The sequence below is a fragment of the Trachurus trachurus genome (assembly GCF_905171665.1).
Source record: "Trachurus trachurus genome assembly, chromosome: 5".
In the NCBI taxonomy this organism is placed as follows: Eukaryota; Metazoa; Chordata; class Actinopteri; order Carangiformes; family Carangidae; genus Trachurus; species Trachurus trachurus.
Genome location: NC_139896.1, coordinates 9157332 through 9228129, shown reverse-complemented (window position 1 = coordinate 9228129; position 70798 = coordinate 9157332). Strand labels below are relative to the sequence as shown.

At 42.1% G+C, this 70798-nt stretch overlaps 6 protein-coding genes and 1 long non-coding RNA gene across 7 annotated transcripts; 4 read left to right on the top strand and 3 right to left on the bottom strand.

Moving 5' to 3' along the window:
* Positions 1-20572: 20572 nt before the first annotated feature.
* msx1a (muscle segment homeobox 1a) lies at positions 20573-21716 on the top strand (the record flags this gene model as incomplete). The annotated part of the gene is made up of 2 exons (XM_083971661.1): positions 20573-21011; positions 21295-21716. The coding sequence occupies 2 exons, from the start codon at positions 20573-20575 to the stop codon at positions 21714-21716; spliced, it is 861 nt and encodes a 286-aa protein (XP_083827787.1).
* A 4553-nt stretch (positions 21717-26269) lies between these two features.
* LOC310986247 lies at positions 26270-27983 on the bottom strand. The gene is made up of 4 exons (XR_014595400.1): positions 27927-27983; positions 27107-27259; positions 26916-27015; positions 26270-26791 (listed from the first exon to the last, which is right to left on the bottom strand). It is a non-coding gene; the product is annotated as an uncharacterized lncRNA (long non-coding RNA).
* Positions 27984-32666: 4683 nt separating this feature from the next.
* LOC310986535 (cytokine-like protein 1) lies at positions 32667-33862 on the bottom strand. The gene is made up of 4 exons (XM_083972473.1): positions 33662-33862; positions 33511-33555; positions 33012-33158; positions 32667-32914 (listed from the first exon to the last, which is right to left on the bottom strand). Exons 1-4 carry the CDS (start codon positions 33806-33808, stop codon positions 32813-32815), a joined length of 441 nt encoding a protein of 146 aa, XP_083828599.1. The 5' UTR covers positions 33809-33862; the 3' UTR covers positions 32667-32812.
* Positions 33863-34780: 918 nt separating this feature from the next.
* Positions 34781-46993, bottom strand: LOC310985515 (limbin-like). Its single transcript, XM_083971128.1, has 23 exons — positions 46889-46993; positions 46485-46560; positions 46127-46272; positions 45987-46043; positions 45647-45833; positions 45449-45549; positions 45227-45292; positions 44956-45090; positions 44619-44758; positions 44172-44496; positions 43845-44084; positions 43579-43754; positions 43009-43168; positions 42721-42897; positions 42302-42612; positions 41718-41892; positions 40356-40499; positions 40009-40236; positions 38741-38964; positions 38554-38641; positions 38228-38403; positions 35479-35580; positions 34781-35248 (listed from the first exon to the last, which is right to left on the bottom strand). Exons 2-23 carry the CDS (start codon positions 46537-46539, stop codon positions 34828-34830), a joined length of 3834 nt encoding a protein of 1277 aa, XP_083827254.1. The 5' UTR covers positions 46540-46560; positions 46889-46993; the 3' UTR covers positions 34781-34827.
* Positions 46994-47755: 762 nt separating this feature from the next.
* evc (EvC ciliary complex subunit 1) lies at positions 47756-54611 on the top strand. Its single transcript, XM_083971464.1, has 20 exons — positions 47756-48146; positions 48277-48390; positions 48581-48670; positions 48862-49085; positions 49197-49281; positions 49410-49508; positions 49669-49797; positions 49878-50039; positions 50144-50360; positions 51126-51274; positions 51525-51623; positions 51717-51929; positions 52145-52254; positions 52427-52628; positions 52774-52992; positions 53125-53260; positions 53753-53855; positions 53951-54077; positions 54159-54255; positions 54347-54611. Exons 1-20 carry the CDS (start codon positions 47961-47963, stop codon positions 54493-54495), a joined length of 2910 nt encoding a protein of 969 aa, XP_083827590.1. The 5' UTR covers positions 47756-47960; the 3' UTR covers positions 54496-54611.
* A 2169-nt stretch (positions 54612-56780) lies between these two features.
* LOC310985838 (major intrinsically disordered Notch2-binding receptor 1-like) lies at positions 56781-59814 on the top strand (the record flags this gene model as incomplete). Its single annotated transcript, XM_083971499.1, has 3 exons — positions 56781-58775; positions 59174-59389; positions 59620-59814. 3 exons carry the CDS (start codon positions 56781-56783, stop codon positions 59812-59814), a joined length of 2406 nt encoding a protein of 801 aa, XP_083827625.1.
* A 4561-nt stretch (positions 59815-64375) lies between these two features.
* LOC310985932 (rac GTPase-activating protein 1-like) lies at positions 64376-69745 on the top strand (the record flags this gene model as incomplete). The annotated part of the gene is made up of 16 exons (XM_083971612.1): positions 64376-64460; positions 64984-65186; positions 65355-65503; positions 66036-66105; positions 66231-66284; positions 66484-66561; positions 66692-66809; positions 66978-67126; positions 67224-67388; positions 67474-67569; positions 67742-67940; positions 68109-68214; positions 68349-68481; positions 68601-68709; positions 68885-68993; positions 69670-69745. The coding sequence occupies 16 exons, from the start codon at positions 64376-64378 to the stop codon at positions 69743-69745; spliced, it is 1899 nt and encodes a 632-aa protein (XP_083827738.1).
* Positions 69746-70798: the final 1053 nt, after the last annotated feature.

Genomic DNA, 70798 nt, shown 5'->3' with positions numbered 1-70798 from the left:
ACCCTTTTGGACACATTTGTGGAAACATATTAAAACTAGTTTTTCCCATGTTAGCTGTTCACTGACATTTTAAGACCTGTAGTTCAACCTCTGTGCTGTGCTAACCGAGTTGAGTCAGTGTGTCAAAGGTTTAGCTTATGAACATTGATACAAGATGTTTTCGTCTGTTTTTCATCAAGGTTGCCACATTAGCACTCAGAACTTTATACTTCATTTGGAAAAGTGAAGCTGAGCCAATGATAGCCAGCTGATTTAGTGCTATGTTCAGATTGGATTATAGACAGAAAGAGGGTGTAGCTAGCATTTTGCAGTCTCTATTTCATGGTCCTTGTGCTGATGAGAAATTATTAGACTTAAAATTCACTGCAAGATACCAACATGTGATTTTAAACATCTGTCTTCTTTCATACAACATGTGACATCTACGAGGACCCATCGTGTTGATGCTTTATATTTGACTTCACTTGTCCACTTGCTCTCTATACACTGCTTGATACAACAGTTGATACACTTTAGACTTTACTTAGATCATTTAATTTGTCATATGACCATTGCATTAAAGCTGTAGTACAGAAAAGAAAATTGAATTTGAGCCCACTCAAAAAATAACTCTATCAGACGATGTAGGCCAAACTTTGTGCAAAATTCAATTTTTGATTAAATCTGGGATGAAAGTGTAATATTTTTTTTCACATTGGATAATGCAGGCGCACGGATTATACGTCACGCTGCTCACGATTCATCAGCCAGTGATATTGGATCCATCATCTGTCAATCAAACGTCTGAGACAACACACACACACCGAGCTTGGTCTCGCTCCAAGCTTTGAATATCCCGCCCGCTCGATAACGACCAATCAAATTCGTTTTCCTTACTCAGGTAAACTCGTGCGGCAACTCGTGGAAACTCGGTGCGACAAACAGGACAAACAGCCATTTCTGTACACCTTTAAAGGGACTACGAGGACTTTCAGAAAGCAAAGTGTTTTCACACTACATTTCCCATGAGCCTCCGCGCGCACAGTGAAATTCTTGGACCGGCGCAAGACGGACGAAAGCGAAAGCATTTGCCAAGAATGTTTTCATTGATCAAGAATGAAAGGCGGAGGTTTGAAGACAATCAGATACCGTCGATGCCAACTAGCGATCCGGCGGCGTTGTTCCCATGACCCACCGGCCAGCGTCCGGGAAACTGAAACTAGGAAATGCTGGGCAAGTCGACCACTAAATAATAATATCAAAACAACTATAAAGACAAAACGATATATTTATTGAAAATGGACCCATTAACAAGTGTGGTTATGTAGATTCATCCACATTAATATGAGACTCTTTTATAACCAAAAGCAAACTCCTCAGGGTCTCTTTTTAAAAAAAATGCAATTTTTTTTTTAGGGCGCCATGTAGGTTACTGCAGCCGGCCTGGTTTGAATCCTGAATCTGGCGGCCCTTTGCTGCATGTCATTCCCCCTCTCTCTGCCTCCACATTTCCTGTCTCTTTCAACTATCCTATCAATTAAAGGCAAAAAAGCCCCAAAAATATACTTGCATTTTTTATGTATTGTGTATATTTTGATTTGTGTGGAGAGTATTTCTTTTTCTCAGTATTAGCAGACACGTGTCCAATCCTGCAGCTCAGGCCTTGAGGAGTATTATGATGTACAGTTTTCAAATAAATTTGAACATCACTACAAAAACGGCTGATTTATTACTGGACCGACTGATTGGGCCCTGGAGAGTGAAGCTATAGCTAACATGAAGTTGATCCTGCACTTACTGTGTGGCCTTTAGAAATGAAGTGATATAACAAACTATTTTCATGTCGGCACCAATAAAGTTTCCATTACTGATATTATTATCAGAGCCAAAAATGTAGCTACATCCCCTGGAGAGCACTAACAGGGGTTGCCATGATAACATTTATATCTCTCTTATTTTTGAAATCTCAATTGTGACCCAAGTACTACACAAGCCAAGACAAACACCAAGGATACACAGTGTATTCTTCTTAAAAAACTGGTTTGGATTGACAGGAAAAAATCTAAACGTTGTGCACATCCTCCTATAAGCACCAGTTTTTCATTTCGGGAAGATATTACAGAAGCAATAGAATAAATGTAATGTCCCATTATGAAGCAGGAGTCTGTTTTTAAAGTGTCATAAAACTGTGATAACAAGGTGATCTTCAACGGTATATTTCAGAATTATTTTATTGGCAATAAAAAAAATAAAAAAAGAGGGTTCACTGGCCATAGATATGAAACCAATCCAACAGTTTCATCGGACAGACGTCAGGTAACTGAGGTCAATTTACTGCTCTCTCATTCATTGGGGGCGGGCGGCTCTGAAACACATTTTCCCATGACTCTGCTCTTTGATTTCTCTGACCCCTGACAGACACACACCTTCCCTAAATGCACACATAAATCTACTCACACACACACAAACACACACTCTTACCTTCGTTTGTGTGTTCATTTCTTCTGCAGATCTCACACACACACACACACACACACACACACATACACACATAAGCTCCCTACAAGTGGCCTTATCGCCAGACTCTCATGCGCCCCCAGACTCCACTAATCAAGACAAACTCCAGCCATGCCCCTCACACCCCAAAGCCCACCCCATCATATCCTTCTCTCATTCCGGCTCAGACCCCTCCTCCCCCCCCCACCCCGTCCTCCCTCATCCCCTCCCACTTGGCCCTCGTGTCCGTTGGGCCGCACAGGGTCTCACTGTTATTGGTTTAGACATAATTTACTGCCCACTTGGTAATGTAGCATTTCAGCATCTGATAAAAATCATATCAAGTCACAGCAATGGGCGCTACGGCTTGAAAGGAACTCATTGTGATCATTTAGATACCAGAGGAGGTTCCTGCTCTCTCTCTCTCTCGCACTCTCTCTGCTTCCCTCTCTTTTCTCCCCCAGTCTCTGTAGTCCTGTTTCTCTGAAGAAAGACTAAAATATAAACCGATTTACTGTATTTTACACGTACGTGTTAAACTCCCTGTTGGCTTTTTCTTCTTTCCTTCTCCACTATACTTTTTTCCCCCTTTTTACTAGAGGCCATTTTCAAGGGTCAAGACAAAGCACTGTACCCATTATTGTTCAAAAACGTGGCTGCAGTTACCCGCTTGACTGTTTCACATAGTAATATTCCTGTTTCCCCCTTTTTCTTGTGAAAGGAGAGAGCCAAGGGGGAGAGACAGCGCAGCCAAAGAGGGCAGAGAGGAGACCGAGGAGAAAATCTGTCTCCGAAATAAAAGTAAAGCAAGGAAATCCAAGTGCTGTGACAGTGAATTGATGAAAGTTGTAATTATCATAATTAACTTAGTTTGGGGGCTTCGTATGGAATTGCAGGAAGCGCAGCTGTTTTTTCTCTCTCTCTGTACTTTCAGTGAGCCATAAATTGAGCCTCGGGGTGATTCTGTTGCCACATTTGTTTCCACACCATCTCTGCTGCTGAGCTACTGTTGCACTGTGGTTAAGACATGGTGTTAAACTGCGCTAGAACAGATGTCAATAGGAAATGTGACGTTGCTGGCACTATAACTGCAGATTACGTTATTTTTGACTGAAAGAAGTTGATTACACCAGAAACTATGAATAAACAAAGGCTGCAATACGTTTTTTAAATGCAATTAAATGTGAATAAGAACTGTAGTGAATTATCAATGCTGCAATTAACATTTATGGTACATATACTGTATAAGGAGTCTTGCACTAATTCAATAGATTGTTGCAAATCCAGCATAGTGAGTTTGGATCGAGTGTTGGCCATACTCCTCAAGTTTAAAGGCCCTATATGACCGGATATTGAGATAATTGGTCTGATGCATAGGGATATGAACTTTGGGTTCAATTGCGTGTGAAAGGACTTTTCTTCCAGACCTATGAGAGCGGAAAAGGGGCTTATGAACCAGCTAATCCAATGATAACACTTATTACCCCTTAGCTTGCAGATTTTGGTCTTGAAGTATGTATATGTACACTGGACAATGTTCAAGCCCATATATGTAGCATTGAAATACAGATGATGTGGAATTCAGCAAAACATTTGGCATTTTTTTCCTCTCAGACGATTAAAATCTATAGATTAGATGACAATATATGTTTATAGTGCACTTATTCTGTAAAGAAACAAATGAAATTTAAGATTAAAAAAAAAAAGATGAAATCCTCCACCCACCCAGCTGAAACAGTAAAAAAAAAACAAAAAAAAACTGACCTCACTTGGCAGTGGTATTTGAGATGGAAATTTAGTGGACCCTATTACCAGGTCCTGGAGCAGATAGCTATAAGCACACAATTTGCCTTGTACTTTATGAGCGGCACTAAATCTGGGTTTTATCAGTGCGGGGGGAAAGTCCTGATATGCTCTTTGGGTTTCACTGACATTCACCACAAACTGACATTCGCCGCCAAAGTCCAGTCGCCTCTCCCTCTCTCTCTCTCTCTTTCCCTCTCTTCAAGGCTCATCTGCTCCATGCTTGACCACACAAAGGAAGAAGCCACATGGATAACAAAGGGCACTATCTAAACACTAAACAGAGGCCTCGTGTGTAGAGCAGTCCAGATAAGTCGACAGGCGATCGGCCCGTGATCAAAGACGCAACGTTACTTCCAAAGGGATTCTTTCCTTTAAAACAACATAGCTGATTGTGCTAATTATCGACTGTCTTCTCCCATTCAACAAGATAAGAAGGCACGGCCCCCATCTGTATATAATGTCCCTGAGTGGTGTTGGAACTTCATCAGATGTTTTACCATCTTAAAATGATAGCAATGACTGTTTCTTCGTGCACACTAAACATATGGTTCAAAGTCAGCGTGCAATTACGATAAAGCACTATGACAGTGCCAGTATGTGGAATATACTTTAAAAAACATAAAGTGGACATCACCATAATTATATCGATATTTTCAGCTGATCCAAACTCAGCCATGAATGTTTTAAATTCTTTGTATTTTGCAAAGAAAAACAATGTGACTGCAAAGTTAATTGTGAAAGATGGATCATTGATGTTATCATCAGGTGAAACTGATGCAGGAAGACTCATAGACTTACATCAGTATGATCACGGGATCTTAGCTGACTCATCGTTTTTTTCCTTCCACAGCCTTTGAAATAAGATTATTATTCCTTCATGTCACTCTATATGCCACGAGTAACCTTAGTACTAATTGAGAAACAGGTTTTGTATTATATTTTGTTTGCTGGTTTGTTCATTTTTTTCTCGTTTTAACCATTTAAAAACAGATGAGGTTTCTCTAAAGACTGTAATAAGATAGTTTAATGTCTTTGCACAGCAGGTTTTTGCCAAGATCCATGTTGAGAGTGACCACAAACCACCGCTAGAGCTTGCCGACCCACCGTTGGGAAGTTAGTGTTAGGCCTGGTTGGAGTTTGAGTGGCCGCCGATGGTACTAAACAGTGGGATGGAACAAGTGGAGGCCTTTGTGCAAAGAGCCAAACCCAGCGTTCGTCTGAGGTTATAACTGACTCGTCTGAGCGCCGTTCGCTCGCAGCAAAAAGGAGGCCGTCACTACGCTGCAAATCTCACACGCCGCAGTTCCGCTCTCCAAGGGAGAACCATTAGTATTCATTGTTAAGTGAGTCACTGAAGTGCTCGCCAAATTAAAGGCAGACTTATATCTTCCAAGAAGTAAATAGGTGGTTTTCCTGATCGCTCCAAAGTAAATAAGTTAGAAAACTGTTTCCATCCACTCACGGCTCAATCGTCTGGGTCCTATTTACACCACCAGCTATTCTGCCATCTTGCACTAGAACATCCATGACCATATGCACAGCTGAAAGGTATTGTACACTTAGAGGAAAAAACCTTGAGAGAGGCCAAATCTTGTCGAGTTGAAATAACAGAGAGAGGATTGACAATGTGTGTGGCTATGCGGTTAAATGCCCAACCTCTGACTTGATAGTTTTAACAACTTAATAATATGTACAAAAGGGCAAAAACGAGGCTCCAATTATGGTGGGACTGGAGAAAAATACAATCTGTTCACAGGGATTGCTTTAGGACTGGAAACCATTTCAGAAACCAAACAGCAAGTTAAGTGTTTTATATTGGTTCGGTTCGTTTAACAGAGTCCTTAGAAATCAGATCAGGTGTCACTGGAGGACAGAGTAATTGCATATTAATCCCATCTAATATGTCTCAAAACTGTGTAATGAAACAATTAATTCACAACAGCACCTCTTACCTCCCACGCCTGCAGTCACTGGAACATTGTCAGGCTTTCATAATCCCCTCAGCCCAAATGAAACTGCACAAAGAGGTGAAACCTTATATCATTCTGCACTGTGGTCCTGACATCATCATTTCACTGGTGAGCAGAGTCTCACCGGGTGCGCTCTTCATACAAGAGAGTGTGCACTTCGTGAGACTTACAGGCCACTTAAGAAGCTTTTTAGAGGTTTTCAAGGCCCTGTCAGGAGTCAAGTGCAACCCCTTGGCTTTGTCCGACTCCCACCAAAACTCCTCTCAATGAGTCAATCACGAACGGCTCCAAAAAAACCGAGGAGCACGCCTCACGCACCCGCCAAAACTCACTCCAGTGTCAGGCCATGGAGGATTAACTTCAGACCAATAACATGCAATTAGATTTATTTTCCTCTCTTAAGCCTATTAGGCTGCAGCCGAGCAGTCAGTGGTCTTGCTTTAGCTGAATTTAATTGTGTTTCTTAATGCCCAATGAGCTGTGTGCTGCGGGGGGTGGAGGAGTGGTGGAGGCCCCCCCATGTCAGCCTCAAAAAAAAAAAAAAAGCCACGCCTGAAAGGTTCACGAGCGGCTGAGGCGATCTCGGCTCCGGGGGCAGAGCTCCGCTGAGCTTCCTCGCCCGGAAGGGGGAAAGCGCGGGGGAACTCTTCAAACTGTAAAGTGAAACTGACACCGCCCGTAATCATGTCACTTTGTCTGCTGTCCCCTTTCATGGGCTCGCTAATCCTGTTACGCTAAAATAAAGACATGACCACGTCTCCCACTCTGAGGCCTTCCGCTGTTCATTTACAGGCCTTTTTGTGCCTTTTGTGTACGTGTAGGTTTATCCACCATTGTTGCCTGAGTGGGTCCCCTGCTGCACGGAACAAGAAAGTAAAGACAGGCAAGCACAGGCCGCTAGTTCACTTTACTTCCACGGTGAACGTAGCACATATGGCCAACAGAAAACAGCACTGTGTCTTTGAAAGTTAAAGCCTGTGGACAGACTGTGTAGTCCAGTCTCTGCAGCTCAACTTCTCTATAAATAAACTCTTCTCTAGCATGTAAAGCTCTTGTGAAAAACCCCACTAGCTATCATGTATGAACACATGTCCAACCTGTTATTCTGGGATCATTTAAAGGTCATAAATCAACACTACAAATTGATAAAATACATAATTAAGCTTTTACATCACTTTTTGGGGCAAGTGCAAGTACCGTGCATGCAGGGCTAATGATTTCAGGAGCGAGGAGGTCTGGCTGACAAAGAGAGGGATCTTATTCTGGCAGACAATAACCCTTAGTTCCTATTCTTCTGATCATATTCATCGTCAAACCAGAAGCTAAATCACCGTCAAATCCTCCCTCTGTACCTGCTTTCTCTTCTATTCCCCTGTCTTTTGCTCTCTGTTCAGGTTACATATGTGATGTCTAGCTCCTGCACAATTAAGGAATTTGACAAATGAGAGATCTATACGTCCTTGTCAGGTGGATGTAATACCTTTGCCAGCAAACTGAGTGAATCCATAAAAAGAGCACTTAATCACATCCTCGTCCATGTGGAAAGCGCAGCGGAGGCGCCTCAATGGAGACAATCAGAGGAGGAGAAAAGAGGAAGTTATCATCTGTGGCCGTGAGCAGGGACACACGAGGTAGAAGAAGGATGTTCACATGGCTCCTGAAGTTAATTCTTCCAAATAGCAAAAAAAAACGGATATACATTATCACCAGACCCAGCAAGTCACAAAACATGATAAGCTGTGTTACATTACAAGGGTCCAAAACTGTGTCTTTGCAATCCTGTATACAGTCCCTGACACCAACCCTGGTTATACCCAACAAATTGCTGCTATTAAAAGTAGATTGCTACACCCATAATGAGAGCAGCGAGCACCCCGAGACACATCAAGCCTCACGCAATCCAATCAGAACAAAAACAAACATCTGAAGCAGCAAACTCTCATTACACCATCATCCCGCCAGACCCACACTTCAGTTTGAAACACTTCTTGATGACTGAACAAACAAATCCCAACATTTTTAGTGTTTGGCTTTTGGGGGGCAGATTAGTAATCATATCTCTGTCCTGTTATTCTATGTCTGGGCAGAGAGAGGGGGGGTTGGGGGAGATGGTGAGGGGTTGGGAGTTGGTTGAAGCGGGGAGAGGGGTTGGTGGGTTTTTTGCTGAAAACATAATTGGCATGGCCCCGGTGACACTGTCCATCAGATTGTGCTTTGCCTCTCTGTGTGTATTTGCAGGGCCCCTGCGATGTTTCATTAAACAAGGAGCAGGGGCCTCCGAGGAGAGATGTTTGTGCAGCCTCTGTGGCTCCACCACACAGTGAGGAGCGCGCCTCGCCATCACAGCCTGACACAAGTATAATTGGCTTTTACAAACCCTCATATTCATAGGCTCAAGCCTTTTGTATGTCGGTGCATGTTTTGGAAAATAAAAAGTTAATCACCACCATGCATTCAGTGGATTTAGATTTGGTGATTACCTCTCTGTATACGCTGTATATCAACAATAAATATGCATACATGTATTTATAGAGCGTATATGATTGTTAGTGACAAAGTTATACACTGCCTAGTTGCTTAAAGGACTGACAGCAAACAGCATACGCATGTAATCCATTATGCATTGTTTGTTGTGGTATTTTCTCATTGATATCAGCCACAGACTTTATCGTTGCTGCAAAATGCAAAACCAAACACATCCTTCTCAGTGATATCGAAAGAGTTTTGCTGTCGAAAGATGGTATAGCTTTCATGAAGCAGTCGCAGGAAATACAACTAATGTCTCACGGGGGATCAGTTTTAGAAATTGCAGGGAGTAAAGGAGCAAGAGGGCGGTAGCAACAGTGAGCCGTTAGATGAAGAGTTGCAGGCGACAGGCTGAACATTTCCCTGCGACTCTACGGTCCGCTTTCCCTGCCTCCGTGTCTAAAACTACCTGTGATGTGTGCAGCTTCATGTCAGACTGTGTTTCCTCACTGCATGATAGAAAAAGTCTGATTATTGATTTACATCCATTAGTTTGTTTGGCTGCACTGTAAACAGACACTCTAGATGCTTGTGGTTGGTTTCCCATAGCATTCTGGGACATGTAGTATTAAAACCATCAACAGTAAAACCATGGATGTCACGACTAAGTAAAGCCGAGCATTACAATCCTAAGTTCCCAATGCCCAACGTTCAATGTGACTCACTGAGGGAAAATGCTGCTGACATGTGATGTGATTAGCAACTCGAGCGAGAATTAAAACATCCCTGAAATTATGTGGGACACTGAGTACTCGCTTAACTGCTTCCAATTTCTACTAGGAATTTCAGGCCAAGTGAACTGAGCGTCATTATGTGAGGCTCGGTGAAGTGTGGTTATATAAAATTGATTCAGTGATGCCGTCTGACTTCGATTGTCATCACCTGCTCGCGGAGGAATCATAACTCTGAAAGCATGCTTTCCTGTAAACCATCTGAACCTGTTGAAGTAAATAAATTGTAACTAAATCTGCATGTCTCCAAACAATCACCCCAGAGTTTGCAATAGTTCACAGTAACAGTGGGCAACCATCTGCTGGAAACAGAACCAATTACACAACTGCTACACTATGACACAGAAAACATAAACCGAGATCCAGTTGTGCATAAAAGGACCGAGGCTCCTGGTCATGGCCCTCAACTTCAACAAAGATAATCATCGGAGATATTGAATAAGGGGGATGTGAAGATAATACGAAGCATGCAAGCCAGAGGAATCCACGCTGCCTTATAAGGGGCTCGACTGGTGCAGAGAGGGGCAACGGAGTCTGAGGAGCGAGGGCACAAAATGGTGGACAGTACCAGTTCATCCACGGGGGGAACTTTCATCTACGGATGTGGAACCAACAAAAGTTTAATAGATATTTACCACATCCAAAACAGATTCCAGTGCGACTACATCACTTGTGTCCTGTTGTCTGCATTTAATGATTCCAGGTAGAGCCAACTTTTCTTCCAACTTTTCCAGCGTTTCTTTTTTTTTTAAAAAGGGGTCGATATCCTTTCCTGAATTACCCTTAATTCCACCATTCAAGTGCTTCTTAGTATTTTCCACTAAGCCATCCAATCCTGTCCTCCTACACTGTAGTTAACAGCTAGATCCATTACTAAATAGCACACTTGTACTTCTCACTATGCTCATCTGTCCATCAAGTGAAATTTAATAATCATATTTGTGTAACTCACCCTCATAATTCCCACACACTCAACAGAAGCTAAATATATACACCACTTCAGCTGGCTCCACACGTCCAGTTTGTGTCTGCTAGCAATTAGTATATAGGTTTGTGCGACTCCATTGTTTGCACTGCCGACCTCTCAGAGAGATAATGAACCATAATCGCTGAGTGACGCCATAATTGCCAAGGTGTATGGTGACACGACAGCCGATGCAATTACCCTACTTTTGACATCAATGCTCTCATTAAATGATGTCATTGAAACGTGACGCTCTGCATACACATACACACACTCACTCTTGCATTTGCACATGTGTGTGCACACATGGGGATCATACAGTCACAGAGGATTTGCAGGTATGTCATACATGTTGCACTTACATAGAAATACAAAAAAGGTAGTTAAAAAAGTGTATTAATGACTGGTGTCTGCTTTATAATAAAGGCACAATCAGTATTATACTTTGATTTTTTTTCATATTTAATCAGATGATTAATGTTGCAGAACATCTGGAAAACAAATAACTTATCAAGTTGGACAACATTTGGATTATAAACACTTGTTGGCTATTTCTTGCTCCTTTTTGGACATGAATTATGAATATTTCCTCCAAAAGTTCACTGTTTTGTAATAAAAGAAAGTCTAAGGTTTTTATTTTCATGCCAGAAATGATTTGTCAGAATTACCTTTAAAGGGTTTGTGTGTCTGCACATTGTATGTTTTGTTACACAGTTTGTTACATCCAAGCAGGTAATGGATTCGGCACCAACTGGAACAAAGGTTTACCTTTACTCCTCGATTCAACTCTGTGAACCGTAACCCCATACTAAGTGACTCCAATATTCATCCCTGTTTTCACTTAAATATGGCTTAGAACTTCATTTACAAGGTGCCTGTGCAAAGCGTACAGAAGTATTTCTTTATTAAGTGTTAGAAGCTACTGGTGTTTTAGCCACCACTTAAATATATGCTGTAAAAAGGTGTCAAGCAAATGGCTTGTTACAGTTTTATTGTCACACCTAACACTATTCATTCAAATCACTTTTTTCTAGTAGAAACATTAGGAACTGCGATATGAGAGGCAGGAATAATAATTTCATGCACTGCCTCCTAAACACACAGAGAAAGTTCCTTACTTACATACATACACGTGATTCTATTAATAAATATTTTCTCATGTACACACACACTTTATCTCTCTCATGCACACTTACAAACCTCCTTGAAGTACTTTACTTAACATCTCTCTCAAACACACTCACACACTCAACACTGACCATGAAGCACTGTCAAACAGAACACAACCAAAAAGGCCATGACCATAAATAAACACAAGAATTTGTAAGGTTGACTTTTGCAATTAGGACTGCAAGGGAAAATATATCTCTGAGAAACATTTTAATGAGCTTCAGCTCAGCTGCACTGCTTTCTAAAAAAGAGCAGCCCAATAATGGTTCATCACTCAAAAACTGATGTAGGGAAAATTCTTGAGGGTGTGAAATAATTCACCGTGTCCAGTGATGGCTCGGTAAAGAGCCCCGGGCGTCATAAAAACCTGAAGGCAATTAAAAGTGGTTATTTTTCACTCGCGTTTCTAAATTCTGTAGCAATTAATCTGCCCAATTTGATTACGAACGGCACAAATTAAACAATAAAGACCTGTCTAATGAGGGATTAATTATGGGTAGCAGGAGGGTAGTGGGGCCGAGGCAACGGCCATACGTCAGTGTCTCCTGCAGACAGCACAGGGCCATAAGGAAGACAAAGAGGCTCCTCGTCCATGTGGTCCCGCACTGATAGGGCCCCCTCATCACAGATCAGTAGATCCACAGCCCATGGAGCCCATAAAGGGCTGAGCCATAATTGAAAGTGCCAAAATCAATAGCGTTGACAGGCCTTAATTAAATTAAATATGTCTCCCACAGGAGAGGGGTGGGGCTGTGGAAGGAGGTGGGTACCAGAGCTGCTTCCCCTGTGAGCTCACTGTGAGGGGACTGTGGCTGCATGCAGGGGCATCTTATTTGACAACACCCTTAAATGATTTTACCAGAAAGTGACATGTTGTGATGACATTAAACAGGCAGTGGCGAATGCAATATCCCAGTGAAGATGTTGTTTTTAAAAGTCACTTTTCTCAGAATATAAACAACTTGAATCAACAGAATCTTGCAACACCCAGAGTTTCAGATTTCAGCGGTGAAATGCCAAACTCCAGGCTGCATGATGTTGCACTCACTGCTTACACATGATATCTGTCTGCATTCGGCCACTAGTTAAAGCAGGGCTGAGAATACAGCCACACCACAACACGCCATGTTCCACAAATATTAATCGAGCACACACTTAATGTGACCAGATTTGCAAAAAAATCCACCAGAAAAGGAGATTTTTTTTCCCCCTCCTGAAATATTCACTGTCTACCTCCAGGTTCGTCAGACCTTTTAGCCTCTTTGATTGCAGGTTTTCTCACAACAAACAGAGGGGATGTACTGTACCTACAGTAGTGACCTGCATGGCTGAATCTGACACAAATCCTCCTGCATTCCTGCTGCAGACTGCCCGGTGCGGGGTTTGCTGCTCGGCCCCACAACAACCAGAGGATCTCTTGTGTGTCTCTCTGGGCTGATACTGCTGGACAAAAGGAAACAAGGGAGAGGCAAAGGACATCACCTGTATGTTTTAAGAAAAAAGAAAGAAAGAAAAAGGCCCAACTCCTCATCATTTCAGGCTTTGCCCACATTTAAAGGATTAGGCAGCCAGAGTCAGCAAAGGGTCACTGACAAGAGTGTTCCTCTGGGTGGAGGCAGGCGGAGGACAGGGGCGGGTTAGATGGGATGGTAATGGGGGGGCTACGAGAGGCTCAACCCCCTCTGGATAAACTTGAGTTGCAGACTGTTGAGACTTGTGAGATTAGGATGGAGCCAAGTCTGCTACACTGTGTGATCTGAAGGACGAGGGAACGCAAGCCGCTCGCCGTCCACAGTGCAACTTCCCAGACGAACCCCCTGATTCTGCCCCGCTTTGTTGTTTTCGGTTTGCTTTTCTTTGGCCTGATCTAAAGTGGGAGGGAACGGCCTGAAATGATTGGTTTAAGTTTTTTTTTTTTTGTGAAGGATGGTTTATGTTTTTCCAGTGATATTTTAAAAATGGCTGACCCACACACTACTGTATAAATCTTCGTGATTGCATTTCAAAACCTATTTGTATCTGATGTCAGTTCCCACAGCATTAATTTCCAACACAATTACCTACAGTTATTATTCTGGCTTATCTTGATTTGTGTGTTCCTTAGGAAAATTAGATTTACTGATATTATCTACAGGGGAAATAATATCTGTTTTAAAACAAAAAAAATGTAATTACTGGATATTTGGTCAATATTATGTGATAACATGCCGAGTACTGTCAAATAAAATAGATACTTGCACTTCATTATATTTTTTAAAATAAACAATTGCTATTAATTGAAATGAATTATACTTGCAATTGCAATTTAATGAGTTGTCATATCATTAAATTATTATTATTTCAATGCACTTTTAAAAAATCATCTAATTGTATTCTAATGTTGGAAAAATAACTGGTAAATAAGAGGTGGTTGCAGCAGTGGGTCTGTGGGACTGAACATGTTTTCATTATTCCTGCAATTTGTTTTGAGCGCTGGGGAAATATGGCTGACAGCGTTTTGATGCTCTACATCATTTACGTCATCATTAAGCGGCCTTTAAATACCCCTATATATCCGATTACAGAGATGATTTGTTGTTGAAAAATATTGCTTGTTATGCGCTTATTAAGCATTTCATTTAAGAATCTATTTAGTTTCTAATCAACAGGCGCACGCGGCCTTTATAAAAAGCCCAAATGATCGACTTTATCAAAATAAATCCCCCTGATTTGTCACGAGTTAATCAGTCCATTTAGATGGGCCTATATCATATTACTCAGGCTCAGTGATTTGCAAAGGATTTTTTTAGTGTGCTTCCTGTTTAATGGCGTGAAAGAAATAAAGGGGCGATAATTCAATTTCACACCAATACCTCGGGTAATTGAGATGTCTGTGATTGAACGGCGGGATGTTGTAAATTCAAAAAGCCGCAGTTTTATCTAAGTTTTACAGAGAGTGAGCGGCAGCCAGAGGAGACACTGATACCGCCGAACACGTGATGACATTAGCCTATTATTTTGATTTTTGAAGTCATGCAGAGGTCAGGGTGTGAGGGAGTATAGTGATCCTATCTGGCTGCCAGTGTGTGTGTGTGTGTGTGTGTGTGTGTGGCTGCATCACAGAGGTAAAAAGGGGGATGATCAGTGACTTTTCATATAAACGCAACACAAAACCCTCAGCAGAAGAAACAGTTTAGATATATGTGATGTTGACTTCATGTCTTTATATTGTTATGCCACCCCCACCCACTGAGTGACAAATTGTTTTGTTTTTTTATATATGTAAAGAAGAATAAATTATGATTGAATTATGAATGAAGTCACAACAAAAACAGACTAATAAGAATAATAATATTTATAGGCCTAATAATAATTAAAATGATAATTATCTGGAAATTCTGTAATAATTAATGGGTTAAGTATCCTCTCCTCTTAAATTATATCATATTATTTTCACATATTTTTAATTAAATGACCATAAATTAAATCCTAATTTAATTGGCGACAACAAATTTTCAAGACACTGAATTGAAATTGAATTTAGGCTAAGTGGTCTGGCAAGTATAGGAGACATGAAAGAAAGAAGCCCAGGTGCACTTTGCATAATGCAGTGCTTTTCCTCATGCTATTTAAAAATACAAAAAAACAAAACAAAAAAAACAATTAGACACTGATCTCAGAACCGTTATGAGTTATTTGTCGCGAATCGATCATTACCTATTCTGAAAATGAGTGACGCCACAAATTGTACAATTAGCAGCAATTTCTACTGTCAAATTGATTTACTTGCCTTCTGTGATATTGCGACAAGTGTCGGGAATGTAGCTCTTAAATAACACCGGTGACAGCGAGACCGAGTTGTTCTGAAGTGGCGCATTAATATTTAAACAAACAACAAGTGCTGCGGTCACACAGTCACAGGTGTGTCAGGTATAAGCTACTGTACACTGCTGCGTTTTAATGCGACTGCAGCCAATCGGATCTGAGCAGAGGAACAGTTCACTGACATCGATAGGCTACAAAAAGTGGACAACGGCCAATCAAAGTGTTTGTTATAAAGCCTTTAAAAAAAGAAAAGGGAGGAAATAGGAACGTTATTTTATTATTGAATATCATTTCCGAGTTTGGAAAGTGCTCTGCTGTTACATCCGTGGGATATCGATAGTTCCCTAAAAAAAAAAAAAACGCCTTCATGCATCATTTCCGAGTGACTGTGGCGCTGCCAGGGAAATATTTCTTCTTCAGAGCCTCTCCTCCTCCACCGACATGGCCCCCCGCCGCGCCGGCGACAACCGAGCTGAAAACCGCTTCTTTTCTTTCTTTCTTTCTTTCTTTTTTTTCTTCCCTTGAACCGCACGAGGGTTTTTATCATCACCGAGGGACACATTCATCCCGCCTGTCAGCCAGGGAGAGGTGAGGGAGATGAATGGGGAATAAAGTTCACTAAGCGCTGGGTCTGATTGACTTAAGAGAGTTAATAATTCCAAAAAACACCCAATTTCTTCTCCTTCTTCTCTTCTTTTTCTTCGAGCCGCACGAGGTCGTTTAATCCCCGAAGCTTCACGTGCATTTATCATCGAGGCTCCTGCACGTTTGGAGCCCGTTTCTCTGCGAGCTGCTGTTTTTCCTGCTGCTCAGTGGCTCAGTGGCTCTGGTGGACTGGTGCAGCCTGAACCACTCACTCCCTCAAACACCAGAACTCAACTGCGGGTTGATACTAAATTTGTCTTTAATTTCCTCACTTTTTTTTCTTTTTTTTTTTTTCATTTACACAATGTGCAAAATATGGCTATTTCCCTATGACTATATTAACATAGCCTATGTTAATACATATAATAGTAGCCTAGTTATAGTAAATGTTAAGTGCTGAATTATAGGTGAGTCATTGTATTTGTATAAAGTTTGAATAAATAGCCTCATTCAAAAGCTTTGCATCTTTAAATTAGACTGTATCAAAATTAACTGTTATTTATTGTTAAATAGTTTTTTAACAGCACTCTTCCCCCTTTATTCCACAATGACTGGATATATTATAGTAAGTGCAATGTTAAATAAAATATGCACATCTCCATGTTCTTATGCGCAGTGTTTAGGTATTCAGCTACTACATTACATGCATTGTTATTCTGGGGGGTGGTGGTGGGGATTACCAGGACGTGAACTGGCTTCAGTAAACGAGGCGCTATCTGACTTTTGGACTTTTGGACGCATCCACCTGCCAAAGCGACTGGAGCTCCAGTCCGCAGGGCCGAACCTGTGAGCCAGGGAGAGTGAATGGCATCTTGAAGCTTAAATGACCGTGATGCATTGTTGCTCACTGGCAGCGGAGGGATCCCTGTCCGCCTGATTGCGCTAATTACTTTGAAATAGGAGACATTATGTATAATTGTGCAGAGCTCGGGCCTGGACTGTGCCTGTGTGCACCCATGCACTTGTTTCTTTCATCCCCTCTGACCTGCACCAAAAAAAAAAAAGTCGCTGTCGTAGTTCAAATCACCTGCCTGTTACTCAGATCATCAAGTGTTCACAACTTTGAGCAGCTCCATCATTATTAGAGACAGTTTGGTTTATTTATTTATTTAATTCTCCGGTGCAGGCGCAAATTCACATGTGACCAAGCTGGAGAAGTTACAACTCACATATGCGGTCGGTGTGTGTGTCACTGTCCTCAGGCGAGAGTCATTCACTGGCACCAAGTGCAAATATTTTCCCTGTGAAAATGCCTTTTGACATCCACGCTGCCTTTTATGTCTTTACAGTCCAAATTGACAGGGTTGCATGAAAAGGGTTAAGACAACTTTGAGAGGAGTCAACAATGGGCCTTTGTGCGCAGTCCCTGCCTCCTGACTGGGAATCAAAGGTAGTTTATAAAGAGAAATAAAGGCCCGATGAGCCTTACAGTTGTTTTGTATCTCAGCTCGGCCCTCATTTGTTGCCTCGGGATTTGAATAAAACGCTATGGTAATCGTCTTCTCCATGGCATATCAAGCCTTCTTAAAAAGGGCCAGTGTTTGGGATGCTAATTACAACCAGCATTGTTTTCCATGACCGCTGTCCCTGTGATGATCCGCAGACTGATCGACTGGAGGCTGCAGCGACCGAGGCCCCAAATCAGGTTTAGCAGATGTTGATCAAAATCACTCAAATCATAATCAAATCATCTAATACCGACAGTAGGCTATTAGATGATACGGTGGAGAGTGTAGCAGACATCATTACATCAGTGATTGGATCATTAAACACGCGTGTGTGTGCAGAAGGAATCCTAACAATAACCACAGAGGTGCAGAGTTTTAAGAGTCAAACACGACTCTGATTTATGAGTTTCTGAACATCCCCACAAAAATTAGCAGGCTATACGCGTCGTTGCCAAAACAGCCTCTGTTGCCTATTTGTGTTTACGCACCCTCGGTTAACGAGTCGCATGTTTGAGGGAGCCTGAAGTTAAGTGTGTGTGTGTGTGTGTGTGTGTGTGTGTGTGTGTGTGTGTGTGTGTGTGTGTGTGTGTGTGTGTGTGTGTGTGTGTGTGTGTGTGTGTGTGTGTGTACCCCGGGCAGAGGGCGACTTCAGACGGACGTGGGAGCTCCGGAGACTCTCGGTGACTTCAAAGCCTTTTCGGAGCAAGGCCACTCGTTCCAGGTTAGAGGCTTTAAGTGTTTCCAAACACGCTGCAGCTGCACGCGGAGTACTGCTACCTGCACGCACGCGCGCACACACACACACACACACATTCACATTCACACACACACACACACACACACACCCGGATGTGCTGCAGAGGAAATGATAAATTAAGACTTGTGTGTTAAGTTCTGTGGGACCAGGTAACAGAACAATTAAAGATCACTTGGGGTCTCTATTTAAAAAAAAAAAACTCTAAGTGAACCGGAAGTCACACTGTTATTAATTTTTTAATAGAATTATGATTATGAACTTTTAATTTGAAACGCAATTTATAATAAATCACAATTCTTGGTCTTGTTTTATTATCAATATGGATTTTATTTTATTTCATCTTCTCTGTTTTGTTTTTTAATTGCTACACTTTCCTTCATGTTATGGCTCGTGGAGTAGCAATTTCTTAAATTATGAATGAGCACGTTCCCCAGTAGCAAATGATTTACTTTATCGTGTCATCTATATTTGCTCATACATGCTAAGGAGTGGAGTCTGAACCTGCGTCAGTGGTAAACCACCTTGAATGTTAATTACATTATTGTTCCAGTGCAGGAAGCTATTTAATATTTCTAACTATTATGACTTCACCATAGAGAGGTTATCAGCTTTACATGAGGGAACTTGGATCCAGAGGTGGTTATACAGATGCTGAGGTGTCCAGCAGCAGCAGCAGCAGCAGCAGCAGCAGCACAGATCACCATCATCTGCCTGCGCACACAGACATAACAACAAACACCTCCGCGCACTGAGATCATGTGCTCTAATGTGTATCTTGGGAAACGCAACAAGGAATCCTTTTAAGTAGAAGGGGGCTTTCTGAGAGTAACTAGTGGGCGCTGACCTTTTCTTCTGCGGAGCCTACTATTACACCGACCATGGTGCTCATTTGAATAGATGGAAGTGGCGTGCGATCGGGCTGAGAAAAAGCTAATTTTTCAGGCTGAATGGCTCAGTGTCCCTGGGCTAGGGCGGGTATGGAGGAGGAGGAGGAGGCGGTGCTGAGCTCTCGGTGCGCGGGTTCAACTTCTTCTATAGTCTCGCTAGAAGTGGAGGCTTTGATCCGGCCGCTGCTGGCGCCTAAAAACAACATAACTTGTCTGCGCATTAGGGAAGACTGACAAATCGTGACAGATTGTTTATGCGTGGTAATTAGCGACGCAGACGCTTCCCTGAGAACTGACGAATCTGTGGTAATAAGGTGAACTGTTTTTAAGCTCCCCTGAAGCCCATTTCAGATATATAATTTATTGCACCGACATTATTGGATATGAAATCATACTTTTACGCCTGCATCCAATGAGATAGGACGAGTTTCTATAGAGAGTTGGTGATATATTTAATGCTCTCCTTTTTAAAGGGCTGCAGATAATGATAAGGTAAGGTAGAAGGCTACAGGAGGTACAGCCAGGTAAATCAATGACAGTCGAGGGTTAAATCCCTCCCTGGCTCCACGCTGCCTCCACCCCCCCGGACTCCACATAATTTTTGACTTTAATGGATGTAGTCAAAGGAGAAGGGGGGAAAAAATCCCACTGACCCCCCCACCCCAAGCCCAATAATTACCCCTAAATGACAGCGAAGGCCCTGTGCGTTTCAATCTGATTAGAGCCCCGCAGCTGTCAATAAACAGCGCGCTGCAAGAGGTTCATCACATAACGAGGCTGCAGGAAACTGTTGTGCAATATCCAAGGCTCGGTGCTGCTGCAGCGGGGAGATGTATAATGCACATGCATGGCACAAGTCCCGATGTGGGTCGAACCGAATCAAGTTTGTCCCAAAATCATCATAAGGCAAGAAAAGTTATCAAAGATGGTTGTAAATATGATGAGATATAATGCCCACGCCTTTTAGTTCTCATTATAAAATGACAGGAACTTAATGGAAGGATAATTACAGGGTACACTTACGGGCAAAAGATCATTTGTGGGATTTAGTCCTGGAGGTTTTTTTTATGTGTGTGTGTGTTTATGTTTATCTGAAGTTGGTTTTACAAAAAAAGAAAAAAGAAGTAACTATTGTTAACTTTCCCACTCTGTTTTTTTTTTTTTTTTTCTTGGACTCTCTCAGGGGCCGGCCCATCTGAACCCTGATTGGCTGCCTCTCTCTCCACGCCTGCCTTATTATAGCCCTGCACTCCAATTTGGTCACATAAACATGAGGATACCGTCACCTTAGGGCGCACTGCTGCTGCTGCAACTTTTTTTGTAACTCTTTTTCTTTGCACGACGACACCCACGAGCAGTCGCTTCACCACCAGTGCCAGTCGGACCTGTATGGCCCCATCGATCGTCATGTCAGCTTTGACCGCTGGTTTGAAAACTGAAGACCTTCCTCCCCGCGCGGCTCTCGTCGGCAGAGGCGAGATGCAGCAGACCAGCCTGAGCCCCGCAGAGGAGACTGGGAAGCCCAAAGTCGCTATTCTGCCCTTCAGCGTCGAGGCACTGATGGCTGATAGGAAGCCCAGCAGGGAGTTGCCATCCCCGGATCATGCCACATCCGTAGCCGGGACGTCCCATGCGCTGGGAAAGGGCGCACGGATGGGCTCTTTCGGTAGTCTGGATACTTCACTTCCTGCTTTACCCATGAGCTCCTCGTTTTCGGTGGGCGATATCATGAACATGCCAGAAGACGTACTGATTAAACCCGAGAGCCCGGACAGTCAAGAGAGGTCTTCATGGATACAGAGTCCTCGGTTTTCTCCTACACCTCCACGTAAGTTGAAGCTACAGAGTTATAACGTGTATCCTATAGCTAGGTTAGAGGAATGGATAATAAATGTGTGTAATATTGTTGTTTTGTTTTTAATCGTAAATCTATCAATTGTGGACTGCTGTGGGGATTGATTTCTTTCATGTCTGTGTGCTTTAAACATGAGAACTTTGTACCCAGTTGGTCTTTGTCAGTTTTTATCCCGGGTGGGTTTGGCATTACGCGTTGTAATCCAGGGTTTTAAATGGAAGCGTTTTGTCTCCCCCCCTCCCTCCCCTCCTCACAGGAAGGTTGAGTCCTCCTGCCTGCCCTCTGCGAAAACACAAGACGAACAGAAAGCCCCGGACCCCGTTCACCACGTCCCAGCTGCTGGCCCTGGAGAGGAAGTTCCGCCAGAAGCAGTACCTTTCCATCGCCGAGCGCGCAGAGTTCTCCAGTTCCCTCAACTTGACGGAGACCCAGGTCAAAATCTGGTTTCAGAACAGGAGAGCCAAAGCCAAGAGGCTGCAGGAGGCAGAACTTGAAAAACTGAAAATGGCAGCTAAGCCTATGCTGCCTCCGGCTTTCGGGATTTCCTTTCCACTCGGTGCGCACGTCCCCGGGTCCTACGCAGGGTCGCACCCGTTCCAGAGGCACCACTCGCTGCCGGTTTCCCCCGTGGGACTGTACGCCGCTCACGTCGGATACAGTATGTACCACCTCGCTTGACTGGGACGAGGGGCTAAAGACTTATTTCCAATGTGAGCCCCGCGAGCGCGAGGTGGGTGGGTATAGGGGAAGTCAGATGGACAGGTGAGGTGGCACTCTAGTAAATACAGAGGCGTCCTGACGTTGGTGTCACATCTGGTCATGGCCCCTTCTGAGGAACCTTGAAGTTTATCCACTTCTCTTGACCTCGCCAGTAAGTTCACACACTGCAAAAATACTCCAGCTTTACTGGTCATTTAATCCTGACTGTTAAATCTGTTTGTCAGTGGAATTTTAAAATTTATAATAATAAGAGCAATAATGAAGAGCGCATTGATCGTTAGGTGTAAGATGAGAGTGTGAGACTAAATGACTTTAAGATGGATATTTTTGCGGTGCAGAGGTGAAGAACATCTTAGTACCTGTAGGCCTATATGGACAGTCAAGTATGGACAGCAGGCTGTGTGTCTGTCACGGAGAGCCCACTCTGCCTCCAGCCAGGTGAAAAGGTCTCCTCCACGAGCCTCAATCATTAAAGTAACAAGACTATTTGCTGCAGCTTGAAATATTTGCACCAACAAACTTAACGTTGGGCTTTTATCGTCGCATTCGTGCTGCTGTCACACTGCGAGAACCATACTTTCCTATTGTTTTGCATTCATATCAATGCGTAACTATACAGTGGGTTACTGAACCCAGTGTCCATGAATGCTCTTTGTGAATTTGGAGAACCACAGCATTTGTTTTTTTGGTTTTGTTTTGTTTTTTGTTTTTTTGTTTTTTATAACAGCACTGTCTGTTGTTGGATTGATTCCCTTCGGAAGGGATAATGTGTACTGTAAAATAATGTATATTTGAAGAATATCCTCATTTATATTATGAATATATTTGTGACATAACTTAACAATAAATTGTTTATTCTTTTTTCATTAATACGTTTTATTTTTCATTTTGACTGACACTGCTGCACCAAAATCTTTAACAGCTCTGAAAAATATACTATTTTCCTCCTGTTAAATTTGAAATAGAGAAATATTAGATATTCTAAAATTCCTCACCTATATTATAGTGAAGTTTGGAGCCACTGGGAGTGAGCTATGAGCGAACAAGCGTCAACAAGCAGAAGTGAAAAATTATTATTATTATCAGGCCTATTAAAGCAGGTTTGAAAATAAATACAGGAATGTTGATCATCTGCAGCACAGCATGATTTTAAAATTATATATTTTGAATCTCGTAGATGTACGTGACCCACATGTGTAGGTTGCCCTACTACTGTCCACATTTTCTTCAGGTTAATATTTACATCCTTCAGCCTTCACACTTCTGTGCACGCGCGCAGAAGAGGATGAGCCGCGTGCTGCAGAGCTGCTGTTGTGCTTCGCGTGAATTGAAACTTGTCACATGTTATTTTGGTGGAATGTATTTCTACAGCTGTTGCCTATTGCTTTGAAACAACTAACCTAGATTTTGTTGGCGCCAGAAGAGTTTAGGGGGGTGGAAGGGTGGGGTGGGGGGGGGGGGGGGGGGGGGGGGGGCTGGGAAAAGGAGGAGGAGGAGATGGGGTGGGGTGGTGGTGGGGGGGCTGACAACCAGTTGTGCTGACTTCAAAACACACCGATAAATATTAGAGATTGCTTCACTGGGCTAAATCGCTTGTAAACAATCCACTTTGGAGTGTCATTATGGGGTGTTCAGGGGGTGTAAAATGAGCCAGGTGACACCCCCATTATGGAGAAGACAGGGTGCCACATCCATGCATATTACATGACTGCATGCAGCACATTAAGAAAACATGTGTGGGAGTGTGCGTGTGTGTGTGTATGAGCACCTGTGTGATATGGAGGAAAATTACAGGCCACTCTGCAGCAGCAGTTTTTTTTAAAGGCTTTCTCTTGACTCCTCTGCTATTCAGGCAGGGGTTAAACTGGAGTAAAATAATTGCTGTAATGAGCAAAGGCAATCTGCCGCAGACTGAGGCCCGGCTCCAGTGAGGCTGTAGCTCCAGGCAAGGCGGAACTTTTATCATTCCTAAAATGTCAACGGGGGACTGGGACGGGCAACACTTCTCTGCTCGCTGTGATTTCCTCCTCAGCGCCGACAGCCTGCTGTCCTCAGCCAGGGCCTCAAAGTGCTGATTTATTATTAACACAGAGAGATTTTGCAATGATCAGTTGACAAGTTTTTGTTATTGCGTCAATATGAGATTAATTTATAATCGTGAGTGTTTTTTGTGTGCCTACTTTAAAGCCTGCTGAGTGCTGCCATAATTCTTAATGTCTTATTATGTCTTTCTTCATTAATCTAGTGAATATTCCTCCGCGCATCACTTTACCCATGAAGCATGAATTAATACATAATCCCTGACAATAAGTGGAAATCACACGGATGGATGCTCCATCTGAAAGGAAAAAGAAACTTTAACACAAAAGACCAAAGAGGATCGGTCTATTCTTCTAAACTCTTTCATTCTTTTGTCCCCCCTCCTCCTCCTTCTCCTCCTCCGCTCTCCATCTTGCCAGGAGCCATGCACAGAAAACAAAACTCACTTGTTTCTATCATCCAAAAGATCACAGGAGGCTGTTTGACTCCGCACTCAACCCCCTTGATCCTCTAGAAAAAAAAGAGGAATGGTTTTATAAGAAGCGGCCTCAGATAAATGACTATTAGAAGAAGAAGAGAAGAGGCTCACTGGATGTTTAACGAACCTTTAACCTCTCGTCAGGCCGGGGTAGAGGAGCTGGTACTGGGCGTTTTGTAGTTTTACAAGTTCGCCAGAAAACCAGAGCTTCATCTGGTCGTTTTATCTTTCCATAATAAATAGTGTTATGGTGTTAGAAAACAAAATATATCTGCTCCTTTATCACAGGCCCGCACGAGACCAAGACTGGTGATTGGGGACGCAGCACAAATGAAAAACGCGTTAACGCAAAGTTGATCAGACATGAATGACAAAGAGGCCTCGCATCTTAATTCTTTAATTATCTTAAATGCGATCTACTCTTAATAGTTCTAAAGGCGCCTACAGGGCTATATGTCGGTATGCATACCTATATAGTCCTACAAATGATTTGGCCACACGCACAAATGCATTGTGAAACAACCTTTACGATACCTGATCATTAACGACGCTTCCCTCTAAAACCAGTTGGACGTGATTTTGCCATAAATACAATTAGACACACGACTTCACAGTGTCATGGCCTTTAGAAAAAAAAAAGAAAAAAAAGCTCTGACGCCTCTGGTGAATAAGCACCTGGACTTATAGGCTGTAAACGTTTCATTAAAACATTATAGCCTATATAATATATAGTAATATACTGGGCTGTTGCAAGTCGCAAATCAGGTGATGTCATTTTATTTTAAATACAAAACAAAGTGTTACCAGGGTTAAATGCAGACCCAATAATATTTGAACCTTTCCGAAAAAGGTTAAAATAAATCCATTTACTATAGAAAAACTCCACATGCGTCCTGATATTGAAATGTTGTGAAAACTAAGCAAATTCCATAAAATCTGTAAAAGCCCAAGTTACCTCCACAGTTTCTATAAAATGCCACACCACCACCTTCTGTTCAGAGTCGGAGTAACATAACTTAACTTCCTTAAATAAATAAAAAGTGATCAAATCTGACTGAACTAACAGAAAGTTAAACGGAGATAAAAGCCTGAATGAATCTGAAGTTTAGTTCATCACATGTCGTTGTTGCTCTTAGGGCAATATGATTTCAGGTTAAAGCATAATAACTGACTTATAATTACAATAGCTAATATTATTCTAAGATAATATTTTTAATGACTATTATTTTTTATGTTTTTTAAGGAAATTAAGGAATAGGCTATAAAAAAAAGAACCGTTATGTTCCCTGTTGAGGATGTTCTCATGAACGTGTCTCATTTCTTTTTAGATTATTTTTCCTTCTTTTTTTTACTTAACATGTTAATTCCGAGTCCACAGTTGCACTAAAATAAATTCATGGGTTGCAGGAAAATGTTTTCATTTTCTACTATAATACCCACATTTCTTAATCGCAGACTATAAACCTGAACGCACCACCACGTCCTTGCTGCTCAGCTGTGCAGTGGGAGTCCAGTCGGAGCCACATGCTGCAGTAGGCCTACACAGCAAATTCAGAAGTGTTAATTCAACTCCTAGGGAGTTAAATTCAACACTTTAAAAGTGTCTATATTGGTCCACACTAAATCGAGTTAAAATAACACTTTTGAAAGTGTTAAACAATTAACACTGTGACAGAGTTGGAACAACACTCTCAATAGTTAAAATCTAACACTCACTGTGTTGAATTTCCCTAACACTAGTGTGTAGTGTCACAAATTAACACTATTATTGTGTTGTTTTAACACTGAATAAGGTTCAAATTATAGTAACACTATGGGAGTGTTAAATATATTATTACTGCTGCTGCTGTTAATAATAATAATAATAATAATAATAATAATAATAATAATAATAATAATAATAATAATAATAATAATACAAAATATATAAAGAAATCCACACAAGTTGTAGTTTGAATCATCATGTATTTCAAACAAGCACACAAAAACAGCACTGGCTTTGCACTAACCACAGCACAGGTTACACAATATACACAGGATTATTATCAACAGAGAGCTGGGTAGTTGTTGGAGAGTCTGTTCTCATTGCCTGTGAAGTTGAGGGCTCACCAACTTCATCCTGAGTGTCCACATCAGCAGTAGTTAAAGCAACATCTCTATGGAAATGAACAAGATGCTTCTGTATAGGTGCAAAATAATAAACAACATTCCGGCTCCACATTTTAAATGTAATGTCTTTCCAGGATAGACCATGGTGTAGTCTTAAATGCTGACAAAGCAATGCAGAACCTTTGTGGTGTGCCTGGTGTTCACGGTAGTGTTCATGGTAGTTGACACTGAAGGTGAAGAAGAGTTCATCGAAAGCTGCCAAGGATGTCTGTGTCTTGTAAGGGATGGCCTTGTGATCAATGATGACGAAGTATCTTTGGATGCTGTTCTTCTTTGCGCCAACACACAGGAGGAAGGGCTGTCCCGGCACCACACCAGATAGGAAGGTATCGCCACTGGCTCCCATCTTTAACAAAATGTAAAGAAGAATCATGAGAAAATTGTTTAAAAAGTCAATAAAAAATGTGCTTAACACCTGATGTAGGATCATCAGAATAACTGTACATACAAGTACATTAACATTTGAATACCTGCAAATATCTCACAATATGGTCCTCAGCTTGACAGGCACTGATATTGCCACTCTTTTTGTGGCTTTTGGAGGTAGGAGAAGCAGGTCACTGTCCCGGCCTAGAGGAAAAACAGGAGAAATGTCAGACACATTCACATCATAAATAACTGAGATATTTTAAAGAGAAGGAGACAAATTAACCAGACCCACCTTGTGCGGCACAGACAAGAGGTCTTCAATGTGCTCATTAGAAGTCAGTTTTTCGCAGTCTGTCAGGATCCTAGCTTTGACAAAAGTAGGCCCTTTTGTCAAAACTCTGCCGGACACTTCCTCTCCAAACATCATGGTGAAGTCTTGGTCAATCTACAGAAGAACACACATTTTTATACTATTGTTCATATGCATAGATAGCTACAACACGGCGTAACTTCAAAGTTAACGTTATAAAAACTTTTCAGAGGTTCAGCAGCTGAGGGGTGTGTGTGTGGCTCCTGTATTAGCTGCGGCTAATGATAGATTGAGAAAATAAAATTAAGATTAAACTCTTAAAAAAAAAAAAAAAATCCCAACAGTTAAAAACTCAATAAAAGCAAACTACTCCGGCCCGTAAAAAAGCTCTGGGTTTAGAGAAGAGGTCGGTGTGGCGGCCCAGTGTGTCTACACCTGTATTCCTCCAGCAGCAACATCATTAACTTAGGCTACCACCCGGAGCTAGTCCGACTTTTAGCAGCTAATGTTATCCCTAGGCAAGCAGGAGCTCAAACCCCCGGCCTATAACATTACCAAGGTTAAGCATATTTATCAACACCCATGTCTTATGTACAAAAGGAACATTAATGCACACTTGAAAAAATAGCATCAGGCTACAACAACCATGCTAACCTTAACATTGGACTTAGCCTACCATGATGTCAGCTAACTTTACACACAGGACTCCATTAGACTTATTATCATCACATACAAATACTAATGTTACTGCATAGAATAGAAGGTAATTATCAAATAGGCATGCTGCCTTTCATTTACTTACGGAAAGATACTCGGTGAAGTCCCGAAAAGAAAGTGCTGTTGCCCCTGCTCAGACTCCTGCTCAGACTGGGAATCGTCCCGCTTTGAGGAAAACACGTCACAGATCCGTTGGAGAAACTCTGTTCAGTGTTGATTTTAAAGTCAACACGTAACAGAGTTGATTTTAAGTGTTGATTTTAAAATCAACACTTAATAGTGTTGTTTGGTTTTAACTCCCCGGATTAACACCAACTCTTTTGAGGAATTAACTCTCACATAGTTGAATCAACTAAGCAAGTGTTGAATTAACACTGTATTTTTAACATTTAACACCAACACTGGAAATTTAACACTTTTGAATTTGCTGTGTATAGATATTATAAATAATGCAGCATGCATGTTGTAAATCAGTGCTCAGTCTAAGCAGAGATAAACATCATCACCAATTTCTTGCGGCTGCCTTTACCGAAAAAGACCTAATAAAAGCAGCCTCCTGCAGAAAACCAGATGTTCCCATATAGGAAACTTACAGAACAGTTACAACTATATGTTAAAATGTATAAAGCAATAAGCTCAGCATGAAGTCAGCTTGAGACTATCATGCAGTAAAAGTCGTTATTAAAGGAAGGATTTTAATACATCATTGAGTTGGACATTAAAGATGCAGGAAGCAGAGCAACCAACAGGTCTGTACATAGAGGAAATACTATATATTTTTATACATATGTATATATTTTAAATGTGTTCTGTTCATCATCTTGAGATATAACTGTGATAAAAGTGTTGCAAAGTTAAAACGGATTATAATGCAGAACGAGGACTACATTTTGTGCTTTTGTGTCCTTTAGTGTCCACTAGAGGGCAGGGCAGCATGTCTTATTTCATTTGGTTGTTTGGTTGACCTGGGATCATGACCAGGCTCTGGCCACTAGTCATGATCAGGCTGAAGTTATTAAGCAACAAAGACAACAATAGAGTCACCACCCGTGAATGTATGAGCCTATATAACTGTTAATAACTGCATTCAAGCTTGTTGAACAGTCCTTATTCACTCACTCCCCCTGTGCTAGTACAAAGTCCTCCACTGACCCTCTATTGAATAATTACTTCAATGTGTAAATCCATGGAACAATTGCGCATTTATAAGGTACATTTACTGTTGACAGGAGGGGCAGTTTAGGCCTGATGTGTGAGACTTTTTGAATCTCAGTGTGGGTTGGTGGGACTATAAGGCGGGCCCTCCATGCACAGCAGATTTACTGAGCAGCGTAATTACAACAAGTGTGGAGTGTGTGCCAATCATCTATTGGAAATTAAGGGGGAAACATTTTCTTATGTGGACTAATGAGGCAACATTTCTTTTAAAGGTGCAATAAAAGCGCTAAATGTGATGGAAAATTGCCTGAAACCCCCATAAACAAAAACTGCATCACAAAACTGCATCACCCAAACTTTAATGCAAATAGGTTTCTGATCTGTCCTTTACAAGGTAATTTATTTCAACAGAGCAGAGAATGATTACTGTCACCCCTCGGCTAAGTTTTTTGGTGTTTTACTGTGGAGCATTTAAGCATTTTGGTGCAGTGTGCAGCACTTAACATAAAATTGTTAATGTACCTGGCCGCCTGTGGTTTAAATGTTCTGTTCTCGGGTTTTTTTGCCTTAATGATAGAAAACAACACGGAGTCTGCGGCCCCTCTAATGCTGATCAATAAGCGAGGAGACTATAAGCTTTATAATCACACCGTGGGTTGGTTTCTTAACAAGCCACATGCTGCTGACGAACATTTTCATTTTTGTAGGGTTAGTTAATTAGCAGTGAGGGGTTCAGGCCTGATGGTTCAGAAGTGCAAGAACTTGATTCCTGGCACAGAAAGAAACACATTCTTGTTGCAACATGGGCCAAACTAAACTAAAACTGCAGGCTGTAAAATGATTAGTGAAATGATTAGTATGTGGTGGAAGATTAAAAACATCTTCTGCAAGGGAGTGATGATGGAGCTGTGAGATGAGGTTGTTTTTGACATAATGTCAGAAGTGGATTGATATTACAACTCATTATTATTACATTTTTAGGGGTAGGCTAAACCTCTGGGTTTGCAGATTCAAATTCTACAACATTATGCTTATAGTTTGAAACCCCTTGTGAATCCATGTGTTTTTGCTCAGTCATTTATTAAAGCACATTTTGTATGGAGTTCTTAGTCTTGATCACTAACAGAAAACCATTAGGCCCAATTCAACATCATGGCTGCAGATTTTCACAAAGGCAGAGCTCAGGGATTAACTCTGTTGTCAAGTTGAAAATAGCAATGGGAACTTTTAGATCGTAAAGTCTTAAACATTAGCATCATCTAACATTTGATCAACATGTGGCAGCAATGTAAAAATAAATCCAAGTCCATGACCACAGTCTGCAATGTTTTAAAAATGATTGAGAAAAGCAGCACTGAATACTGACAGGAAGTTCTAACAAAGGGACGTATTAAAGAGCTGTCAGTCAGGGGGGATGAAATGAGGGAGAACTGTGCTCATCTGATGTGGCACCATGAAACTGTGACAAGCAGCAGCACCACCTTGTGGCAGATCAAGGTATCACTAAGCTCTGAAGCTGAACCTTATCCAAAGCATTAAAGGCAGAGAAATGATGCTGCTGCTCATCTATCAGCCTTCAAAAGTGATTCATGCTCTCGACTCGACCCAGCAGCATCACAGCTCCCACTTCACTGCTGCTTCAACGGCACTCAAGATCAGAGAGAGACCACTCAACAGCAGGCCACGGACCAAACCTATTTCATTTGAACAGCACAAAAGGCTCTTTCATATCAGACGTTTTGAACAGTCGTAGCACAAAAAGCACAGATATTAACAATAACATCGACAATTATTCAAGAAAGCCACAGCAGTGTGACAGTGAGCCAGCAGGAAAAGCTAAATGGAATTCAGCCATAGTGGATTTTAATATCTAGAACAATGTGTTTCCTACTGTGGCATGTTCAAACACGTCTTTGTCTGTCTGAAACGCAAAAATCACAAACACATTGTGAATCTCCCATGATTCTTCCTTTCTTTCATTAAATCTATTGCAGTTTTGCATATTGCATGTTGGGGAGGGAGTCCTTCAATGAATGACCCTGTGGAGGCGTCAAAAAAGTCCCTGCTGGCAGCAGCACTTAACTTTACCCAACCACATGACAGTGACAGTCAATTAATTTGTCAAAATTAAACTGAATGAGTGTTCAAGACAGATTACCCATTAGAAGTGATTTCATGCCTCTACAATTCAATTTTAATTGAATGAATAACATTAGCATTAACAGCAGTTTACTTACCAAATATTTCTTTACTCACTTACTTTGACTCTCTTCATATAGCTACTTGTCTCCAGTGGTGGAAAGCAATCCTCTTGTTTCCTCTGAAGTTTGCATGCCAACCGGCTTCATGTGGCCTGGTCACCTGGTTTGGTCTGGTCTGTAGCATCCAGTCTGCTCTGAAGATACAGTGCTGCTCAGAGGGCATATCATAACTTCTTGGACTATAAATGTGATGATAGGTGAAGCTCTTGGAAAAACTAGTGACAGTACAATACACTGACTAAGTAGCAATAAACAAATTATCTTAAACGATATTCAAGCAATAATCCAGGATTCAACAGGATGCAGTCCACATTAGATATGAAGTCTGAATGTGATATGAATTAATATTCTATTAACTGGCAAAAAGAAAAGAAAAGAAACAGGGACAACTCAGAGAAATGAATCCCTGCAGACCCACCTGTTTGTAGGTTACAGTCTTGCCAACAGAGAGCAGCAGAGGCCATGAATAAAACCAGGAAGGCAAAGTGTTCCCAGTTAACCGATTGTTCCCACATCACAACACTGCATGCAAAACAACAGCAGGAGCAACATTATTCACTGCATCTGTCCAAAAAGCACAGGGGCACGCTTTTTCATCTGGAGGGTTAATGTTTCAAGTTATTTCTGTCAGCTAAAATGTAAAAGAAAGCAGGAACCATGATCTATGCACAGCCACATTGTTCTCTCACAGTTCATCCATCACAGATCCCAGACACAACCACCAGTTAAAGCCTCTGTGCTGTGACGTATGGTTACTTGAAATACAGTTGTATTTCTGTTCTGAAATACAAGAGAATGAGAGTTCATACTGACAGGGAGTCTGAGGATATCAGTGCATGAGCTCATAAAAAGAACATAAACAACACACAGCCCTATTTACATTAAGAGATGTTTTATTAATAATATAAGACATACTGTATAGAGATTGTCATTAGGTATACATAACGGCACACGTTTCTAATATGTCTGTGATAGTGGACATTACTTCATATGCTTAATGCCATAAAAATATAAATTTTACTCCAAGCGCAGTGACAAATAAAAACACTTCTGTATAATTGAATCAATGCTTAGGACATACATTTCTTACATAATGTTTCTAACCACCATGTTCAACTCGTGTTTACAAAATGCTGTATAGTGCTCCTTTAAGACATCGTAGTCAGACCAAGGGTTATGGCAACACAACATATTTCTCTTAATGACACACGGAGCTTTGATCAGCCCTGGTAAGTAAGCAGCGGTTAAAGCCCGGCTCACAAGCATCTCTTATTGCTTTATTATTTCAAGGTTTTCGTCGGCATGGTTGGCATTCAGCAAATTTCCTGTGGAAAGTTCGGCCTCCTTGCTGTAATGTAACCACACATGTCCACTAACATGAGTCTGCAGCTAACGCGGAGCCAACTGGGTAAGGTATGAAACAGCATAATACACTGTAGGCTGTGGTGCGTGCTGTACATGTATTTTGTACCTGCATTCTACATATTGCTGATATGTGTTTCTTTATGAATGAATAGACCAGTGTATGTCTTCGTCTCCTCTTGTGTGTTGCTCATCTGTCCTCCTGCAGAAGCTGAAGCCTGTCCTCAGCAAAGTAGGGCCTGGTGTGGCCAGTATCAATAGCCTCACAGTCATCTGTGAAAAACACCAGGTCCTGCCAACGAAAAACAAAGACATGTGGTCAAGTCACTCGTGCATGAAAACAAGAATGTTGAGGTCGGGAACGCTGCAGATTTTGGAGATTCTCTCACCCGATAACAGACTCTGGTGATGATGGAGTACAGATTTTGGATCTTGCGTTTCAGCAGCACCATTCTGGGACGCTCTCTGCAGTACTGGTTGGGATGGTTCAGCACCACATAGAGAAAGTCACGCAGCTTGGTGGTGACGCATTGGTTCTGCAAGGAAAACAGAACAATACTTTTAATGCTTAAAAAAAAAGAACATCAGCAACAAATTTAAAATCAATTATTCAAAGAATATGCTGCACAGATTTACTCATGTCATCAAGTAAACTCTTTTTTCCCCTCATATATTGTAATTTCACAATCTTTCATCATGCAAACAAACCATGAAGTTATGTTATTGTTTTATTTTGTACTTAATTAAAAACTGCTCTCAGTATGTAGCTAACTGAGCTTTGGAAGTGAAGTGGTTATCCCAACTTCATGGAAACCCCCTGAAACCAATGCCAGCACCTCCGTGTGTGTTCCCCACATCATTTGCATCACCCCGCTGCTTTCAACTTACATGCACATCCAGGAAGATGGGAGGTAGGATCTCAGCACACGTTTTCTGCAACGTCGAACATCATCGTTAGAACAAAACAGCACAGTCAAACACAGCCTTGTCTCTCTGTCTGCACAACAGTGACAGTGCAACGAGCGCCAGAAGTGCTTACCGTGCGGTGGTAAGTGTGTATTTTCTCCAACAGAGCCATGACTTCTTTGCTCAGGCCGAGCGCCCTGGAGTAGCAGGTCGGAGGCGCGCACTCCGACAGCCACACAAAGCTGAAGAAACACACCACGGTGGCCAGTCCCAGCCTCATGTTTGGGTTGTAAACGCTGCTGCTGCTGATCGGGATCTGCCTCCAGCTACTGCTGCTGCTCGTACAGCCAACGCTGTGTCAAATAGTAAAGAGGAGGACTTGCTGCAGTTTTAAGGATGGTGTAGTAAAAAAAAAAAAAAAAAAAAAAAAAACGACGGACGGTGACGTGGACGCGCCGCAAGAGTGAGGAAAACATCTGGGGTCTGCTGTGTTTTGGAGAGAAAAATGTGTTCATGTGAGCTCCAAATGCCAGGGATGACTGATCCTCTGCTGCTGATAACACAGCCAAACGGTTTGCAGACCCCCCCTTCCACCACCACCACATCCACGAGCCAGCTCTGCGGCTGAGAGCGGGGTATTTATATCAGCTATTGAATTATCGATGGGAGTCAAACCACTGTACATGTCATAAGCAAACAAGGCAAAATTCAGGGGAAATTTGGACTCTTAAGTTATGATCTTCATAAAGTTGGAGTCCAAAGTTGTTTGGCAAAGTCAAAGCAGTCTTTTCTTATCAATTTTTACAGTTGCACGTGGAAGGGATTGGGGATTTATTTGATACAGTTGTGTGTCTTGAGTGTTGTGAGGTGATACTGTCAAAACAATGAACCTTAACCTGCAGTTTTGGCACAAAATAGCAGAATGGGGTTATTTTAGTCAGTAAACTGATAAGTGATACGTAGCCTATGAGAAGAACCCACTGTGTGGACTTTTTCCCTTATTTAAAAATGATGCCAGTTTAAGACATGGGGCGAGGATGAAGACAAAGTTGACCTTGTAAATCATTCTGCCTATTAACAATCTGAAGTCATGAGAAGAAGAAATAACTGGAAGCAGTTAAAGTCAGCTGCCTTTACTTCAAAATAAAGCCAGATGCTACATACACTTTTAAGACCATGTGCTATTTTTTTTCTTTCTTTTTTTGCTACACAGCGAAACTACTGGTTTAGTTTACATTTCTGTACCATCGTCATAAAAAAATCATTTAAAAAAAACAATGTAAATCTCAATATTCATGTTCATAGGATTGTTGGTGCCACTGAGCCCTTCTTTAAATTGAGGAAATTCCTCTTCCTTTTTCTCTTGGGAACAGACACAGTGTCACATGTTTCAGGTGGATCACGAAACACAAACAGCCTTCCTTCGGCAGCAGCAGGGCTGGCCGGAGCAGAGCTGGCAGAGGCTGAAGTCATGTAATCCCCTGCAGCGCCATGTAACGTTTCATTCACCGTAGCCCCGACCTTTTCTTCTGCAGTGTCACCCTGCTGCTGTTTAACTGTGTCTTCAGCCACAACTGATTTATATATGGGTTGTTGTGCTTTGGTAAAACAGTCCGGCCTTCCTTTCTCTTCGACCAGCCGTGGTTCACCATCTCTTGGAAGCGGAGGACAGGATCTGGGGAGCAGTTTTTCCATCAGACTCTGCCTCTTTTCCTGGACTCTGTGGGGATTTGGAGGACAAAGGGGCTGTTGTTGGTGGGAATAGAGAGTTACCTCATGCATGTGGTCACTGCTGCCCAGCCATGTAACTCCTCTGATGACAGGCTTATTTCACTTCAATAAAATGATCTGTCTATGAAGCTGCTGACCACTGAACTACAAATTAGTCTCAACATCAGGCCTCCTCTGTATGGCAGCTGGTAGCAGAAGACAGAAACGTGTTGAGCTTACCTCTCCGTGTCCACGCTGGAGCTCGGCATATTTCGCATATTTTTATGCACCACGTCTTCCCTCAGTCTGACAGGAAGAAGTCGATTAGACCCCAGGGCACACCTGGTCATAAAGTCATGGACATATTATGAGGCTGGTAATTTTGATGCAGTCTGCACACAAAGCTAGCTTTGATTAGAAAAAAAAGGTTCGATGACAAGAAATAGACAGTGATGATCCCCTAGCTACATGATATTTTTCATTAATGTCAAAGATACTTAAATACCTTTGTCTTGCATTAATAGAGCACAGTAAGTTGGAGCTGTGAAATAAATTCAAAATACTGACAACTTCAAATCCACACAAGGTTTTTTTTAGGGAGATAAATGTTTAAAATTGCCCATAAACCATCAGATTAAATGTGTGTTGCTTAAAAAGCTTGCTGAATGGACACAGAGTAAATTATAAGCATCATTTGGTTTATCACTGATTACAGTGAGCACTGAAGTAAAAGCAGAGTTTGGTCAGCTCAGCAGGGCTTGATAATATAAATGACTACACTGCATTCAGGGTATTTCAGGAGTTCCTGATGTTTGATTAGCTACATATGGAGACACACAACACACCACACACCACACTCTTACACACATCTACCTATACACTTTAGACAATGTGTAGACTGATCAAACTGGGAGGTAACAAACCAGCAGGACAAAGAACAGCAGTGGATGAACAAAGCAGCTGAAAGTTTGAGATGAATGTTTCTTGACATAACTGAAACTTGATATATTCACTATTGTTTCTAAATTAGCAGAGGATAATGATGAGACAAGGTTGATATTTGTCTACATACAAGCAGGAACAGCTCCATGTTTGCACTTTTGTGGAGTTGAGCTCAACTCAGTAGCTAAATCAGATAAGTAAACGCAAACAGTGAAGGTAAGAGATCACTGTTTTGTCTCTTTCGGTGCAGCCATTCACATAATACAAGCACTTTGACTTCTCTCTGTTGCCAGATGCCTTCACGGCTATAAACGGAGTGATCTGAGTCTTAAAAGAGTGGGTAAATGTTATTCTGCAAACAAAAAGAAACAACAGTGATGAAAAGAAAAGAAAAACACATGTCGAGGGTATTGTTCCAAACTGAGCGTTGTCCTTCGGCCAGACATCTCGGATCCAAGGAGACTTCATGCATGAGACATTATTCATCAGCAAACTAATCCAAACTCAGCGGGGGCCAGGCGTGAGTGTTCCAGAGTATCAGGAAGAGAGGGAAATTAAATGATGAGTAAAATCATTTACCTCTCCATCTTGGCTCAGGGAAACGACTCTTATGTTCAAACAGTATTTGTTGTATTTAAATGGGAGACAATGCCCGGGGACGGCTGCCGTGGAAACGCTGCTTTTATTTAAATCAGTGACTTCACTTTCTTAAACCACAGAATTTGAATTGTTGAGACTCTGGCTGCACGTTCGAGGCAACGACTTATTCACTGTATTGAAGTTATTTTATTGTTATTTTTTCCAATAAAACAGAGGGGAAAAAGAAACGAACATTAAGCTGAGGACTATTGCATTAAAAAAAAAAAGCTTTTGGTAGCTCATGCACATTATTTGGGAACCGAGCTTACGACTTGTTTTGCCAGTTGGAAAAGTCAAACACATTTTGTATGATGATGTCAGCTAAACAAATCGTTATGCCATCTGCGCTGATTTAAGTACAAGAGCAATGTTTGAATACTAGATTAGTGCGTCGTGTGGGCACTCAGCACTTAAACAACACTTTTTATGGAGTAAAACGATAACTCTGACGAGGGCTTTTCACGTATGACACAGCTTAGGGGAAATCCTGATGCAGCTCTGCATTGGTACTGCTGACAGGATGAACAGTTAAGTGTTGATCTTAGGTGCAAGTTTTTGATTATGAAGCCACTTTCTTAGGAGTCAGCTCACAGTATATTAAAGGGGAATTATGCAAGTGTGGTTGCTTTTTTGCTGCCGCTGAGACAAGATCAGGGGTCACCGGGCCGAAGGCGCTGATCTTGCAAGGTTGGTTTTCAGCCAAGAGACGCTAGGGGGAAGGCAGAGAGCCTCCGTTCTTCCTGTAACAAGTCATTTAACCATAACAGTTACTCTGAAGCTGTTTGATAAATTAATAATTTAAAGGGATAGTTCAACATTTTGGCAAATTGGCCCATTGCCATAATCCCTATGAGATAATAACGGAACGTTACAAGACGGAGTTCTTTTCGAGGTAAATTCATGCAAGACCGCTGATGCGCGTTCCTGTCGAGGGCAGTTTCCATCTCGTAACGTTCTGTTATTATCTCATAGCGTGGTGAATGTGCAGGTCACAACTTGTCCACCAGAGCGTTTTGGAGTTGTTGGATTGTGTATTTGATGAGTTTGATGAGGGAAACCAAGAAATCTCATTAGCCTCTGTAGCGTAGCTCTGAGCAGCTCACGGCTCTGCTCCACTGTTCTAAAAATAGCTTGCACCAAAAATTAAAGGTAAAGAACCTACTGCTATGACTAAAGGGATTATGGCAATGGGCCAATTTGCCAAAATGATGAACCATCCCTTTAAATTGAATTAAAAAGGTGAAAAAAAACCTTGCATAGTTCCTCTTTAAAAGTCTTAATGGAGGAAAGACTGTTGCAGCCTGTTTTTGTGCAAGAGTCCAGCACATTTGCGTCCTGTGAACCCACATGTCAACGAGACTTTTACAAGACTGTTTGCCAAACAATAAATGCTGAACCTGGCTCTTACCCGGTCTGTTCCTGTTCTGCCGATGAGGAAACAGGGTGCTGTTTGGGGCAGAGTGCGTCAGTGACGGACAGGAGTTCACTTTCGGGCAGGGTGGGGAGGAGGAGACGCAGGGCCTCCAGGAGAACCTCTGCAGACACTTGACTCTGCTTCACCAGATGAGATGCAAACTCCAGATCCTGGAAAGATGAGCGAGGCAGTGAGCCAAAGGTTTCCTTTACTTCCACAGGCATGCACACAGAAGTGAGGAATTTCCCCATATTTTCCAAACCTTTACTGTTTGTATTCAAGATATCACTGGAAAAAAAAACTCTGAATAAAAGCCTGACCTGGTCGCAGTTCGCATAAAGTCTCTTAAGCTCCATTTGTTCTTTTAAATCTTCCATGACTTGATTCTTGGCTGTGATTTCTTGCAATCTGAAAATACCAGAGAGTTTCAACACTACAATTTAATGGTCTGTGTCAACCCACAAAATTCCTCATTACCCCCGAGGTAGCACCGACTCGACAGCTCACCTCTCAGCCAACAGTGTGATGACCTGATCACACTTGTAGAGAGCCTCCTGGAGGATGGATGTCATCCTGCAATCCTGCTGCAGCTGAAACATTCGCTCTTCCTCATTGTCTTCCTCCCTCTCGTCAGAGTCTTCGCTTGCCTCGACTCTGGCCTCCTGAGACATTACCAGTCCGTCCAGCTCCGTCTTGTCTTTCTGAAGCTGTTGCTCCGCTTCCTCTAGACCCTGCAGTTAAAGTCAGAATATCCCTCGTAAATTTTTTTTGAGAATCACACAATAGTTTGAAGAGGAGCTGGGACAAAGTCATTGTTTTGCGAGTCACAAGTGAATTCTGAAGTCCTAAACTTTGAGTTATGAGTCCCTAACAAGTAATAAATCCATCTTGATGAAATATGATGCCATAACAGCAGAGTAGCGATAGATCAAATTCAAACACATCACAAGTGCTTGTATTCATTTTGTAGAACAAGTTTATGGAAGAATTCATACAAACTAAACAATACAATGATTAATGGAGAAAATAATCAGGAGATTAATCATCAAATAATCATTGATCTCAGTCCTGAGCTCCTCCTCTACTACCTATAACATTGCTGCTTTCAAAATCCATGAGTAATAATAATTCAATGACATCATACATGACAGTGAACATTATTCTTACTTTGATTTTTAATACTGCAAGTACACATTCATGATCATACTTACAAGCTTTTAATTATATAATATTCAAAATGCGCAGCTTCAATACCTTCATCACTGCCCAATGCTAAAACTACTCTTTACCACTCACATTATCAACCTGTCAATTACCAAAACACACCAGCTGGGCTGGAATCAAGAAGGGAGTAATGTTAACATTATGTTGCCTTACAAGTTCACTGCTGTAACATTCATTAGCAGTTTGCAGCAAATAATCATCTAATTTAGATTTCAATTTATCATCTTGTTGTTCGGGTGAATGTCAAAGCACAAATCTGTGAACAGATAACTGCAGTACAATGTCAGAGATGGAGTCTGTACTATGGAAAAGCTCTGCAGTGGGTGCACCGGGTGATGCAGGGAACTACGCTTGTTAAATAACATTGGTTTCAATCTTTGAAAGTTGAACTGAATTGAGGATTCAATTCAAAGCTCAAATCAAATATGAGAATCATGTGGCTTGAGTCCACATCTCTGGTTTGAACACTTTAATATGCCCTAAGACCATGAGCAGCCATCCAACCACACAGTGGGGTACAACACACACAGCACGAGTAAAGCTTTGCCTACCAGGCAGTGGCTCTGTATACTCTGGGTCATGTCCTGTCTCTCCAGGCTCTTTCTCTCTCTGAGCTGCTGAATAAGCAGGCTGTGCAGAATGAGCATGGCTCTGGAGGTCTCCAACACTTTGGTCCTCCTCTCAGCCTTCTGGTAGTGGATGGTAGCCATCTGAATGGCCAGGCTATCCGCCTGAGAGCGTAGATCATCCTCCCTCTCTCTCTGCATCTCCTCTAACACCTGCCAAAATCAGAATGGATGAGGACTTAAATACTCCCTGGCACTAAAAAATGACTTACAGTTCATGTCAGTGGAGTGACAGAACAGCTCCTTTCTCCTCCTTTCCACCTCTCCATCACCTTGGTCATGACACTGCTCTCCATCGCCTTCTCATTCTCAAACAACTGGATCCTGTCTTCAAGACGTTTCTGGAAAGCCAGCAGGTCAGATGTGTCTGTTTTCAGTCTGGATTTGCTGGTTTTCCCCTTCGACTGCATATTTGTCTGAAAAATAAACCACAATATCCAAAAGGTGGTTGGGAAATGACTCCAACCACAGCACTATGGTGTGATTACAAATGAGACCTCTCTGTGGAGCGCTCTATTATAACCCTCTATTATTTCTCAATACTCATCCAGTGGCCACACAACTGAAGCTGATCGCAGTGTGGTTTGCACTCGTGGTCGCCATTCGCCAATTCATATTCATAGGAGAATACATTAAATGCACCATTATCTCCTTCTGTGGTTTAATTCACACGGGTTCCTCTCTGAACTTCCTCCAGAACTTTATCAAGAGGAGATTTAAAGTAAAACCTTATTCCATCAAATCATTAATTGAGAAGAATTTGGGATAAAGACTAAGGCCGGGTTAAATAAAATCTATTCACAGATCAAACTGATCTTTGATTAATCTGATTCCGATTTATAAAACCCAGAGATCTAGCTGTTTGCAATCTCCTGTGGATGTGTGAAGCTGAAACCCACTTAGTCCCATCTGACCAACTTTCTCACGCAGCTAGATTTAGCCATGTGAGAGACAAAAACATGGCAGACATAGCTCCACTGAAGGCGCGGGTCTAGAGCCAACTGTGTGGCTGCACTTTTGATTTCATTTTTGACAGTAAAGAGCTGGAAAAAAGCAAATCCATACTTAAGATGGGTATAAGAAGAAGCAGCCGGGTGTGTTGACCTACTCGAACACACAGTAGCTCCTGCACCAGGGTATGATAGTAATTTTTTAACTTTTTAGGAGTCTTCTAACAATATTCATGTTTTAAATAATCACCAGGTTAGAAGAACAATTACAGCATGAGGTCTGAGGATCTGTAACTAAATTAATACGGAATCAAACTGAGTTGTCAACTGTTTTAGCTAGTTTTTAGAAATGCTCTAAAGCTTTATAGAGTTTTATAAAAAGTTCTAATGCTTTTAATTTACTATAATTAAAATATAATATAAGAGCTATAACATACATATCATAAAGCAAGCATGGATAAATGACTAGGGTTATTTCCAATCACCATGTTAAGTGCAATAATGAGATGATGTGTGATTTGATAAATGTCATCGACTCAGAACAACTGGAGCAGATATGCTATCAACAGAAGAGTGGACTGGAATACTAAAATCTGTCACCACAGTCAGAAAGCATCTAATTTTACAAACTGAGGCTTTGAAAGAATAAAATCTGAATTCAGTATTGTGTGATTATGTGTTTACCATCTGTTTCTCGCTGTCCTTTCTCCAAGCTGCCAAGGAAGTGTGGAGTTTGGTTCTGGAGACAGCGTGGGGCAGCACCAGGCAGCGGTCCATCACAGACAGACACTTCTGGAACTCCAGTTTCATCCTCAGCCTGTCGTCTTCAGACAGAGTTAGCTGGGACGAACACAAACACCTGGGACATAATCAGAAAAAGAAAAGAAAAAAAACACACACACACCAGAGTCTGACCATGAGACTTACGTAGTTGTGTTGGAACACTTTAATCTAATCCATTTGTCAAACATGTTAAAAACACAGAGAACGAAAAGTGTTACTCAGGACCAGTGAGATCAAAAACTGAAACGAAGACCAATAAATAACCTAAGAACCAATATTGGAACTAAAAGGCTATATAATAAATAAATAAATAAATAAATAAAACACATGGTTAGGCAGTGACATATTGGGATAGCATGCAGTTGTGATGTAAAGTGCAGTACAGTGCAGAGGACCCTTATGGGATAGAAGCTGCATATAAGACTATGAAATAATATTATGTGTTCAAATTCCCCTAAATTAATTCATTACACATCATCACTGACCTGAAGTAGGCTCTGTAGTGTGCCCTGATCTCCCTTTGCTCCTGCAGCTCCCTCTCCATGGCTTCCCGCAGAGCCTCCCTGGTGCAGCTCAGGGTGCGTAGGGCTGCCTTGCCGTCCTGGTGCAGCCTCTCCTGTCCCTGCAGGAGAGCGCCTGCGCCTTGTCCCTGGGCCTGTCCTGCTGCTTGCTCTGGTTCTATCTGCAGCAGTGAACGCTGTGTCCCCGGAGGCAGAGATGTCAGTAGAGCCTGGCTTGCGGAAGGCTGAATGGCTTTGACCTCTGCAATGGCACCTTGGATCACACGCATGGTCACCTAGGGAACAGGTAGAGGACCGAGACAGGAAGCAAAACAGCGTCAGTCAGGCTCGGTGCTATAGTTTTATGTGGGTTTTTAAGTGATGATGATATGACAGAATGGCACCTTGCGAATGTCAGCAGTAGCCTCCTCATCCAGGTTGTTGATGAGCTCAGCTAGCTCCACGCTGTGAGCTGTCAGCAGGGTCTGCCAACGGTGCAGGTTCTGAGCTACTTCCAACGTTCCCTCCAAGGCCCTGGACAAGCCTGACAGATCCTTCTGTCTCTGCTTGTGAACACTCAACTGGTGACGGTAGAAACAGGATTGAATAAAGGTGTTATTAACTAAGGCCTGAAATATCAATTCACAATTGACTGTTACTACCAAGACCTTAAATATGTGTGTTCTCTTCACCATTTCAGATATGAGCTCCCTCCTCTTCTTAATGAGGCCACAGCGCATGGCTCTTCTCTCTTGGCTCAGAGCCTCGTCCAGTCTCTGCCTCACCATCACTAGCTCTTTCTGGGCCTTCTCCTGCAGCTGGTCTATCTGCTCTGCAGGCACTGTGCTCCCTCTGGTGGAGGAGGAGACAGCATAGCAGGTGAAAACATGGCTCTTGTATAGCTTACTTCTGTTCATTGCTTCTAGTGAGATATAATGTAGTTGGGAAAAAAAAAACGGATGTCAGAAAACTATTTTCTTTGTATTCATTTTGCAATTTTTTTTTTTTTTGCAATGAAAGTATGGACACTCATATTTTGACAGTTTAATTTTGAGTTGACAGCAGCATCATTATGTACATATTGGGTTTTTTTTTTTTTTTTTTTAATATGGTGCATTCATCCTTTTCTAAATTATGTTATACAATCTGTATTTTGTTTAAATATGTATACACACCACCTGACAAATTGAATCACTTTAAATTCAAGATTATCAAGATGAACAATGTTAATATTGCTCTGGACTCCTACAGTGATCACTGACCTCCTGATGTTCATGAACCAGCTGTCCAAGTTGCTGGAGGTGCTGGAGAATGTGTCAGCGATCAGGCCGTTGAGGCTGTGGAGACTGTGCACCAGGAACTTCCTCTGTGCATGGCGCTCAGCCAGAACATAGCGCTGATTGGCGAGGACCACATCCAGAACCTCTTCTAACTGATCCTAGGGGGGGAAAAAAGTTGTGTTGTTAGTACATTAAAATAATATTTCAATTTGCACAGGTTCAAGCAGAAATCAACTCTGGTTGTCCACCTGACAGGTAAAGTAATCATGCTGAAGACTCTTGGCTGTGCTCTTGTCCAGCTCTCCCATCCTGGTTGCTTCCTCCAGCTCCTCTGAGAAGATCTTGTGCAGCTCCACTCGGCGCCACTCGATGATCTGCCTCTGGACCTTCGCTGAGGCTCCTTCATGTCGGACCAACAGGAGGCGCTGCAGCTGACTCTGGCTCATTTTGTGCAGCTTCTCCAGGAGGACACTGCACTGGAGGAGCTCCTACCAATATTACAAAAAGGTTTAAGTGAGATGATAGAAAAATAAACAAATTAGCAAATATGACAACAGGTTATTCATTGCCGTTACCTGTTGGTCTGCATGTTGACACAGCAGCTCGGCCTGGGCTTTCTCAGTCGCTTCCCTGCAGTGCTCTGTTTCCATTTCTTCCCGAGTCTCCAGGTTGCACTGGCCAGCCAGGGCAGCCATGCGGGCCCCACGCTCCTCCTTCAACCGCCCCTCCATGCCTAGTAGTTGTCCATGGAGCACACTGAGGAGCCTCTGCTGAGCCTGGGTGCTGGCCTGGCCGCGGGCCCTCAGGGCACCCAGCAGGGAGGATATCACATCCTTGTAGATCTGAATCCGGGTGGCCTCCAGGTTGTTGGTGGCGCGTAGCAATGTTGACATTTCAAGGCTTATTGGGATAAAATGCACATTATCCAGAGTAAGCCTTTATGTTAACTTCCTTTTTAGTGGTGATTTTGGTCATTTTTGCTAAACTAAAGGACATTGCTTCTTGACTGTAGCTCTACTCACTTCTCCAAAGCCTGGTGCATGTTCTGAGGATCCTCAAGCACCATGATGTCCACCATCTTGTCTTCAAATGTTGCCTCATCCTTCACCGTCTCACTCATGTTGCAGTCTGCATACTCTGGGTCGGAGTCCCTTCTTTTTCTCTAAGCAAAGAAAATATTCTTACATAAGATATTATACATTAGCTAAATTAGCTCGCCAAATAGGCTGATGCTAGTTTGAGAGAGCATTTTTCATTCCCTCTTTTAAATACACAATAAGAAAGGTATGATGCGTGACAGCAGTCTGTCATTACAATTGACAAGAACAAAGCACATAAGAGTTTTAATGTCTATAATACCCTTTGCTGAAGAAGGTTTAGCCTGGTTCTGAGACCTATCAGGTTCATGGCAAGAAACCCAAGCGACAGCAGCACCAAAATGACGAAGAACCCAGCGACAAATCCAGCTAAATGGACACCGTGGTTAGGATAGATCTAACATGATGAGCAGAAACATTGAGAAATTACTTTTTGGAATATTTTACAACAAAAATATGATGTATACAACTGTAAGTGTGTTTCCCAGACAGGAACAGAACAGGTACTGTATATGTATGTGCATTCAGCTTACCTTGTCAGTGGAGTTCACCCTCAGGGTTAGATTAGCTGTTAATGGACCAAACATGCTGACATCATTCTGTGGAGTAAAAAAAAAAAAGTAACTACAGTAGACAGCAACCTGATCTTATCTTATTTTGCTAAATATTATAGTTAATACTTTGGTTTTACTGAGTTGTCATTTTAAGAACCTGCTTTTTCAGATAAAGAGAAAAAATTGAGTCAAGGAAAATACCTGTGAGGCATTAGAGAAGGTCAGAAAGGCTGGAAGGTCCAGGACTTCACTCTTATGACTCCTTATGTGAGCAGTATAATTGACAACAATCTGAGAGCCAGCTGAAGAATAAAAAACAATAATATACAAAGTTTAAAAAAAAAGCTCAACCCAGACATGCTTGTTAATCATTTACAATATTTAGATTCCCAGACCTACCAGACAGTGAATCAATGGCAAATGTCTGGTAGCCTCTTTCCACCATTCTTCCTTCTGTTTTTAGTGGGATTATTCCAGAAAGGGAGTCACGAATCGCCACCTGAGACAGGTTGGTACCACCAACTGGGCTCATGTTGTGTATGACCAGGAAGAAGGTCAGCTGAGGGGGGTCAGTGTCATGCTTCACCTGATAACCGTGTTATGGAGGAGGAGAATAAAACACTGGATGGTCAATTCTTGATGTTTGCTAACACAATAAAGATAGTTGAGCAGAATATATATGTTGGAATGAAGTACAAACAGGTAAAATGACCTGTATTTAAACAATATGTTTATGTACCTGAGCACACTTGTGAAATTTGACTCCAAATGCAGATGGAGGTGCCAAACTCTGAATCTGCAATGACGTTGAAAGCATTATATTGTTAGTCTTTAAGTCATTCTTAAAATTTAAATTTAATTTATAATGTGAACACCAACCTGGGGCAGAATGTGGCCTGGGATGAATCTAGTGAGTGTGCTTCTGCGGACCCGGGGCTTCACCATGTTTGACATGTAGGTAAATGATGAGTACAGGACAGAGTGTCCCAACGGACCAGATGGAGCTGAGGAAGACAGGGGGGGCTCTGCAGAAAACACTATTGGCCAGTTAATTTACATTGTAGTATTCAAATGTGTGTATTCTATGTCAAAATCATACGTAGACATAATGCATTTTCAGAACAGAAGCCTCACTGGACAGCATTCAGCGACCAAGTAGTATGTACGGTAATTATGTAACTCTAATTTTGTAATGTATTGTATTGTTGATGCATGATAATAAGACATAAGAACAAACCATCCATCCTTAACAACATCAGCTCTGCTGTTCTTCCACTGGGGTCATGGTGCATTACATGGATACTGGACGAACTCTGAAAATGGAAAAGGATGCAATCAATAAAACACAATTAAAATGGTTTTAACATATCAAAAGAAACAGCTTTATCCAGTGACAGTGTACAGTGGGCACCCCCAAAGTCCAAAATAACTAGCATTATACAAATAAAAATACATGTAACGTATTGGTTTAGTAAATTAGGTAACAACAAAAAAAGAAATATTTATGTAATTTCCAGACACAGGTCTTTAGTAGGAACTGCTAGACAGATTACACCTTCACCAGAGGAGAGACTGGGGATGTTACACTAGTTTTGGGTTTAATGACATAGGAAAAGTGACTTTTATCATTGGCATACTCACCTCCTGCTGTGGAGGAGGTGGTGAGGTTGTTGTGTACCATGATGTATCCTGAGACGTTACGTTACCGTTAAAACACGGTTGACATCCTGCACTGTGCTCCAACACACCGGCGGCTTCATTACACCGGCGGGAACACAAACCAGTGACCAAAAACGGCGTTTGGACATTCAAGATAAACAACAGTATCGTGACCCTCGTTGCGATAAAGTGTACATAAAGCATCAGTGAGTTGGTGTGCCGCTCCTGCCGAGGAGAGCCGCTAGCTAACTGGCTGCATTTTGTCTGGATGTAGTTAAAATCCACCGCGGTGAAAACATTTCCCCAGCCGTTACTTCAGAAACATCAACCACAGCGGCGTCTCTGTCGAACAACAACATCTTATTAGTGAGTTAATATCTCAAGATAATTTACGGACGTCGTTTCAAAGACTTATCCACGAACGGGAGATGAATAATCACGTCGGAAAACTCGGTAAACATTTCCAAAACTTTGCAGGGACGGGGCTCCTCCTCGGTGAACGTTAAGATCAACGACGTGCGGCCTACTTCCGTTCGTAGCTTTCAAATTAAAAGTCTGTAGGCGAGCAGGAATGGTATGCGGTTTTTTAAAATAATTATACATATGCTAAGAAAGTGCCTTTCTGACATAAATTGCTACATGTATTTGTGTCAATGTTGTTACTGAAGGAAATCCACAAAATATTCTACTACGGATTATTGTTGTGATTTATTTTGAAGGGCACTGCCTGTATTTCCGCCCTAATAGCCGTTAGCTCGCTCCTCTTGTTAAATCACTGCCCACCAGTTTTTCTTTAGGAAAAACTTTTTTCCTCTCTCGTTTTTTCCATCAAGAGGTTTATTTTTTCAAGCTGTAGTTTAGTCATGTTAAAATGTAAAACAAATTACAAAGAAAAAAACATCAAAATAACTTATAATACAAGGAGCTAAGTTGCTGTCTTCTTTTGAAATGAGGTGACCGTTAAGATAAGTTTGATGTCGACTCTCCTCCTGCAAAAAGGCTAACTAACACATGTCCAGTTTTCCTACAAGTTTGGTGAGTTTGTTGTTGTGAGATGGCAGGGCAGCAGGAACAGATGCCGCCGGAGTGCGATGTAGATGTTCCGGTAATTTTCGCCGAGTCGTTGTACGTGTATAAGGAGCTGTTGACGGTGGCCACGGTGTGTGGAGGGCTGTCGGGACTGTTGGCCGCTGCCCTCCTCTATGTCTACTGCCTGAAGCCTCTGCTGTTGACGAGACAAGTAAGTTAAGCAAATGCAACACACAGCTCTCATCTCATCCCATCCACTTAAAGTCTCTGTCTTTATGCCTTATTATGAGTCTATTATGTTCCATCTTTGACTTCTCATCCCCCTCGTATTATCCCATTAGGGTTACAATGCAAGGAGGCTGCTTGAACCTGATGACGGGGAGTTAGACAACAACCAAAGTGACTGTGTCAGCAACAGCAGAAAGGAGGCTGCAAGTGGTACCATTAATGAAAAAGTAGGCTATGTGAACTTTGTTGTAGCTGCCTTTAGTACCCCCAGATGGATCAGATCTGCTCTGGTGAAATGATGGTGAAGTGATGCTATAAGTGCTTGGAAATGACACACAAGTGACTGTTGTATACATTTGTTTTTGTACTAATTGATTTCCCCACTAACCATTTTAATCGTGTTTGCTCATTGACCAGGAGAAGAAGCAGCAGCCACCCATTAACAGTGATGTGGCTGCATTTGCATCCAGAGCAAAGGTGGTTTATCCCATCAACCAGAAATACAGAGTAAGCTCATGCATACATAATGGAATAATGTGTTAATTTGTTTGAACTTCACAGAGGTGTCTGGTCTATAATGTTATGATGTCATGTCGCAAACTACACAGTGATGAACATAGTATTTGTACAAGTAATTAGAAATACTGTACCCCCTGATAAGACCGTATTAAAAAAAAAGCTTCCCTGCCATTTTTCAGCCTTTAGCAGACGGAGCGTCCAACCCGTCACTACATGAGCACTCCAAGTTGCCAGCGATGCCTAATGAGGAGTCATCCTCCTCCTCAGACGGAGAGTCTCTGAGCCAAGAGCAGGACAACGACGACAGCAGTCAGTTCATCTCCTCCTCTCTGGTCCCTAAGAGCCTGCAGAACCAGAGCTTCACCAGGGTCTCTCACTACCCTCACACATTCACACAAACAGGGTAAGAGACGAGTCAGTGGGGTCTCCGAAAGTTCAGCCACAACCGTAAACCTCAACCAAGTGTGCAGCAAGAGGTTGCTGAAAGTGATTATACTCTTTGTTATCTCTGCAGTTTTGAAGGTAGAATCAGCCTTTACTGTTTGGCCCTGCACGATATACAACAGCACTGCTCTCAGCTTCAGGAGGAAAAATATCTGGTGAGTGTTTGTTTATATTTATTAATAAGTAATAAGGATACGAATTATTACTGATTATTATGTGCTAACACTCAAACACACACTCATATATGTATATTATAAAGTTCTATTTTCTATTTGTGGTATAGATCTTCCTTCAAATGATGAAACTAATCTTCAGTTGCCGATTTCCAAAAGACAAAAGCGATGCCGACTTCTGCAAGGATATTCTTCAACTGCAGGAAAAGGTTAAGTCAAATGGCTCTTTCTGACGAATGGGGTTTAGTATTTATCGTATGCTCTTTGTTGTATAATGAGTTGCTATTTCTCACAGTTAGATTCACTTGATTTACTGTGCACTCAGACACTGACGTATAGGAAAGTAAACGTTGTAATTTGTTATCTTAGGAACTAAATGGGCTTAAGAAACAGTTGCCATCAGGCCAAACAGCAACTGAGAAGAATGACGACGTTCCCTGTACACTGGAGGAGATAGAGAGGACCCAGAAAGATCTCCTCGAACGTGGCCTCCAAATGGTACAAATCAAGAGAAAAAAACTGTTACATACATGTTAATAATATATTAGGGTTATTAGATCACCTTTGTTTCTTCACAGTCCAAAGGTTTCAGCAAACAGGTGGAGGACTTATGTCAGAATCTGCTGAGGAAGACCAGCATTTTCTCTCCAGATGAGGCCCAGGAGGTGAATATGTCTCTCATCCAAACTCTTCTATCAGTGGAGCATCACCTGGTGAACGCACAAGAAGAAGACCTGAAAGTAAGACACACAAGCTGTTGGTTGTTGGTAAACCATTTATTTGACATTTCATCACTTGTGCCTTTATTTGAAACTGGATGGTTGAATTTGTCTCAATCTCCTAGAGAATACAGCAGAAGCTGCTGTGGTGGGAGGAGCTGACTGGGCTCCTTCAGTCCCAACCTGCGCTGCTCAAGCGGGAAGTGTCTCTGAGGCAGAGTTTAATAGCCACAACACTGGAGCAGCTGACGAGCGATGACATCTTGACCTTTAGCCACATGGAAAAGATCCTTTCAGAGGTTCAGGCCACTCTGACTGAAGGCCTCCAGCAGTACACTGAAGGTAATACACCTAAAATAAAGTAAAACAATGGTTTCAGTTTTATCTGAGAAAATCAAACAAAGAACAATCAGGAAAAAAAGATTGATGGCATTTTATAGGTTAAGAAAATTGATTTTAAAAGGGAAAACAGGGAAAAATAATCATTGTGTAACACAGATGCCCACAGGCTGACTGTGGTCTGGAAGTGTGTTAGATTACACTTAACTAGTTTCTGGTGGCAGGTAGCAGTGGACAATGTCTAGCCTACTTTTCAAACTTATATGACGTACTTTCTCAAAATAGACCATTTTCTGGGAATCCTCCTTAGCGCCTTAAATAAGGTCAGGTTCTTTCAGGACACCACTGAATACGCCCATTACTGCATCTCAGACTCTCATGCAACATCTTTCAGACTTACTGCTGTCCTACTGTGTAATCAAAAACACACAAAGGTGTGGCTACTGGCAATGTACTTGTTTGTTGTTTTTTGACAACCGGCTAAACATGGATGAGGCAACTTGTATCTTATGCTATCAATATGTTGCATCCTGGCACACATAGAGAGAGATTGTTAAATTATTTAACTATTTACATCAAAAATACAACTTTTTTAAATTCTGTCCTTTAGAATATGATGTGCCATTGTTTATAAAGTTGTCACTCGTTTTATTCGTTATAAGAACAAGCCATATGAGCTATCATTTGTATAATACTCAATCAGTTAGCTGAGCAGCTATTAATAACAATACAAGACCAGTGGATCTAAATGTTGATCTGATGCTCCAGAGTGCACACGAAAGACCAAGGAGCTGGTGGATGACAGGTGCAGCAAAATGGAGGCCAAGCGGAAGAAGCTTCAGAGGAGCCAGAGCAAGGAAAAGAGCCGCACCCTGGAATCGATACAGACTCACAATGACCTACAGCAGCTCACCAAGGTCAGAGCAGTTTGCTTCCATTAGGTTAATATGTAGAACAAGAATCACATAATAGACAGGCAAAGTAACTGGCTGGAGATCCCTGCAGTTAATTAATTTTTATGCGACACACATAAGACCCTTGTGCTTCATAACTGTCTTTTCTGACTCTTCATTCACTTTTCTAGTCTTAGTTTCACTATTAGTTGTTAGTGTGTAGGTGAAGAATCTAAATGTATCGACATCTGTACTGTCACCACCTTTCCGCCAGGTGTACCAGGAGCTGCTGGTGAAACACAGGCAGCAGATTTCTGATCTGGAGCTGCAGCAGGAGAACAGGGTTGCTGATGCTCTCTGTGACCTTTGGAGGGTGAACAAAAACCTAATACTATAAATAGTATTATGGGAAAGCATGTGCATGTACATAAATCTACAACTCTCACATAAAACCCTGCTTCTTCAGAAATGTCGTGCCTCCTGGGCTAAGAAGCTGGAGGAGCTAGCCAAGGACATCGTTCTGGCCGCAGTCTCTGCCCAATCAAAACTCTCTGCTGAGCGCTGTGAGAAGCTGTGGTCGGATCTGGAGCAGGAGCTGACTGCACAGCTGCAGCAGGCCGAGGGCTCTGTCAAGCTGCAGCTGGACGACATGAGGGCTCAGCTGGATAAAGATGGACAGGTAGACAGACACCATGTGGTTCCTTTTATATCCATTTTGTCTCCTCTAGTGGTGCTTGGCAGCTCAATCTTCTCAGTACTTTACTTTCATCTTTTAACATTGTTTCACGTTGTTTTATGGATAAATCACAAGTCCCTGGGGTATTTACTAAGAGATAGGAGTTTAATTTTTCAAAATGCTTTTCACTGCTTCTAAGTGAGCCTCTTTTTTTGTAGGTGTGGAGTGAGGAGATGGCTCTGGTGCAGGCCTGTCTCAAACATCTGAGTGAACAGCAGACGAAGATCCTCCAAGACATGGTGGCCAGACAGAGCTACTCACTGAACAGGTCAGACAGGAGGGTGTGACCAAATGTGTTTTTACTGCATGTCGATTTCAGGTTGTGAAAGGCGGTCTGGAGTAAATAAAACTATGTTTGCACTAATGTGGGTCAATTCACTTATATCCAAATCCATTTTTACGAGGCACGGTGAAATAATGCAATTTGATCCTGTCCTCAGTCAAGTGGGGAAGCTGATAGAGAAGAAACATGAGCACCTGTTGGTGGCGGTGCAGCGCTGCTTTGTGGTCAGACACTTCTGTCTGCACATGCTGAAGGAGATGAGGCTGTCCAAGCTGAAGGTCCTCTCTCAGACTGATTTCAGAGCCGTGCTAATGGAAGACCCCTGTAAAAGCCAGCCCTGTGTCAGCTCAACTCTCAAGGTAGGAAAAACACATGTAAAGAGCAGTGAGTCTGAGAAATAATGACAGAATCTTTTAATTTTAGTGATAATTTTGAGTTTTCTCAGGCACCCTCAGTAGATATACACGTACACTGAGGATGCTGTGCTGCTGTGACTGATTACAGAACAGCAGTGCCAGCCTGGCAGAGAGGCATCTGGGTCCAGAGAGTCAGTTGGTGGGCCACAGCTTCCAGCAGGAGTTCCTCTCTGAACTGGAGACGGGAATGGAGCTGCTGCAGAGCCACGCACAGCTGGTGCTCGGCAACGCCCTCAGCTACGCCATCCAGCAGCTGATGGAGATCATAGAGTCAGACACCTCTCCAAAATCGGACGATGGCTTGAAGGTATGATATTGGATTAAGGTGTGAGGAGGATTATGAAGAATATCTTATAAATCAAATTGCTATTCTGTGTGTGTGTGTCATTAGTTAGTTTTGTCAAGAAAATTTGAAATTTTCCTCCTTTGTTTTTATCAGCACCACCTGATCGAAGCGGCGTCAGAGAGCGTATATTTGACCAAAGATTCTCTCACCACACTGGTCCGAAGCTACTTCTCCCACCAACGGGACATCGCCAAAAAACTGCACCAGGATCAGTCAAACGTAAACACTGGTGAGATGAGGATCACAGCACATGTGCACATCAGTATCTGTGTCAAGACAGATTCTATATTGGGTGTTAAGTTTCTCCAAATGGAAGTGTTGTGTTTCATTATTGAGTCACGATATAGTTCAATGATTAAACCTTTGTTGTTGTATCCTCTGTGCTTGCTGCTCTGGTATTTCATTTACTTATTAAGGCAGGCTGAATCGAGTGGACAGCAGAGAAATAGAAGACAGTAGCTATGTCAATACATACTGCTTTTCAATACACTATGTAAATACTAACTATCACTGAGTATACTGTTTTACAAGTTAGTATTTGCCTTATTTCTTCTGCGTTCTGCCTGACATGTCATTTATTTTGTGGACTTTATAATGTAAACACTAAAAATCTGCTTTGAATCTTTATGAAATCTGGACTTTGAGACTCAATAACAATTTTGGGTCGACCAAACATTAAATATTACGTGTTAACTTCACTGTTTTGAACTTTTTCCTTCAGAGGTGGAAGAGACTCAGGAGAGCAGCAGTCAGCTGAAGCGAGCCTTGCAGAGAGAGCTGGTGAACTGGGGCAAAAAACCCACCTCTGCTGAGTTTCAACAGAGGTACAACAACTCTGGAAGTGCTGATAACGTTTTGGAAGTGAGGGGGGGGGCGGGAGCACAATTTTGAGTGTTTCTTTCTTTATGTGTGTGCTTAGGGTTGAACTCCACAAAAAGAAGGTGTTAGAGCTGTGTGACGTGGAACAGGAGACGATGTACGAGGAACTGAAGCGGAAGAAAGTGGTCCAAGATCAAACCATGGAAAAGATCAAAATGCAGCTACAGGTTTGTATGGTTATGTTTTTTGGTGTATATTTACACTCCAGCACAGTTATCTTCTGTAAACACTGTTGTTGTGTCCATTAGGAAGCAGAAGAAAACTTCATAACTGAGCTGGCAGACCTGGCCCGGGTTTCCCTCCTCAGTCCAGAACCAGAACCCAGTGGTGAAGAAGACAACGCAGGTGAGCAGCGCTACACTGGAGAATAAAAATCTAGTTTACACTGAATGTCACCGCTCTGTTTCCTGACCTGTGTGACGCTGTATTTCCCCAGGTGATCCGAGTGCCACAATACTGGACCTGCTAGCCCTGAACCCAGCTCTAGATCCAGCCTTGAATCCTTCACTGACTCCAACCATTGTAACTCCGGCAGCAAAATCAAAACCAAAGAAGAAACTAGAGCAAGAGTCTCATCGAAGCTGAAATCTTTTCACATGTTCATACAGCAATGTCCTGTAAAAATTGTATCTTTTTTTTTATACTTGTCGGTCCCACTACTTGTCTGCTGGGACCAATGTTGTTATAACGGTACCTCTAAGTATTTCTAGGAATGTTTTTCTTGAAAGTTACAAAAAATTTAGTAATAATAACAAAGGCAGTCCAATTAAGACCATATTTTTTGTAAATGTGCCATTAAATTATTGAACAGATTCTCTTCTGAGTGCATTTTGCACTTTTTTCTCCTGATACACAGAGCTGCAGTGCTACAGGCCTAAAAGTACCACATTATTTTCCTACATCTAAACCCACATTGCTTTTCATACCACGGCTCATTCACCGCATTGATTCCCATTGACTGCTCAGCACACGGGATGATGGATTTGCTCCTCTGTGAGTTGTCCGATGAATTAGAGATGTCCATCCTGATTGTAGCAGAGTGCTACTACTCAGCGATGTAGCAGAGTGCTACTACTTCTGCTCTAATGGGGTTTTAAGTACAAGCCTTTATGGATGATAATGCAGAGTAATGGTGAAAAGTCTGGGAGGGCTGAAGTCTGGAGGATACTTCAGTGTCTAAGCATCAATCTCACAGGCAGCTCAGCTCACTCTGGACCTCATGGTTTACTGTCAGTTTGTAGATCCAGCAGTGTCAATTAGCAAACATCAATTTTTAATCTGTCCTTTATTCGCATGCTCACCTTGCACACATAACCAATTACTGCCATGGCATCCTGAGAAAATATGCTCCTGGTCCTGCCCCACTCATACACACCGGAGTGTCTTGCCAAGAGTGTATCCCTCCTCGAGTGTTATCTGGTAAAAAAAATGAGGGTGTACTGTTGACTTTGCAAGTGCCGTCGCTGATCTGTGGTGAGGGGAAACCGTTTGGATGTATTTTGAGGTCCCTTAGGGGACTGCAGGGACTTGTGGGAAGATGACCTGATTTCTAATTTTCTCCTCTCCTGCCTGGGCTGTGGGCTATAGTCGCTGCTACCAACAGAGAAGCCCGTCAAAGGACTGTGACAGTATGATGATCATCAGTTTGGATTATGGCCTGGCTTTTGGCTTGAAGTTGGATTTTATTCGTCAGTGTTGATGGACGCAGGGGCGGCTGTGATTCTCCATCAGTAGGTTCAGGTAAGTGGAAATAGTCCTCGGACGGTTCACCTCCGCTGCTGCTGCTGCTGCACCTTCACTAACATGTTTACAACCCAAATTACGTCTGCAACACCGCCATGTCATTGATATTTTGTCATTCACATCCAAAGTGGGACAAGTGATATAAATAGTTGCGCCGAGTTAATTAATATAAAACCTCCTCACTCTCCTGATCTTATCTATAGTTCGTTTTCAACTCGTTTCCGATTACCATAGGACTGAAGTTACAGGAGGAAAGGTTCAGTCTTTTCATCCACACACACACACGTCTCACATTTGCTCAGTAAAGTGCAGAGAAAATGCCCCGGAGCTGTTAATGGAAATGAGTTGGATTAAAAAAATGTCCAGTGAGGTAAAGATGTGCGCAGTGTGACGGCGTCATCAGATCAGATGATCGGTTATTTTAGGGCCAAAAATAAGGTCGCTTTGAAATTTCCCAGTCAGGGGGCTTTTTCCATCCCAGCTGAAAACTAATTACTTTGTCTGTCAACACACTTCCGACCGATTATTTGATTGACATTGAAAGGGCATCGAACCTGAGACACTGTTGATATTGTAACTATATGTGCAACTTGTGATTTATTAAGGAACTACCCTACCCTATTAATTTTAGCCTATATAAAATGCATCCTTTGTATACTGTTATTGCCCTGATGGGCAATATAATAATAGCATTAGCAATGATAGTAGTTATCTTCTATATTTAAATTAAAACAATTAAATAGCACTACATAACTGTATAAAATCATGGTTTGTTAATAGCATCTAATACTACCTTATATTATTATTACACACGATGCTACTTAATGTTTTTCATATATAATCATAACAATGATATTAATATGATTTTTATGATTATGATTATTTTATTTTCATGTCTTTATGTGTTGAAAAAACAGAACACTTTCATTTATACCTGATGTTTCAGATTCACATGCACAGTAACAGATTCAGGGCTTCAGTCATACGTCTTTCTATACTGCCTTGGGTTGATATCTTGTTTTAAAAGCTTTTATTGGTAATGTGTAGAGCATTTCAATTTGCCTTGTTTTTGAGAGGCACAAATAAATTAGTTTTTCTTTGCCTTTTGTTCCCTCAGGTGAGCAGCCATGGCTAACCTGCAGCAGGAATACCCCGGGGTCCTTCTGGGGATCCTGGAGGAACTGGCCAACATGCGACAATGGCTGACGTTCCAGGACCTTTGTCGTATGGTCAGCTCCCGCTTTGACCTGGAGCATCTCGTTGAGCTCAGGAGTTTGCTGTTTGCCGCTGCCAGCCGGGACCCCTGTTTCCCAGCCACTCTCTTCAGAGACCGGGTTTCCACCCGAGGCCAGGGGCTGTCACCCATAGGCGTCGCTGCTGATATTGTAACTATCTTCAATCTTATTCAGATGACGGGTGGGGCTCCTGATGACAGTCAGCCAATGAGAGCCCAGACAGTCCTCCCTGTTGACCAGTCTCCGGGCCCCAGTCTGCCTGGGATCCACCAGCTGCACATCCCTGGCCCAGAAAGAGCACGCACCTACTCTGATTCCAGCGTTCGGCCGATCGACCAACATTTGCTGTTTCCTAGACCTAATTACTCGGCCCGCAAGCGAGCAAGTCTTCCGCCTGATCCGATTTCACTTGTTTCCTCCCCTCCAATCAGGGCAAGGGCTGTGTCTTTTGACTTGCCTCACACAACGCTCTTGTACCCTAGTGGTCAAATCTCCAGCGAGGTCATGAAGAATATCTATCTGCCTCTGGAAACGGACAGTGAGTCGAGTGGAGATTCTGCACCCGTGGAGGTGTTTGAACCCGAACAGGCGTCTGTCGACCAGAAGAGAAACATCTTTCGGAAGGATTTCCATAACCAGCCGCCTCTAATACCGCAGGTGACCATCAGCAGTGAGTCTCCTAGTCCTAAAGGGCCGAAAAGCTTTGACAATCATAGCTTTGAAAGTATCCAGAATCCTTACCCATCGCCAACAACAATCCACCAATCACCAGAGCACCGGGCTAAACATGAAAGTCTTGATGACCTGCAGGACTCAACTTATTTCGGACCTGGGTCAGCCCCAGATTGGTCTCCTCGACACCTCAAGCCCCCCAAGGCTCAGAGAACCATCTGGGGCAACAAGAGTCACAGTCTAGAAGACCGTATAGGTGTGGGCAGCATTGGGATGGGACTGGAATCGCAAGGGGGGCTGCTCCCGAGACGATCGACCCCTGCTATCAGCAAACTGGGGTCCTCAGGAGGCGAGAGCGGGGATAGTGGTTTGCCAAGTGGATTTGATGCAGTCAAGGCTCAGGGAACCCAGACAGATCCACCGGACACCCGGCGCCTCCGTAGCCTGGTCCACGCAGACCGCCTCTCCTTCATGACCTCGTTGGACGATCCTGAGTTTGCTGAGGATGACATTAGTGCCATCTTTCGTTTCTTAGATGACATAAGTATGTGTGGATCCACGGGAGTTCTGCACCCCAGTGACGGGACAGCGGCCATCAACCAGGACACCCCCGAGGCCAGACGCGGCCGCCTCGGTCAACTCCAGAGGCTTTTCCACTCTTTGGAAAGCAGTGACGACGGGCTGAAGGCCAGCGTCTGTAAACTGCTGCTACGTATGAGCCAGATAGAAAGACAACTGGAGTCACTGAATGATGTAAAGTCTGAGATTTCCCAAGTGCTCTCCGCTCTGCAGCGACTGGATGAAAAGATCCAGCAGCCGGTCACCGGTGGACAAGGCGGCAGCGGGAGATGGCTGGAGCCACTCAGCGGCGTCTCCTCCTTCATGAGCCACCCCATAACTCCCTCTGACACATCAGACCCTCAGCCTCTGTCTGCATCCGGGCACCTGTTTCCAGGGACCAGCACCAGTAGTTTGGACTGGAGCCGGTGGAACACTCCTCTGGACCAAACGGAGAGCAGCAAAGCTCCGACTGATTCCAAGGGGAAGAAAGAGGGGAAAAAGGATGCATCGACCAGACGCACCTCCAAAACGCAGACTGAAGACAAAAGTGTCTCTGATTTGAAACAGCATAGTGTTTCTACCTCTGCAAGAGACTGGACAGTGTCATTCTCGAAAAATAAAGAAAGCAAAGGCTCACATGGAAAATCTGCACAGGTAGAGAAATAAATGTTACATGACAGATGAAGTCCCAGCTACTGTGTGTATCCGTTCATAGAACAAGTTAATCTGTAATCCTGTATGTTGCATTGTGTATGTATTCATGCTTTGCAACCACAAACCATGTCTGACCTGTAGCCAGTAAAATTTGTTCTGCTGGGAAGATCCATGTGATCATGTGATCGCTGTGATAAAAACAAACTATCGCTTTAATTTTTTGCAGTAAAATCTGATTAATCATGCAGAGGAAAATACGAAACCATTCAAACCCAAATGTTTGGTGTTGCTAATTAGTTAAATTAAAATTTTAACTTCTCTCACATCTTTGTGAAGATAAAGTTTGGTGTTGTTTGTACATAAATAGTATTTCAAAAAATCTGTTTGGCTCCTTCCAGGCAGATCCGTCAGGCAGCACAGCTAACCTACTCTCCCAAAAATCCACCAACCTGGTGGACCAAGTGTTTAACTCATCGCTGTTCCGCCACAAAGACAGCAGCCTGACAGGTGGGCTAACCTCTGGGAAGATCATGGACATCAGATCTGAAGGGAGGGGAAGACCCATCTGGACTGTAGACGACAAAGAAGCACGAATCTCCCCTCTGGACTTACAGGTAAGAATAGTTAAAACATGAGAAAAGATATTTATTTTATCTCTGGGGGATAGCAGGCCTAACATGCATGCATTATGCAGAGAAAGCAGAGCTAGTAGCTTCACAAATGAGATATCTTAGAAAAGAGTTCATGATATTTTAATAGCCTAGATAACAATTTGTATTCAGGTCATACTGTACGCATCCCATATGTATCTGCTCTGAAACTCTGTAAATGACATGTTCCTCAGGGCCAAGAGTCTCTTAACCCCAACAATATGGAGTTCTGGATGGACGACATCTACACTCCAGGCTACGATGCTCTGCTCAGGCGTAAAGAGGCCGACCTGCGCCGGGCCAAGATCTGCAAGCTGGTTGCACTCATTGCCACAGCAGTGACTATCATTCTCATCATTGTCATCCCTATTTGCACAGTGGGCTCATGAAGACCCTCACAGACAAGACAGACAGCCCACACTGATGCCTCTTTCCATTTTATTTCATTCATTTACGCACTTTCAGCAGCAATGTGCTGTACCCTGGAACTTTCACACCGTATACTCTCAGAGATTGTAGATGAGAGAGTGTGACACAAGGACCCTGCAGCTGGTTGGATGAGAGATCAGTTAACATACAGCGCCTCCTCCTCGCACTTCTGCATGCAGCACCATTATCCATGACTCCAGAAAAACAAGAGGAACTGTAGCTTACTTTGAAATCACACTGAGTCCATTTGTCATGCAGTTACAACAAATTGTAAGATACCCCACCCCCCGACCCAATCACCATTGCCAAACTTTTTTTCTTCCACTATTTATAGTTATTTATTTCATGATTTATGTTGTTAATCATTTCAGGTGGCTGGAAAAGGATGTAATTACCGAATAATTTAAATAAGTCTACAAAGAGAGCATTTATTGAAACTACTAGTACTGAGCCAATGCAAAAGTGTCAATTTATTTATTTTTCATTTTGTCTGTCTGCTCTTCTCTGAGAAACAACACTGTTACAAATGTGTTGTGAATCAGCTTCAGCCTTGAGCACTGCCTGACTCTTTTTTGCTGTTTCTCTCGAGAACACTACAGGGCTTATTTCACTTCTGTGTAAAATAATAGGTTATTATCAGTACATAAGTCTTTTACATCTACACTTTATAAATAGTAATGGATTCTGCCAACAGGAGCGGTTTCATTCTCTTTTAGTTTGAAGGTTCTTGTATTTTACTTTAAGCAACAAGATATATTGCTCAAGCTGAAATCAATAAAAACAATATTTTTATAGAGTTCCCACCCATTTTTCAAACTTGAAAATATGAGCTGTCTACTCCACTCGTCGTGGGTGTGTTTGCAGTTGCGGGGCAGAGTGTTTACCGGGTGTACGGTTTCTAGAAATGGAAGATAAAACTGTTGATGTTGTTGATGATATTTTGGCCCTGGAGCAGTGAAGGAAAGAGGAAGCCTTTTCCAGTAAACACTCTTTAAGTGGGAGATTCTACTCGTAATTCAATTGATGGGATGTTGGGAGTGCACCTCCGCACATTATCTTTTCACTGTACTCACTTGGCCAGAGCTTTTCCATATACCTGCAGACTCACTTAGCACTAACACATCCATCTGGCGGCCTCTCACAGATGATGAAAGTAGTTTTGCCAGTGGTGTCACATTCCATTTTGTAAAAACATCCTGTTAACTCAGGAGACATTTTATTGAAAATGACATTTGGTGCCAGTCTGTATACAATCCAAAGGGGGTTGACACGAAATATGTATGCCTGCAAAACACAACGAAATCCAACATAGTGCCTCCACAACTACTACTACCTTTGTAAAGCTTGAAAAGTTTGATTTTTTTTGTTGAGGGGTTCATCAAACTCTGAAGGTGAAGCTCTAAGCCTCAAAATGAACAACAAAACAAAAAGGTAACATTTTAAGCTTCACAATATGAATGTTTCTAGCTGGGATAATATATTGGATTGCATTACTTTTTCTTTTTTTAGGTGTTCATGTTATTGTGTCCACTTGCTCCACATGGATGACTTTCTTCCTGTTCAATAGATAAGCACTTTTCTGCGCTGATGATGTAAACTGCATCAAAATGCTTGTTTTTTTTTGTTTTTTTTGTCAGACCTTTAGATTTTTGCTTGGCTTCGTGTACAAGATAATCACAGGATGTACAGAGGGCGTGATCTGCTTCAATCCATCCTCCTAAGTAGATGTATATCTGCCAACTGTTCCCCCAAGAGGCTGTTTGTGGATCCATTACCTTTCCAGTGGTGCCACTGACTAACCCTGTAGTCAGCACAATCCGCAGGTGCTTCCTCTGAAATGTCTGTGCATGAGAGAGCCTCTTTAATACTTTTTTCATTCCTGAAATTCGGACCCTGTTGTTGTTGTTGCTGTTGCAATATCCATGCACCTCTTAGACAAACAACTGAAGATCTGTGAACTCATTATTCAGGTTACCACTGCAAGTAAATGGAAGAAAGACGTGCAGGTATTACAGGACTGGTTACGTGCTCAACACTTAATGATTATGAGATATGATTTATGATTGTGAGGGTGATTTATGTTGCCTGTCTGAATAAACTTGACAAGTCATAATGTGCCTTTTACAGTATGTTGTCTGATTGGATAAATACCAAACTAAGACCTATAATTGGTACTTATACCTGCACTTAAAACAGGGAATGAAAAAAGCTCTCTGGAAAAGTAGCTGCCCTCTTTAGCAAATGTAGTTGTTCCCATTTTTCTCTTGCTGAAGTGCTTGGTTTATTATGCTTGCAGATAGTAACAACAGTCCACTCAGTTTTAGTGAGGGCAAAGAGGCAGTCTGGATTCTGGCAGTTAAATGATCTGTGACTGGAGGAAATGTACACACATAGATGAATAATTGAAAAAGACAGAGAGCGCATATTGACTGACAGATCCTATTATCTCAAATCAACACTAATGGGCCTGCCATATTCAAAGGACACGCACACACATACACAATGTTAAGGGAGCAAATGTAATGCTAAATCATACAGGCATGCATAGTTTTAATCTACTGTTGAGTTGTTAACAAAATCCAAAGTGCTATGGACACATAAAAGTAAATAGTTTGCAATTGATTTAGTATGTGTGTGTGTGTGTGTGTTACCCTCATTGAATGTTGCACAGTGGAGCTGCTGCTGCACCCAGATATGCCATCTGTGGCTGATTAATGATGCTGTTGCTGCGTGCATCCCATGTGCCAGGCCCACAACAACAGGACACAGTTGCTGACCGTTTCACAGGATTTTATTATTTCTCACAGACTGAACTGTTGTGCTGGTATGAAGAAGAGCAGGAGGTACAAACACTGGGCTGACTCACCTCCAGCAAAACTGTCTTTTTATTTCTTGTGTGAAAATCAGCTTCTATTTTACTAATGGGGTTACTGGGTGCAGTAGTTTTTAGGTTAGGGGCACATACTTACTCTCATGTCAGAAAAATGCCCAAACAGTCTTCAGACACAGCCTGAACTGACTCAGATTCCTCTTTAAAACATTACGTTATCTTTCCAGACCAGTACATACACTTCTCTATCAATACGCTACTCTATATTGCTCAATCAATAACCTACATAAAAATGTATAGATTTTACATGATCTTCCAAATGTATGCAAGATCATGTAAAAATCTATACATATTTCTTTAATTGACCTACTTATTGATTTAGTAATACATTATTTTTTTAAATTCTGTTCTGTTCATATTGTACAATGAAACTTGAGCAGGTGTCTATGATATGCGTTAATATGTTTATTTGAAAACAGGGACAGTGCATATTACAGTAATAACATTGCTGTAAATGCGCCAGAATTAGCCAAGAGGCTATTTTTCATCTGTAGTGCCTAGACAGATGTTAAAAAGTCACCCTAAAAACAGAATATGAATATGAGAAATAAGATTAAAATTACATAGCCTAGTTATTAGCCAAGGCAATCTACAAAACATGCACAGCAATTAACAACATGACAAAATATGATGTGATGTTATGTTGTTATGTTATGTTATGTTATGTTATCATATCATATCATATCATATCATATTATATTATATTATATAACGCAGGACTTCCTAGTAGTCTGCTCTGGGCTGAAACCATAGAATGTAAAAAGAAGGAAAGGAAGGACTGAAACAGGAGACACCTCCAGTCCCCCAGTGAGCCTCTCAGTAGCTGCAGTTACAGCTCAGGATGCGCAGGGGGCGATAGAGCTTCCGGTTTCCCGTCTCATCGCACAGCGAGGAAGAAAACCGGCGCTGATTTTGAACTTTTGAAGAATGTGCAAACTTTATCGGGCAGGTGTGGTTCAGCGGCCGCTGCTCTCGCTGGAGTGGGAATAAACCACCGAAACTACTGCTTTTTAACACCGGGCGGTGGTGTAGTAGTGGATCATCGTAACATCCGCGCTTTCCCCCTGGACAGACACGTATCGTCGCGCTAAGTGTAAGTGTTTGTGTGTTTGTTTTTGTAACGAAGTGAAGCGAGGTCTTGTCAGCTGCATAACTTACCTCGCGTGCCAGAAAGCGTCGTCACGGACGTAGAGACGTTAAGACATTAAAGTCAGTTTTAACATAATGAGGATAACCTCTGCCTTAAAACATACGTGACATTTTGTCGGTATGAGCCTGTATTTACGACTTTATAATCACTGTTTGAACGCCAAACCCACTCACAGGAAGTGTAGGTAGCTTCACTGCTCCTTCAGTGCTAACCCCAGTGTAAAAGAAAAGCCATCAAAGTAACAAAGAGTAGCATTAACATTATCATGCATTTGTCCTCTTTTACTACTGCTACTACTGCTTCTTTGTAGCTACGAGAAGCTGCCTTCATCAGCTCTTGTTTACCATTTCCATGTGTTCTCATATTCCGTGTTGTAAACTGTTTTCTTGTCTGTGCACACAACATCTAAAGACGTGCTATACGAGTAAAATTGCCTTGCCTACTTACTGGCTTTATCTAACCCAGCTGACAGAAAGACAGGATGGAGTCGCCTGTGCTGAACCTGTACAACCAGTTCCAGAGTCTGGGAGCCCAGGTGGAGGGTCTGAATGAAAGCATTGAACCACGTAAGTTATTTCCTCACAGGGCTTTGGCATTTGCCACCTCTCTGCTCAGAACCAGTCTGTGAAACAACAACAATGGAGTTTAAGTGCTCATGCTGTTAAATTAGCCTGCTGTGGATGAGCTAGATGCGTCTTTTTTTTCTTTTATTTTTTCTTTTTAATACCGTTTCAATGAATTATTAACCACAGGCATGAATGCAGAGGTAGTGCGGAGTATAAAGCCTCTGTTTTAGAGAGTAAAACCTGACAGGGCCTGAGTGCAGTAAACATTTCCATGTCAATAGTCCAGATAATTGAATTCATTTCCATTTTACCTAGCAGGAAGGCACAGTTACTCATTTGCCCGCTTTACAGCAGAGCACTTTGTTTCCACTCTGATGGTAATTTGCATCATTACTGTAAAGAAAGCATTTTTGGAGATCTGATACACAGCGACAGGCTGCAAAGGTAAAAGAGCATAATGGTGTCGAGCAGCAGCAATATAACTAACTAACTTTTTAAAATCTTACATTGTTTTTAAACTCAGAGTTCCTCCAGATGGCACAGAACTTTGAGGAGTGCCGTAGGAAGTGGCTGCGGGCAGACGAGGAGCTGGTTTCATGTAAAGAGACGCTGACTAAGGCTGAGACCGAGACGGCAGCCCTGGAGGTCAAACTGAAGCACGCTCGCAACCAGGTGGATGTGGAGATCCGCCGGCGTCAGAAGGCTGAGACGGTCTATGAGAAGCTGGTTAGTGTAGCAGTGTTTATGGGTTACATGGGCCTCTTATTATTTTTTATTTTTTACATCATCACAGACACTGTTTTTTGTAAGACTCCCCTTGTGGATCATTTTGTAAACTTAATGTAACTTTTGGTTGATTTCTTTTCTGTCCATTTGTGTGTGTGTGTGTAACAGGAACGACAGGTACAGCTGATCCGGGAGCTGCTCATTTCAGAGAACAACAGTGTCCATCTGAGTGAGGAGCAGCGCTCTGCCTTGGCCTTCCTCAGTGCCCACTCCCAGGCAGCACAGGCGGCCAACGGCAACCTCAACTCTAGCAGAAAGTGAGAAACCTCCTAATTGTGGTTCAGAAAAAGCTGGAGGTGCACCCAGGGCTCCAGACTAACGTTATTTACTAGGAGCACAGTGGCCCCTAATTTAAAATCTTAGGCGCGCAAGCAAAAACTTTAGGGGCACACACCTTAAATTGCACATGCTCAATTAGATGAAAGATTTACTTGGACTGCCTCAAGTTTTAGGCGCAAAATGCCCCCCCCTCAGTGGCAGTCTGGAGCCCTGGCATCATTTTGTTTTTGGGGGTATTCATCTAGCTGGGATACTTCAGATTTCCTCGACTTCTAAGTATAATCTGTACTTGGTTTTGGATTAGAACACACTTCCTTTACCTAGTTAATACACTGTTTGTGTACTGTGTGGTAGAGGCACAGCATACATACTAAACACTTTAGAGAATAGTGAGGTATTTTTTCATCTATTATAGCTTTTGTATCTCACCATTGTGTAGTTTCTCAACTAGCCATGGACACAAAAAGGGCTTCAGACAAATATTAAGGATGATTTTTATCTATTTTACAGGTTGACCACCATCGATGAATCGGCTTCGTTGCTGTCAGACATCAGCTTTGACCAAACAGACGACTCTGTGGTATACTGACCTGTTTTATTATTCTTATTAGGTGTATCTCTGATTTGAGGATTTATTAGTGATAATAACAGAGAACGCCATCCATGACTTTTTTCAGTACTATCATCTTTCTCTCACTTTTGTAGGACTGGGACTCTTCTGTGATGAGGACTGTGAGACTGCGAAAACGGCAGAAACGAGTGAGTGATCCCTATCTCCAGATTTCTTGAACACGCCTTAACGATATGTTACATAGTCTGTTCCAGATTTGGAGTAATGGTAGTTTTAGGTTACACTCATGTTTTATATTCACCATCACAACTTTGTCTTAACTATTTCTTGAATCGTTTTTATTATGCACGAGAAAGTGTTCCTAAAGGTTACCTTTTTAATCCACAGCGTTCATCCAGAAAACTCTCTGAGGTTCCTCCACAGGCCATGAAGAAACCTCGCTCCACTGGACGCACATCTGACAGGGTAATGCTGACCTCTGCAGCTTCATGTACTATATAGCACAAACATCTCAATCAATATTGAAATCATTGAGAGAGGGTTTCTCTGAACCAATGTAAATTTACATCAGTTTATGCCTCTTTATATGATGCAGATGAACGAGTCCATCGTGACCAAAACCACCATCACTGTGCCTGTGAATGGCGGGACTGTCGAGGCCGTCTCCACCATTGAAACCGTGCCTTACTGGACACGCGGCAGAAAGAGGAGCGGTAAGAAAAAACAAACAAACTTGTAACTTGTTCATGGGACCAAACAACAAAAAATAAATGTATACGTATATATTTCTGACTATAAAACAAAACAATGTGTGGATAAACTTCAGGTGTTATTTTGCATTTTGAGATTTGACTGATGTGTATGTGTTATGTGTGATACAGTTGCTGCAGGGTGGGGCGATACCACTACTACGGACCAATCTGAGTCGGCCAGCGAGGCTCCCAGCACACCAGTGTCAAACTTCCCAGCCCAGATGCGAACCCCCAGAGCCAATGTGGGAGGAAAGAAGCACCACTTCATCCCCAAAACAGTAAGACTGCTTACTCAGTCTGTACTTGTGCAAGTGGTTATTGATTTAGCTGAGGTGTAGTCTTCTCACCTCGGGCTGTATTCCCTCTGTCAATTAGGTGATCAAGTCTGAATTCTGCGCTCCTTGTGGAAGAAGAACCAAGTTTGGGAAGATGTACCTTCGCTGCCAGGACTGCAGGGTCGTGACCCACCCAGAGTGTCGGGAGCGCTGTCCCCTGCCCTGCAATCCCACAGCTGTCGGCACGCCCATGAAAAACACAGATGTAAATTTCTCTCACGTCTTTATGACACATTCTCATCACATAATTTTCTATTAACCTTCATAAAAACGATGTGTTTTGTGTGTAGGCCACCCTGGCTGACTATGCTCCAGCCACTGCCCCAATGATCCCGGTTTTGGTTATCTACTGCATTAAGGAGATTGAACACAGAGGCCTGCGCGAGGTAGGACAAAACTTTATCAAAGTCACCTTCGCAGTAATGCTCTGATCCTTTCCCTTGAGCAATTACAATCGATAATTCCCTCCTCTAAGTAGTTATCTCATTCAGTGGTAATACAGTATCACAGGCAGCCGGTAATGAGACTTGGTTTCTTTAATCTTTCTCCTTGCGGCAGGTTGGCCTGTACAGACTCTCTGGTGCTGAGCGCGTGGTGAAAGAGCTGAAGGAGAAACTGATTAGAGGGAAGACTCTACCTCCACTTAGCAAAGTGGAAGACATCAACGTCATTACCGGAGTCCTCAAAGACTTCCTCAGAAACCTCCCCGAACCGCTGCTCACCTTCCACCTCAACAAAGCCTTCATGGAAGCGGCTGGTGAGTGTGAGACTTGCAGAACAACCTCCAGGGGATTTCTGTGTTTGCATGTTCTTCATCTGTTTTAGAGTCTTTGTATCATTCCTCTTTTAATTATTTTTCTACTGAGTGATATAATGGAACAGACATACACAGGCATATTAACACTGGTGTTTTATGTTTTTGTAGAAATCCGGGATGAAGACAACAGTCTGGCCATGATTTACCAGACCATTGGTGAGCTGCCTCACCCCAACCGAGACACTCTGGCCTGCCTGATGATTCATCTGCAAAAGTAATTCTCATTACATTTCAGAAAGGCTTTTGTTTATCCTGTGTTTACACCAGAATACAGGATGTTGAAACCTGCAACGCGGGTCAGCTTAATCAAAGACTGCAATTTCATTTCCTGCTCCTTTCTTTCTCCAGGGTGTCTCAGAGTGTAGATACTAAAATGGATGTGCACAACCTGGCCAGGGTCTTTGGCCCAACGCTCGTGGGTCACGCTGTCCCAGACCCAGACCCTATGACCATCCTGCACGACACAAACAGACAACCAAGGGTAAAGAGAATGAGAATAAAAAATAAATATGATGAATGAAAACATTACATTTAGAGCCTGTAGTCCAGTGTTTCTAAATCAGCACTTTCTGATGAAGATCATGTTTGTTCTGTCTCCAGGTCGTAGAGCGCCTGTTCAGTATTCCCGGTAGATACTGGAGCCAGTTTGCCCATCCAGATAATGTAGGCATGGACAATGATCTTCAGTTTGGTACTCCAGACCGCAAAGGTAAATCATAAAAGCTATAAACATGATGAAAGCACTTCCGAAAATTAATAGAATAAAAAAACATAAGACATAAGACATTTAAACCAGTTTTTAAAAATTGGAGCTTCTGTATACAGCTTCTTTGATTTATAAATGACATAATTGGTTGAATTGGTCTTTTAATTTTTTTTTGCAGTGAGCATATTGGGACCAGTGACCACTCCAGAGCACCAGATGATGAATAAGACACCTTCTTCCAGCTCGCTGTCCCAACGCATGATGCACACCCTCTCCAGCACCACCCTGTAAGCTCACTCTCACACTCTTCTTTACTTATCAAGCTGAAGAAGAGCAGATCAACATTCTTCATAAGCATAAGCTGAATTGGTCATGTTATCAAACAGTAATGTGCTGTTTTCACAGCAAAAGTGGCGTTCAAGGCCCTGCAGCACACCTGCACAGGGAGTTATTAACACTTATTCCAGCTGATTGCCCTCTGCTCAGGATGAAATTTAAGTTTTAAATCCAGACACACTGTAATTTAACCTGCCTACCTTTACCGCAGCAAGAAAACTCACAGGAGAGAGGGAAAAGGCAGTGAAGCACAGACTAAATCTGATCTAATCAGGCTGAGAACACCTGTGTGTGTTAGTGTGCCATAAAGTTATTAATGTAAAGGCCACTATTTTGTAACCCTTTATGTTGAGATGTTTGATGTTGAGTTAATTTCCAAAAGTAAGATGTTGATGCACATAATGAGGCCTGCAGACACTCAGCTTAGCGTAGGCATTTTCAAAATTGAGCTAGTGTTTCCTATTTATGCCTTTTAAGCCTTGAACTCAAAGCAAATGCAGCTGCCTTGCGTATGAAGACTGCATTCCTGTGATTTTTCTTCTAAACACCCCTCCTTGTACTTGTTATTGTGTTTGTTAAGTTTACAATCATAAAGCTTAAATTGTTTCTTTCTGCCTCCATCCTTAGATTTGGGAGCAAGAGCAAAGCAACAGCCGCCTCTAACCGCCAGGGCAACTTCTTCGCTTCCCCACAGCTGAAGTAATGAAGAACATAAAACACTCGCTCTGTTCTACTCTTGGGTTAGTTACTGCAGTAACTGCATATACATTCACACAATCATGTGGGTAAACTACTGTGCAATTTTAGCATGTAATAATAGTTTGACTTTTTTCCTCTTTATTTTTCTAATAACCAAGACTTTTCTATCCAGATTTGTATTCTTTGAAAAGATTTCTGCACGTGAGTGTTTAAGTTTGTTTTATATCTTTTGATTGCTAATGATTTTACTTTCGACCCAAACTGTGGTGACGTCTATGTGATCGTGACCATTTGAAACCAATTCAAGGATCGTTATTTCTATTAACACTTGGCATTGATGTCCGCAAGCTGCGCATTCAGTGGTGTTTCCTCATCTTTGGACCTGTGGTTGTAACTGCAGCAACAGAGATGCACAAACACATGTGCGATACACAGCTGGAATGGACAAAGAGAAAAGATATTGTGTTACTGGCCAGTGTTCCTTTGTCTTTTGGTTTTAGTTTCCTTGTCATCGTCTTGGAAACTTACACTGGTTTCCTCCTTTTAACTTTTTTGTTTTATATGTATGTTGATTGTGTGGTATTGACATAACAATCATGCCTTATATACGCTAACAATACTACAATGTAAACACTGATTATGAATGGGAATAATGCTGCTTTTTGCACTGTATTAATGTAACAATCCGAGTTAATGTATTTTCTACCTGGGAAAACACGCCACTAGAGGTTGCTGTTGCACCACTTTTGATATGCAAACCTTAACTAATGAAGAGTCTACTGTATATTATGCACATAACCAGTCAGAGTTACTGACACTCCTTTTTATATTATTAACAGAAAAGAAACACTGTGAGCTATCCCTTTAACCTAGAACAGCTAGAGTCAACGTTTCTTCTCACCTAAACCAAAGATGTTAGACTCACCTGTGTCGTCATCGCACAAATAAAATCTGGAGCTTCTTTAATTTATAAATGTGGAAACTGATTTGCATGCACAGTCACTGTTTTCAGTATTATTATCCCCTGTAGCTTTCTTGTACACTTACATCACCAGTA

Excerpts from the sequence above, each read along its gene's own strand:
- LOC310986535 (XM_083972473.1), bottom strand. The coding sequence starts at position 33,808 with ATGAGGCTGGGACTGGCCACCGTGGTGTGTTTCTTCAGCTTTGTGTGG. Across the intron at positions 33,556-33,661 it reads TACACACTTACCACCGCACG|AAAACGTGTGCTGAGATCCT; the intron begins GTAAGCACTTCT and ends TCGACGTTGCAG. Across the intron at positions 32,915-33,011 it reads TCACCAGAGTCTGTTATCGG|GACCTGGTGTTTTTCACAGA; the intron begins GTGAGAGAATCT and ends TTTCGTTGGCAG.
- LOC310985515 (XM_083971128.1), bottom strand. The coding sequence starts at position 46,539 with ATGCACCATGACCCCAGTGGAAGAACAGCAGAGCTGATGTTGTTAAGG. Across the intron at positions 44,497-44,618 it reads ATGCACCAGGCTTTGGAGAA|CCTTGAAATGTCAACATTGC; the intron begins GTGAGTAGAGCT and ends TATCCCAATAAG. Across the intron at positions 43,755-43,844 it reads ATGATTACTTTACCTGTCAG|GATCAGTTAGAAGAGGTTCT; the intron begins GTGGACAACCAG and ends TTCCCCCCCTAG.
- evc (XM_083971464.1), top strand. The coding sequence starts at position 47,961 with ATGGCAGGGCAGCAGGAACAGATGCCGCCGGAGTGCGATGTAGATGTT. Across the intron at positions 48,147-48,276 it reads CTCTGCTGTTGACGAGACAA|GGTTACAATGCAAGGAGGCT; the intron begins GTAAGTTAAGCA and ends TTATCCCATTAG. Across the intron at positions 53,261-53,752 it reads TCAGTCAAACGTAAACACTG|AGGTGGAAGAGACTCAGGAG; the intron begins GTGAGATGAGGA and ends TTTTTCCTTCAG.